Here is a 61634-nt window from a genome sequence, read left to right as displayed (position 1 = left end):
CTGACGTTCCCAGGGCGATCCGGATGGGCCGAATGGAAGTCCCGACACAGTTCTTTATCTAGGACATCCCGAGCAGGAACCCAGCAGCGCTCCTCAGGACCATAGCCCTCCCAGTCCACCAGATATTGCAACCCGCCGCGGACCCGGCGGGAGTCAAGCAGGCGATGCACAGTGAACACAGTCTGCCCCTGGAAGATGCGGGGGGGTGGGGGGTTCCTAGGGGCAGGGGCATACGTAGACGTCAGTACAGGCCACAACAGGGAAACATGGAAAGTGGGGTTGATCCTCAGAGTCTGGGGCAACTGGAGCCGGTAGGAGACAGGGTTCACCCTGCGCACCACCTTGAAGGGGCCAATGTAGCGAGGAGCAAGCTTGCGGTTCTCCACCCGCAGCGGAAGGTCCTTAGTGGACAGCCAAACCCGCTGCCCAGGGCGGAAAGTGTGTGCAGGTCTTCTGTGGCGGTTGGCCTGAGTCTGGTTGGTTCTGGAGGTCTGTATGAGGGTCTTCCTGACCTTGCTCCAGGTCTTGCGACACCGTCTCACATATTGGTTGACCGAGGGCACCCCCGCGTCCTCCTCCTGGTCCGGGAACAGAGGTGGCTGGAACCCGAATTGGCACTGGAATGGCGACAGCTTGGTGGCCGATGACTGCAGGGTGTTGTGGGCGTACTCTGCCCATGGCAGCCAGGTGCTCCACGATGTCGGGTTATCCATAGCCAGGCCTCGCAGGGTGGTTTCCAGGTCCTGGTTGAGCCTCTCCGTCTGACCATTGGACTGTGGGTGAAACCCAGAGGAGAGGCTGGCAGTGGCTCCGATGACCTTGCAGAACCCGTGCCACACTCGGGAGGAGAACTGGGGCCCTCGGTCTGAGACGATGTCCTGTGGAAGACCAAAGACTCGGAAGACATGATTAAATATAAGTTTCGCTGTTTCAAGAGCAGAGGGGAGTTTGCACAGAGGTATGAAGCGGCAGGCCTTGGAGAATCTGTCAACAATGACCAAAATGACCATGTTACCTTGTGACTCAGGGAGACCCGTGATGAAGTCGACTGCCACGTGGGACCAGGGACGCCGGGGAATGGTCAGAGGATGCAGGAGACCCTGGGGATGCTGTCGTGGGTTCTTGGTTCTGGTGCAAACCTCACAGGACAGGACAAATGACCTTACTTCCTGCTCCATGTTAGGCCACCAGAAGCGTCTTTTCAGGAAGTCCAGGGTCCTCCGAGCTCCCGGGTGGGCGGTGAGAGGGGAAGAGTGACCCCACTGGAGAACCTTGGCCCGGGCTTGATGTGGGACGTACAAGAGGCCCGGTGGCCCCGTCCCAGGACCGGGGTCCTGGCGTTGGGCTCGTCGAACAGCCTCCTCAATACCCCAGCGGACAGGGGCCACAATCCGGGACACCGGGATAATAGGCCCGACTTCATTCTCCCTGTTAGTGGCAGAGAACAGCCTGGACAGTGCGTCAGGTTTGGTGTTCTTGGAGCCGGGACGGTACGAGAGGGTGAAGTCAAACCGACTGAAAAACAGGGCCCACCTAGCCTGTCGAGGGTTCAGTCTCTTGGCTTGCTGGAGGTACTCCAGGTTCTTGTGGTCAGTCCAAACCAGGAATGGATGTTGCGCTCCCTCCAGCCAGTGCCTCCACTCCTCAAGGGCCAGTTTGACCGCTAACAGTTCTCAATCCCCCACATCGTACCGGGACTCCGCAGGACTCAGGCGGTGGGAGAAGTAAGCGCAGGGGTGCAGCTTTCCTTCCGAACGTTGAGAGAGTACCGCGCCGACACCACTGTCCGAGGCGTCCACCTCCACGATGAATGGTTGGGAGGTGTCCGGGAGGACCAGAATGGGTGCCGTGCAGAAGCAGGCCTTGAGGTCTTTGAACGCCTTTTCTGCCTGAGGAGACCAGCCATAAGATCCACCTGTCCCTTTGGTGAGGTCTGATATGGGTGCTGCCACAGAACTGAAGTTCCTGATGAACTTGCGGTAGAAGTTAGCGAATCCTAAGAACCGCTGAACCTCCTTAACGGACTTGGGAGTAGGCCAGTCCCGGACGGCCAGGGTCTTGGCAGGGTCCATTTGGAGTTGGCCTGTCCGTACAATAAATCCCAGAAAGGAGACCTCGGGAACATGAAATTCGCATTTCTGGGCCTTGGCGAACAGATTGTTCTGTAGCAGCCTCTGGAGAACCTGGCGGACATGGTGGCGGTGCTCCTGCATGGTCTTGGAAAAGATAAGGATGTCATCGAGGTAGACAAAGACGTACAGGTTAATCATGTCCCTTAAGACGTCGTTGATTAGGGCCTGAAAAACAGCTGGTGCGTTGGTGAGTCCGAAGGGCATCACCTGGTATTCGTAGTGCCCAGACGGGGTGTTAAAGGCAGTCTTCCACTCGTCTCCCTGTCGGATACGGATGAGGTGGTATGCGTTCCGTAGGTCCAACTTGGTGAAGACGGTGGCGCCTTGGAGCAGGTCGAAAGCAGTGGACATCAGCGGAAGGGGATATCGGTTGCGCACAGTGATCTTGTTCAGGCCCCTGTAGTCAATACATGGTCGAAGCCCCCCATCCTTCTTGCCGACAAAGAAGAAGCCGGCACCAGCAGGTGAGGTGGAGGGTCGAATGAACCCAGAGACCAGGGCGTCTTTGAGGTATTCCTCCATAGCCTTGCGTTCTGGCTGAGAGAGGGAAAACAGTCTGCCACGAGGAGGGGTAGTCCCAGGGAGCAAGTCGATGGCACAGTCGTAGGCCCGGTGCGGAGGAAGAACGGCGGCCCTGCTCTTGCTGAATACTTCCTTGAGATCCCAGTACTCTGTGGGAACTTGAGATAACTCGGTGAGATCAGGGGGCTCGGCAGGAGACACAGGAGAGCTAGAGAGCAGACAAGAGGCATGGCATGCAGGGCCCCATTCCACAACCTGGCTTGTTACCCAGTCTATGCGAGGGTTGTGGCGAATAAGCCAAGGAAGGCCTAGAATAACTGGGAACTCAGGTGAAGGAATCAGGTGCAGGGATATTTCTTCCTTGTGACCTTGAGACTGGAGGAAGACTGGAGAAGTAACTTGGGTGACTCTTCCATCACCTAACGCTTGGCCATCGAGGGCAGACACAGACAGAGGGACTTCAAGAGGAGCAGTAGGTATATTGATGCTTTGGGCGAAGTGAATATCCATAAAGTTCCCAGCCGCCCCTGAGTCTATCAAAGCTTGACAAGAGTGGACAGACTCACCCCAGGAGATGGAGACCGGGATGTAGATTCCTTGACCAGGGAGTCCGGGAGAGAGGGTAGGCCCCGTCACAACCCTCCCTCGGCTGGACGGGGCGGTCCTTTTCCCAAGAGTTCGGGACATGATGCTCGGAAGTGACCAGGCTTGCCACAGTAGATGCAGCACTTGTCCCTCCTTCTGCGCTCCCTCTCAGATGCGGAGAGGCGAGTACGACCCACTTGCATGGGTTCTGGACAGTCACTGAAGGAGGTAGATGGTCTCCAGGTAGAGGTAGGGAGGCTGGGGGGGCTCAAGGCTTGGTGGCGTTCTCTCATCCTGTTGTCCAGATGAATAGCATGTGAGATGAGGGTTTCGAGGTCACTTGGGCATCCAATAGAGGCCAGACCGTCCTTGATGGGGTCAGACAGACCATGGTGGAAGGCTGACACCAGGGCAGTCTCGTTCCATCCACTTACTGCTGCGAGTGTTCGGAACGAGATGGCGTAATCTGCGACGCTTCCTCCTTGCCGGATGGACATGAGCTTTCGGGCTGCGTCGGTACTGATGTCTGCCTGATCGAAGACCCGAAGCATCTCTTCAGAAAACAGCTGGAAATCAAAGCACTCAGGTCCCTGTCTTTGCCAGATAGCAGTAGCCCAGGCTCGCGCCTTACCAGCTAATAAGGTGATCACAAAGGCAATCTTGCGGCGATCCGTAGTGTAGGTGGTAGGCTGAAGCTCAAAGGTGAGTTGACACTGGGTAAGGAACTCTCGGCACTCACTGTGCTTGCCGTCATACCTCTGTGGTGCAGGAAGGCTGGGTTCGCGAGGTGAAGAAGGCAGCATGGCAGGAGGCACTGGAGCAGGAGCTGGATCAGGAGATGCAGGCAGAGATGTCAGCTGTGCCAGGGTTTTCCCAATTTGCTGAAGCAGTTCCTCGTGGCGAACAAGGGCCTCACGTTGGCTGGTGAGCGTACGTCCATGAGCGTCCATGGTCGCTCCGAAGCGTGTCAAAGCTGCCATAATTCCCTGAAGGTTGGCCGGGTAGACAGTTGAAGCAGCCTCTGCTGAGTCGGTCATGACGGAGTCTTTCTGTTAGGGTTTTGCTGGGATTCGAACCTGGTTCGTTGGTGTGATGATCCAGCAAACCCCCACTAGGCCACCAGGGGAATGACTCAAATGCAGAGGCGCGAGGCGGAAGTAGAAAAAGTAACAAAAGGTTTATTTATACTATGTACACTATATACAATCCAGGGCAAAACAAAAAAAAACAAAAACAAAGAGTATAATTCAAAAAGAAAAAGGCAAAAATGCAAAAGCTCAGAAGATCCACAAAACACAGTACAAAGGAAACTGGAGATAAACATAACAGCACAAAGACTCCGTGACAAGAGGACTGAACTCAGGGGTATAAATACACAAACTAATTAAGGACACAGGTGAAGATAATTAGGACTAACAGGCAATTAACAAAAACACAAAACACAGGAACAGTGGCGGCCTCTAGAGGCCAAAATAAACAAGACACGAAAAGGAAATAACAGCGGCCTCTAGAGGCCAAAACAGTCCAAGTCCTAACACATGGAACCTCATGACTGTCAGATTAAAGGAAGAATATTTTTTTAGAACGCAAACTTTTAAAGGGCACATCTTGGGTATATTTAGGAGCAAGATCGATGTAATTCTCTTATTTTATATTAAACTTTGGTCAAATATCTGTCACATTTTGCATTTTGTGCAATTTTTTTACCTTGCGCAATACCAGAAAAATTCAATTGAAATCAAGCCATTTGAGGCGAATTGGTCCGCCTCTGAAAAAACTTGCCATTTGGATTTCCAGGGAAACATTGATTTTCGTGACGTCACATGCGGGACGCCTCCCTCTGAATCCTACGTCAGCGTTGGTTTGTTTATGAGAAAACGACCTGGTGGTTTTCTGCAAATTTCTTCAACATTATGACATAATTATTAAAATGGTTAACAGATGTATCGTAGGAGGGTGTAGCAACACCAATCTTGATGGGATTAGTACTCATCGTTTTCCAAAAGACCGGACAATGAGAGAGAAATGGGAGCGCTTCGTGCGAGGCACCTGGAGAAACTGGCGACATGCAACAGACCACAGCATCATATGCGGGGCTCACTTCATAAAGCCCGACGATTTTGAGAACTATTTGCAGTGGGAAATGGGCTTCAAGATGCAACTTGAGCTGCAAAAAGACGCAGTTCCATCTATTAGAATGCCCAAAGCAACACTGTCTCCATCTGTATCAGCGTCACCAAAGGAGCCAGCCGTGTTCGTCTCCCCTGACAGAAGGCGAAGTGCTGCATCCACTGAGGCCCTCGAAGCCGAGGCCCAAGTAGAGCCGAGAAAAAGACCAAGAAAATCGGCAATTCACAAGTTGACTGTTGCCAGGGTAAGAAATAAGAGAGGCTATACTCTAAATTAGGTGTTCCTGTGTTTGTGTGGTACACGGATAATGATATTTATTGACACACACAAAAGTGAACAACACGAAAGCGCTGGGCGATAATACACTTACTTCACATGTATCAAGGGATATGCGTGTCAGGGCTTGAGATCTTGGGACCTGTCAAACACATTAAATGTATATACAACCCTGCTTAGCTGATTCTATATGTGTAGCTTATGAAATCTTTCACCTACTGTAGCCAGTACTCTTCTAAATGAAGAAATATATAAATACATAATAGTAATTAGAAAAAATATGACTTATGTGCAGTTGGCACGGTGGTGCAGTGGTTCGCGCTGTCGCCTCACAGCAAGGAGGTCCGGGTTCGAGCCCTGTGGCCGGCGAGGGCCTTTCTGTGCGGAGTTTGCATGTTCTCCCCGTGTCCACGTGGGTGTCCTCCGGGTGCTCCGGTTTCCCCCACAGTCCAAAGACATGCAGGTTAGGTTAACTGGTGACTCTAAAGTGAGTGTGAATGGTTGTCTGTGTCTATGTGTCAGCCCTGTGATGACCTGGCGACTTGTCCAGGGTGTACCCCGCCTTTTGCCTGTAGTCATCTGGGATAGGCTCCAGCTTGCCTGCGACCCTGTAGAACAGGATAAAGTGGCTAGAAATAATGAGATGAGATAGATGAGCATTGATACTTGAATCCATGGGTTTAGAAGCTGAAGCTTTTAACTATCATCATTTCAATGCATAATCACTAGCTGCTAAACTTGGTCTACACAGACAGTGCACTGAACCCATGCAGGGTCTCTCAGTAGCCTGGGCCCGCCCATCCTAAGCGTGACGCAACATGAGGGCCTGTTGCGAGCTTAGTCTGGCCAGGCAAGCTATCTACAGCTCTTCCAAGCTCCCGAAAAATCGGGAACCAATCAACTTTGAGCATCTCCAACGGCCCTGGGTAGAGGCGTGTTCAAGGCACTGACGTAGTAGAACTGCGACCGGAAGCCATAGATTGTTTACAGAATCTATGCCGGAAGCGCTTCATTCACGCTTCCGCATCTATTACGCATAGATGCCGTATTGAAAGCATTCAACGGGAAGTTCTCATTGAAAACGGAGCAAAGAGCAGCCCTGGAGGTATTTATTGAAAGGAAGGACGTTTTCGCCTTGCTCCCGACCGGCTTCGGTAAGAGTTTAATCTACCAGTTAGCCCCGTCGCATCGCATACGTCAGAGGAAAGAGTGATGTGATTGGTTTAAGCTTCGTCACAGCCTTTTCTGGCTTCGACCAGTAGCAAACTGAGGCATTTCAGGGAGGTGGGTCAACCACGGGCTCTGGGAAACGGTTGGGCTTAATATCTTGGCCAGACCAATAGCTCGTAGAGCTTTGCAGTCGCGTTAGCCAGACTAGTCTCTCAGCCTGCTGGCAGATCCGCACGTGACGTCATGAATCTGGATCAATCTTGCTCCAGACTCCCTTGGGATTTTTCCAGATGTGTTTTGTTGTTTTATTTTTTTCTGCTGCAGACAGATGGCCTTGTGCAAAATTACCCTTCTGGACAAATGTGTAAAGGGACATACTTTCATATAAAAAAAACCACTATATTGGTCCAGGATATGCACTTTAAATCGGTTAAATTTAACCAGAAGTTTACACACATCAACTCCAGGTGGTATTCACACCTATGAAAAAAAAACCAGGTTCCACCGAGATTTGAACTCGGATCGCTGGATTCAGAGTCCAGAGTGCTAACCATTACACCATGGAACCGCTACACACACCGAACTACTAGTTCGTCTATTTGTAGATCCTTACCGTGGTATTAACGCTAATTATAACATATTAAGTAAGGTATTTACTTACTTGTATATAAATATGTACCATATTCCAAACTACTGTGACAAACTACAGTAGTGAGGGGCGTTTGAACCGTGGCAAGGCAGTTTATCGCCACATGGTGGCAGTAGTGCGCCTTTTGAGATTTAAAAAAAGGCGCAGAAGAAGCGTGAAACGTTTGGAGGAGTTCTATGGTTGAGTGATAGTTTTTGTTTTGTAAAATGTATAGGTAATATTTCGGCTAAAAGATTCATTCAGTATTGTTTTCGGCTCATTTTATTGGGAGTTGTTTGGTTTACCTGTGAAACCCTCGTTGTTATGATCACTAATCGCCCACTCCTGCAGTGAATGTGTGGTATGTTGCTGTTGTTGAAAATTTGCAGAGCATGTGCTGCTGAACTGTAAGGGATATACTGATGAAGGGTGAATAGTAGCACTAATGTATTAGTTTACTCATGCAATAAGTTTATAGATACAGACCCATGTTTTAATACTAATACCAAACAATATCCTCTTTTTCTGACTCATTTCTTTCAGATATACTTTCAGGGGGAAATGATTTGAGCCTCTCAAAGAACTAGAGAGTCTGCAAGATTCACCCAACTAACGCCATCTGAAAATCATAAAATGCCCAAGTGTGTAGCATATGGCTGTGGAAAGTCATACCGGTACAATGTTAGTATGTTCAGGTTTCCCAAAGATCGTGGTGAGTTTCTGAAATGGGAGAAGCAGGTACAAAGAACTCGCCACAAATGGGTTGCCAAGCCCTTCTCTTTCTTGTGCTCTGAACACTTTAGCAAGGACTGTTTTGAGCCCAGATCTACCACAGTCACCAAGACCATGGGTTCTAGAGGGCTCAAGCTGAAGGAAGGTGCCATTCCAACTATTTTTAACCGACCACCTTGCGCTAACTGTGGAGGCCATGGCACCACCTGCGCAGTATGCAGTCCAAAGGGGAAAAAACAAAATGTGAACACGGAGTATCAGAAACGGGACTCTGTGAGTACCTCCTAAACCTCTCTTTAAAGCCGAGACATCTCAGCCAGGTGTTCAAGGGCTACAGAGTTAGTGGTTACCCTCTGAAGGTGGAATGGGAGCCTGAAATAAGTCACTGTCTACATACAACCCCGATTCCAAAAAAGTTGGGACAGAGTACAAATTGTAAATAAAAACGGAATGCAATGATGTGGAAGTTTCAAAATTCCATATTTTATTCAGAATAGAACATAGATGACATATCAAATGTTTAAACTGAGAAAATGTATCATTTAAAGAGAAAAATTAGGTGATTTTATATTTCATGACAACAGCACATCTCAAAAAAGTTGGGACAAGGCCATGTTTACCACTGTGAGACATCCCCTTTTCTCTTTACAACAGTCTGTAAACGTCTGGGGACTGAGGAGACAAGTTGCTCAAGTTTAGGGATAGGAATGTTAACCCATTCTTGTCTAATGTAGGATTCAACTGTCTTAGGTCTTTTTTGTCGTATCTTCTGTTTTATGATGCGCCAAATGTTTTCTATGGGTGAAAGATCTGGACTGCAGGCTGGCCAGTTCAGTACCCGGACCCTTCTTCTACGCAGCCATGATGCTGTAATTGATGCAGTATGTGGTTTGGCATTGTCATGTTGGAAAATGCAAGGTCTTCCCTGAAAGAGACGTCGTCTGGATGGGAGCATATGTTGCTCTAGAACCTGGATATACCTTTCAGCATTGATGGTGTCTTTCCAGATGTGTAAGCTGCCCATGCCACACGCACTAATGCAACCCCATACCATCAGAGATGCAGGCTTCTGAACCGAGCGCTGATAACAACTTGTCGTCCTTCTCCTCTTTAGTCCGAATGATATGGCGTCCCTGATTTCCATAAAGAACTTCAAATTTTGATTCGTCTGACCACAGAACATAAAGCCGTTTAGATACGGCTTCTTCTTTGAACTATAGAGTTTTAGCTGGCAACATCGGATGGCCCGGTGAATTGTGTTCACAAATAATGTTCTCTGGAAATATTCCTGAGCCCATTTTGTGATTTCCAATACAGAAGCATGCCTGTATGTGATGCAGTGCCGTCTAAGGGCCCGAAGATCACGGGCACCCAGTATGGTTTTCCGGCCTTGACCCTTACGCACAGAGATTCTTCCAGATTCTCTGAATCTTTTGATGATATTATGCACTGCAGATGATGATATGTTCAAACTCTTTGCAATTTTACACTGTCGAACTCCTTTCTGATATTGCTCCACTATTTGTCGGCGCAGAATTGGGGGATTGGTGATCCTCTTCCCATCTTTACTTCTGAGAGCTGCTGCCACTCCAAGATGCTCTTTTTATACCCAGTCATGTTAATGACCTATTGCCAATTGACCTAATGAGTTGCAATTTGGTCCTCCAGCTGTTCCTTTTTTGTACCTTTAACTTTTCCAGCCTCTTATTGCCCTGTCCCAACTTTTTTGAGATGTGTTGCTGTCATGAAATTTCAAATGAGCCAATATTTGGCATGAAATTTCAAAATGTCTCACTTTCGACATTTGATATGTTGTCTATGTTCTATTGTGAATACAATATCAGTTTTTGAGATTTGTAAATTATTGCATTCCGTTTTTATTCACAATTTGTACTTTGTCCCAACTTTTTTGGAATCGGGGTTGTATAATAAATGTATACACTCACTGGTCACTTTAATAGGAACTTGTTCTTGATTCTAAGATTCCTGTTCTTGGCTGGCAGGAGTGGAACCCAATGTAGTATCCTGCTGTTGCATGCTGAGATACTTTTCTGCTCACCACGATTGTAAAGAGTTGCTATATCCTTCCTGGCAGCTCGAATCAATCTGGCCATTTTCCTTTGACCTTTCATATCAACAAGGCGTTTCCACCCACAGAACTGCTGCTCACTCAATGTCTTTTTTGTTTTCCGCACCGTTCTGTGTGAACTCTACACTGTCACTGTTGTGTGTGAAAACCCCAGGAGATCAGAAGTTTCTGAAAAACTCAAACCAGTCCATCTGGCACCAACACCCATGCCACAGTGAAAGTCACAGCGATCACAAAACTTCCCATTTTGATGTCTGAAGTGAAAATTAACTGAAGCGCTTGATTTATACCTGCATGATTTTATGCATTGCGCTGCTGTCAAGGGACTGGCTGATTAGAGAACCGCATAAAACAGCAGATGTATGGGTGTTCCTAAAGTGGCCAGTGAGTGTAAATAATTGAGAACAGGACTGAGAATCACTGCCCTAAAATTTATTGGCTATTCGATGCACCTCCACTGAATACATTTTGTTTTGATTTTGATATGAAGGAAGGTCGGTCCTCTCTGAACGCAGACTTGGATACACCAGAGAAAGAAAAGAAAACAAAGGATAAAGAGCACAGTGAACAGCTTCCACCTGATAAAGATGGACATATCAGTCCCACATTTGCCCCACTCTCTCCTGTGGAATATGCTGATGAATCAGGTACAACTTAAAAAAAAAATTGAGTATCACCTACTGCTTTACTCTCTAGATTGCATATATGCACATCATCCATAAGACATTATATCAGGGATGCACTATAGCGGCTTTGCACCATCATGTGACCCCCATAGCAACGGTAACTACGCCGCCATGACAAGAGGCAGCTTGTAGTGCTTCATTCAGACGAGTTAGTTATTGATCAGTATGGGAAGGTTTTGCTGTGTTTTTGGATGTGCAAATCGTTTTGAACGAAACAAAGACATTGGATTTTTTTTAATTTACCAAAAGTAATTCATCATTGGGGGAAAAACAAAACTAGACAGATTTCTAAACGTAGAAGGGAAAAATGACTCGCAAACATTCGGCAGGACTCGGTGTCGAACTGAAAGGTCGAAAACCCTATGGTATGCTCACTTCATTTCCATGAAGGTAAGAATTCCAAAAAAATTTAATTTTAGAACTTAATATGCTTTTCGAACAAATTCTGAACTTTCTATGTGGATAACTTTTGGTTTCATCGGTTCAGGAATGAGGGTGGCATGGTGGTGTAGTGGTTAGCACTGTCGCCTCACAGCAAGAAGGTTCTGGGTTCGAGCCCAGTGGCCGACGGGCCTTTCTGTGTGGAGTTTGCATGTTCTCCCCGTGTCTGTGTGGGTTTCCTCCGGGTGCTCCGGTTTCCCCCACAGTCCAAAGACATGCAGGTTAGGCTAATTGGTGGCTCTAAATTGACTGTAGGTGTGAATGTGAGTGTGAATGGTTGTTTGTCTCTGTGTCAGCCCTGCGATGACCTGGCGACTTGTCCAGGGTGTACCCCACCTCTCACCCATAGTCAGCTGGGATAGGCTGCAGATAATGGATGGATGGTTCAGAAAAGCCTGCAACCATATATGAAGAAACCCATCCAGACTGGGCACCTACGGTTGCGATGGGGCACTCATCGACCTCTGTGTCTCGGCCTTCGAAAGAATCTTCTCTCAAGACACAATCGTTTGGTTGAGAGATCAACAAAGAAAAGATTGTGCAATTGAAGTGCAAGATGACAACAAGGACAACTTTGACATGGATGAAATCGACAAGGCACAACGCAACGAGTCGTCCGACAAATTATCCAACATCTTAAGTAAGATTGATACGCTGGAAAACAGTATGCTTATTTCTGTACAAACCGACATGACTTTAATGGATATGGAAATATTTGAAAATAAAGCAACATCTAGTGTCAGAAGTGATCCCATGAGTTGTGAAAGTTTGGAGAAGGATGAAGAGAGAGTGAAATCTATACTGGCCTGCCAGCCATGTCAGTTTTTGTGGCCATACTTGAACTTGTTAGTCCTGGACTTGTGTATGAAAACTCGCTAAATAAATTCCAGCAGCTTTTGATTTTTATTTTGTAATTGTTATACTCTTCAGGGCCTAAAGAATCCTGATATTTTGGGAGAGAAGGCATGTGTTCTGTCTGTCTTGTTGCCATTTTGCTTTAAACTGCCTCCTGTCATGGCGGCGTATTTACCGTTGCCATGGGGGTCACGTGACGGTGCAAAGCCTATGAGGGTAAAAAGGTGATTTTGATTTCTCTTAATTCGAGATGCCCAGAATTATTATTAATGGTGTGTTAACTTTTTAGATTGGCAGATGCACTGCATAGGAAATGCACTGATAACCAAAAAGATTTCGCTGTAACTACCCTGATTGGACAAATGTTACTACTATCCCTCGCTAACACTGAGGTTTTGAACACTAATAAATATATAATTTACAAAACTCATTAATCAGTGAAGTGTTGAGCCATTTTCTCACTTGTAATTGCTTTTGATTGAGTATGTTTGACTTGCTTGTCCGTAGTGGTTTGCGAGATGTGTGGAATTTCTGGAACTCGGGGCGCTTTTTACTCTAGATCCAAGCGCTTCTGCAGTCCGTCTTGCTCCCGCTCCTTCTCCTCCAACTCTAAAAAATCATCTATAATGGCACGGTTACAGGTGAGCAGTGAAATGATCTATGAAGTCAATATGTTAAAGGGCACATCTTGGGTAAATTCAGGAGCAAGATCAATGTAATTCTCTTATTTTATATTAAACTTTGGTCAAATATCTGTCACATTTTGTATTTTGTGCAATTTTGTTACCTTGCGCAATACTAGAAAAATTCAGTTGAAATCAAGCCATTTGAGGCGAAGTGGTCCGCCTCTGAAAAAACTTGGCATTTGGATTTCCAGGGAAACATTGATTTTTGTGACGTCACGTCACAAAAGCCTCCTTCTCAATCCCATGTCAGCGCTGGTTTGTTATGAGAATACAACCTGGTGGTTTTCTGCAAATTTCTTCAATGTTATCACGTAATTATTAAAATGGTTAACAGATGTATCGTAGGAGGGTGTAGCAACACCAATCTTAATGGGATTAGTACTCATCGTTTCCCAAAAGACCGGACAATGAGAGAGAAATGGGAGCGCTTCGTGCGAGGCACCCGGAAAAACTGGCAACATGCAACAGACCACAGCATCATATGCGCGGCTCACTTCATAAAGCCCGACGACTTTGAGAACTATTTGCAGTGGGAAATGGGCTTCAAGAAGCAACTTGATCTGAAAAAAAAACGCAGTTCCATCTGTTAGAATGCCCAAAGCAACACCGTCTCCATCTGTGTCAGCGTCACCAAAGGAGCCAGCCGTGTTCGTCTCTCCTGACAGAAGGCGAAGTGCCGCATCCACTGAGGCCCTCGAAGCTGAGGACCAAGCAGAGCCGAGAAAAAGGCCAAGAAAATCGGCAATTCACAAGTTGACTGTTGCCAGGGTAAGAAATAAGAGAGACTATACTCTAAATTGGGTGTTCCTGTGTTTGCCTCTCAGCCTGCTGGCGCATCCGCACGTGACATCACGAATCTGGATCAGTCTGGCTCCAGACTCCCTTGGGATTTTTCCAGATGCGTTTTATTTTATTTTTTTCTGCTGTAGACAGTTGGCCTCGTGCAAAATCACCCTTCTGGATGAGTGTGTAAAGGGATGTACTTTCATATAAAAAACCCACTAAATTGGTCCAGGATATGCCCTTTAAAGGAAGATGCTGTGTCCAAACAGGCTGTACATTTTTAGAATATAACTAGGTGAATGTGAAAATATGAATTCTGTCTGACGTTCTTTGGATGCTTTGAGATGTTCTCATGACTTGAACACCTTTGTGTGTCCATGTTTAGGGAAGGCCTCTTCGGAAAGCTCATGCACCACAGAACAATGCTGCTTCTCGGGTAGAAGTCACAGAACGTCATCATGGCAGTGCAGCTATCAAGAAAGATGGTGCATCTCCTATGCGCATAATACGCATTGGTGTACATAGGTTTTTTTTGTTTGTTTGTTTTTTTGGTGCACATAGTCATGGTTATTCTCCTTTCTCCAGCCTCTTCTGGTTTTAACTGGGGACTTTACCTTGAGAAACACGGCTGTCTCGCAGCCCCGGTGTCCTGCTTCAGACATGTGAGTGTTTCTCCTTCAGGCTGTAATTTTAAAAGCAGTTAAAATCGGCACAGAAGTACCATAACACTATAATACCAGGCAAATTAAAACCTTTAATTTTTTTTCATTTTTTTTATTGTAAACGTATGAAGTAGAAAATGCTATAGAGAACAATAGACCTGTGGTATATTTTTACTTTTACAACTACAAACGTATTGTACTTTTTCTCTAATTTATTCACACTTGTGTATTTGAGTGCTGATTCTTGTCCACACAGGTACCACTTTGTGCTCAATGGGAGGACATTGAGGTGGGATTGCAAGTGGAGGTCCTGAATACTCGCACTGCTTTACTCACCAAGGTTTACTGGATTGCTACGGTCATTCGGCTTGCTGGTAACAAGTTCTTTAGCACATTTATTATAGATAGTTTTCACTGACGTCACGGCATTCCGGGGAACGCCCTCCAGCTGCCATGTTGTGGGGCAAACAAAACGGACCATCGCCATTACCGGCTACGTTATCTCGGACGAATTTATGAAGTTATATAGTCAGTTTTCTAAAATAAAGATCAATGTCGGCAAAATCAAGCAAATAGAAGTATATAGATACATTAGACGACATCTCACGACAACGGTATGCAGCCAAACTGGCCTTGATTGGGGGAATTGACCCCTACGAAGTGGACAAAGATGCATTTTCAAGTGACTATGCAGGGCTGCCAAAGCCTGAAACTGCCAAAGCCTGCTCCAAAGCCTGAAACTGACTTCATCAAACTTTAAAGGCTGTCGGATATATACAACTTTATATATTCACAGCGCACCTTTTGTCGGATGCCGCCTTTTTCACGGCTGAATCGCGCAGATCCGATTTTTTTTTTTTTTAGGGGAGGCGTTGGAGTGTCTGATTATAATTTCAAAGTAAATTCTGTATTAAAATTACTAAATAAGCAAATCCGTTACAGTCCATGAAATGGGAAGTATAAGGATGAGAAAAAAAAACAGTTTAAATCAGAAAGCTGCGCACATTTGCGCAGTCCTGCACACTGCTCGGGCTGCACAAATGTGCGCAGCATTCTGATTTAAACTGTTTTTTTCTCATCCTTATACTTCCTGTTTCATGGACTGCAATGGATTTGCTTATTTAGTAATTTTAATACAGAATTTACTTGGAAATTATAATCAGACACTCCAACGCCCCCCCTAAAAAAAAAATCGGATCTGCACGATTCAGGCGGCATCTGCCAAAAGGCGCGCTGTTTGCATCCCAAACACAAATCAAATCATACAGAATAGACCTAAAATGTTTTTCAAAAATGACCCTTGCGTGAGTGAAGTGACAAGTTTCAAATAGAAACGTGACAAACGAGCGATATTAAGTGTACATTACAATGTAAATGTACACTCAGCGGTTCCAGTTAGGCATTCTCCAGAGATTGTTCACATGATGTTTTGGTTTCCAAAAACAAACTTAAACACAATTGATTGTTTATTTAAACAACTTACCACTTATAAAATGATCGGAGCAGACTTTGCTGTGTTTGGAAGGCTGATAATCCTTGCAGTTGATTCTCGCAAGCCATAGATTTCTCCTTTGTATGCCGACTTTGTTTGCTCGCGTTCGTGCTCCCGTACAGTGGGAATTCCATAAAAGCTCCGCTTGACTTCATCATCTGACCTATTACGACAGCCGTGAATACAACAGGTGTGCACCATTGCTAGCTTTTAAATGTTAAAACTGTTAATATTATAGTCAGGCTGTCTGTTGTTGCCCAAATGAGGATGGGTTCCCTTTTGAGTCTGGTTCCTCTCGAGGTTTCTTCCTCATGTCGCCTGAGGGAGTTTTTCCTTGCCACCGTCGCCACAGGCTTGCTCATTGGGGATAGATTAGGGATAAAATTAGCTCATGTTTTAAGTCGTTCAAATTCTGTAAAGCTGCTTTGCGACAATGTTTATTGTTAAAAGCGCTATACAAATAAACTTGACTTGACTTTTAAATAGCCTGCTTGGGTTCTTTTGAAGACTTTGTACTCGCGCGTTACAATGTGTGCTCAGTCACCCGTACGGTAAGCTTGACCCGCAAGATGGCCGCCACTAGGGAATCCCCGACTCTGTGACGTCATGTGAAAACTATCTATAGTCAGTTGTCAGGACGTTTGCACAAACAGTGTTAACTGGGTGAAAACTACTGCACATCCAAAACACTCCAAGATTGTCAAGTGTCTGGGATATATTGCTAGGGAGTGTGCAATTTTATCTATTTTATTTATTGAAAATGACAAAAATAACTACTATTAACCACTATAAAATTTGTAATAGCTATAATTTTATGCCAAATTGGTCACTTGAACTGAAGGGGTTTAAATTAAAGCTTCATAAGTTCGACACAAATAAAAACAATGTTACCGTGAGACTAAATAAAATTCTAATAAAAGTAGGAAAAGTGCTGTTGAAAATGCTTGGGATTTGAACAGTATGTAACTGGTTTATGTTCTGATGCTGAAAAGTTCAAATCTAAAAAGCTCCACTGGTTACAGTAACTAAATACAGTACCAGTCAAAAGTTTGGACACCCCTTTTAATTCAATGGTTTTTTTTCTTTATTTTTATTAACTAAAAGACATGTCATGTCTTAAAGTAATGATGGATGTCGTTTCTCTTAGTTGAGCGGTTCTTGACATAATATGGATTACTACAGTTGTGGAATCTGGCTATTTACTGTATTTTTATTATTTACTATTTACTGTTTGATCTCAAACACATTAAGAAGGTAAGAAATTCCAGTAATTAACTTTTGACGAGGCACGCCTGTTAATTGAAAAGCATTCCAGGTGACTACCTCATGAAGCTGGTTAAGATAATACCAATAGTGTGCAAAGTGTCAAGGTAAACAGTGGCTACTTTGAACATTCTCAAATATGAAACATTTTTTAAAAACACTTTTATCACATAATTCCATATATGTTCCATATGCTATTTTATAGTTTTGATGTCTTCAGTTTTGTTCTACAATGTAGAAAATGGTCCAAATACAGAAAAACCTTTTAATGAGTCCAAACTCTTGACTGGTACTGTATATTGGTGCATATTTGCCTAAATCTGGGCTGTGGTAGAAAAAAAAATCCATTTTACACTAGGAGTTTCTGTTTGTGAAAATTTTGAAAAATACTTAAGATTTGGGAGCAGGACAAAATTGTCCATTAAAAGGACAATTATAGCAAAAATCAGCCAAAAATAGTGTGTAATAGTCTGCAAGGTCACAAAGGAAGCCAGGATAACTTCTAAGCAACTAAAGGCCCCTCTAACATTGGCTAATACTAACATTTATGAATCCATGATCAGGAGAACCCTGAACAACAATGGTGTGTATGTCGGGATTGCAATGGGAAAGCTACTGCTCTTCAAAAAGAACATGGCTGCCAGATTACAGTTTGCTAAAGATCACATGGACAAGCCAGAGAACTATTGGAAAAAGTTTGTGGACAGATGAGATCAAAATAGAACTTTTTGGTTTAAATGAGAAGCATTATGGTTGGAGAAAAGAACTCCGTATTCCTGCATAAGAACCTTATCCCATCTGTGAAACATGGAGGTGGTAGTATCATAGTTTGGGCCTGTTTTGCTGCATCTGCACCAGGACGGCTTGCCGTCAGTGATGGAACAATGAATTCTTAATTATTTCAGCAAATTCTAAAGGAAAACGTCAGGAGATCTGTCCATGAACTAAATTTCAAGAGAAAGTGGGTCATGCAGCAAGACAATGACCCTAAGCACACAAGTCATTCTACTAAAGAATCATTAAAGAAGAATAAAGTTAATGTTTTGGAATGGCCAAGTCAAAGTCAAAGCTTAATCCAGTGGAAATGTTGTATGAGTAGTTAATGTGAGGAAACCCAACAAACTCTCAGAGTTGAAGCTGTTCTGTGCAGAGGAATGGGCTAAAGTTCCTCCAAGCCGGTGTGCAGGACTGATCAACGGTTACTGGAAACATTTTGTTGCAGTTATTGCTGCACAAGGGGGTCAGAACAGATACCGAAAGCAAAGGTTTACATACGTTTGCCCCTCCCTGATATGGAATATTGGATCATTTTCCTTAATAAATAAATAACCAATATTTTTTGGTCTCATTTAATTGGGTTTCTTTATCTACTTTTAGGACTTGTGTGAAAAGCTGATGATTTTAGGTCATATCTATGCAGAAATATAGAAAATTCTAAATGGTTCACCAACTTTACAACACTACTATAGGTATGAATGAACATGAGCTTGTCGTTTAGGTTATAAAGAAAGTGAAGGTAGACTTGGTATTTTTTTTCTGGATGTTGGTTTATCTTGGTATAAGAGTGTAAAATGGTAAGGTGAGTCAAACTAGAACACTCACACAGGCAGGGCCGCGTTAACCCTTGCCGAGGCCCTGGGCAGGCACCCCCCCGAGGCCCCACCCCTGCCTGTTGTCAACTGCGCTCAGCAAATTCACCCCCTCAGACGTGCCTGTCTAACTAGACACAGAAACTTAAATAATGACAGTGGCACAATTAGAAATACTATTGAACGATAAAACTTTATATCCATCAACACGTATTTAATCGAGAAAAAGCAATGGTGAAATAGGCAATTGCATGGTGAAAAAATCCATCAGACATCACGGTTAACAAGTCTGGTTAACTAAAGTTTAGCCTCAAGAAGCCTTTGAATGAGTGAGTCAATGAACAACATGTCAAGAACATAACCGAGGCCTACAACAGTTTCTTTAGTATTCAGAACAAGAACGTTCATTTGGTATATAACCGTTCGTTTTCATTTTGGAATCCAGGCGACTTTTAACTTGTGAAAACAAAGAGCGATAACAAAGAAAGAAAAATATCTTGCTTCTCAGAAATAAATCTCAAAATGTTAGGCTATGTGAAACATTTCATCCTTTCACACACGTAATGTCCCAAACAGCAGTGGCACACAGCTTTGCGCATTCAGTTTGACAGCCATGGGTCAACTTACAAGGGCACTCTCCTACTTTTCTGGAAAGCGAAGTCGTTAATTAAATCATTGAACTCAAGCTGGCGTAGCGTGTGAAGACATGGTGGACAGTGATCATATTGACAATGACGGGTGATTCATGCGACGGGACAAGGTGGGCTTTCTTACGGGTGGCGAAATGCATCAAAAATGTTATCAATATGATCAAAACTAATGAAATATCGTTTCATATTTTCCGATCTCGCTACCTCCGAGGCCCCGGGCAGCTGCCCATGAAGCCCATTAGGATAACGCGTCCTTGCTCACAGGTTTACTATTAGGTTGACACTTGAATATGTAGCAACTACAGTTATGTTTATCATACAGTATCGATCTTATTTTTTTTTATTAATCTCTACATGCTGAAGTGTTTCCTCTTTAGAACAATCATAACTTGGATCAGTAGTCTTATTCTTTTCCTCACTCAGGTTACAAGGCCCTATTAAGATACATGGGTTTTGAAGATGATCATCATCATGATTTTTGGTGTAACCTGGGTACTGCTGATGTCCATCCTATTGGCTGGTGTGCAGTGAACAGCAAACTACTTGTTCCCCCTCAGGGTAAGTCAGAAAATGTCTGATAAATCCTATAATACTTTATTTAAACAGAAAAAGCAACAGTAAGACACTGTGTTGTTTCCTGGCGTTCAATTTTTTATTTTTCCCCTCAGAGATCAAAAAACGTATGATTGATTGGAAATCATACTTGATGCAGAGACTTGTAGGAGCATCTACAATACCTGTGGATTTTCATGCTATGGTAACACCAAATGTACAGTGTGTCCTGTATTTACTAGTTTTCCATGTATAGTACAAAGCTCCTACTGTATACTTCTTTCTTTTCTGTCCCTCTCAGATGGCAGATAGTATGAAGTATCCCTTCAGGCAGGGGGTCCGTGTAGAAGTAGTGGATCGCTCTCTGGTTAGCCGAACCCGTACAGCAGTGGTAGACACTGTGATTGGCGGCCGTCTAAGGCTCATATACGAAGATGCAGGGCTTGGAGCCTCAGGAGAAGTGCTTTCAGATTTCTGGTGCCACATGTTCAGCCCCCTTATACATCCTGTAAACTGGTCCATTAGAGTGGGTCATCTCATTAAGGACACAGGTAATGGTGGCCAGTAGAATTGTCTGTTGCTCGGAGCGTGCATACTAGCATTAATCTTTTTTTTTTTTTTTCCTTGATTGAATAACATTGCTTTTTAAATTGTAGTTCTGCGTTTGCAAATGACCATAAAGGCATGACAGTATATGTTTAATGATTATTTTAATAATCAAACAGCAAACAATACAATTCATACATTTTTGTTAATTGAAAATTATTACTGGTGCCAAGAAAATCTTTTAATTTCCTTTTCTTAATTTACAGCTCTTTCATATTTTGGTGCAATACACAAACCATTTTCAGAAGTTAAAATTCACTTTGAGGCTCCTGGTGTTGATGATGAGCCATATTTTTAGTTGATGCTCTTTATGCTTTCTTCACAGATAAGTCTGTTGATATGAGCAGTCATCCAGCATTCCGTAAGGTTTTCTGTGATAGCGTGCCTTGTCAGTTCAAAAAGGTAAGTGTCTTTCTCATGCTGGCAACTATTTCAGCTCTTAGTTTAGCAGGGATGAGAATTTTCTGCCGATCGTCGGATTTCCGACTTTTTCAGACCAAAATGATCGTTTTTGAGCGTGCGCGCGCAACATTAAGGTCTGCATCACGCATCTTAGAATGTGCGCGCGCGAGGGAGACTGTGTGCTTGTTCATGTAGCTCATGCCAGACAAAGAGCATCCTGATTGGGTTACTCAGCAAAATAAGCCAATCAGCTTTCAGTGTGGGCGGGCTTTTATCTCTTTTCTCGAGGACCGGAGTTTTCAGCTGAGTCAGCGCAGCCTACAGGATCGGCATGGCAGAGAGAGCGCGCGCGCCCCAAAAAACCAAAGCACAAAACCCACTTCAGCTCAGATTACACAAAAGAATCTCCCTGTCTAATAATAATCTCCCTGTCTAATAATAAATAAAATAAATAAATAAAATAGCCAAAAATTATTAGCCCCTGGAGGCCCTGGGCCATGGGCCCCGCCCTGGTTTTTTCAGACTTTTTAAATATTTTTCATTCTCATCCCTGGTTTAGTGATTTGTTAATGGTCATTCTTTATGAAATTGTTTAGAAATCTTCCTTACTAAGCTGTTTTTTAAATTAATCTTAGTTAAGGAGTGTTTATATGGAAGGAGGGTTTTTCAGAGTGGGCATGAAACTGGAGGCCATCGATCCTCTGAACCTGGGGAACATCTGCGTTGCTTCTGTTCGAAAGGTACACCGATCGTGTTCTTGTTTGTTTGCAAAGGTTATTATAACATATATTGGTATTTTTGTGACCTTACGTAATTGAATCATAGCAATACTCAAGCCTCAGATCGCAAGCATTTACAGATTTGCTTGAAATTAAATTTTTTTCTGCACTGCACATGCTGAATCTTGACTAGTAATTTGCTGTGTTCAATGAACAGCAAAATTTTCCTAAACCTTTTGGTGGAGTGAATCTTTTTGCTTTTAATCTCTGACAAGTTTGCATTTTCTGGTCCATCAGGTACTGTTCGACGGCTATCTCATGGTCGGGATTGACGGTGTGGAGATTGGAGATGGTTCAGACTGGTTTTGCTATCATGCTAGCTCACATGCCATCTTACCCACAGGATATTGCCAGAAAAATGACATACCCCTCACTCTGCCCCCTGGTATGAGCTTCTTAATCTAAACATTTCAGACTGCTTACTTTCCTGTAGATTGTATGAGAGACATTGCAATTGTTTTCTTTTTCATTAGGATATGATCAGGCAACCTTCACATGGATCAAATATTTGGAAGAAACTGGAGCAGAGGCTGCTCCACGCAGACTATTTAACATGGTAAAATATTCCATCACATTTCATTAATGTGTGTAAAATCCAATAATAGAGTTAAGTGCTAACATCTCTCTTGTCACCCTCCTCTAGGATACTGTAGAGCACGGCTTTGCCCCAGGCATGAAGCTGGAGGCAGTGGACCTAATGGAGCCTCGGTTGGTGTGTGTGGCCACTGTGCAGCGCTGTGTGGGTTGCCTGCTTTTGCTGCACTTTGATGGCTGGGAGTCAGAGTTCGATCAGTGGGTGGACTGTGAATCCCCTGATATCTACCCTGTGGGCTGGTGTGAACTCACTGGATATCAGCTTCAGCCCCCCATTGGCCCAGGTAGAAAGAACCCATGTAACGATGACCAGTGTCTTAATTTTAGTATTTCAGGATTTATAACTAAACGAGACCCCAATAGTATGTGAGTAGTTACAGTGGTGCTTGAAAGTTTGTGAACCCTTTAGAATTTTCTATATTTCTGCATAAATATGACCTAAAACATCATCAGATTTTTAAACAAGTCCTAAAAGTAGATAAAGAGAACCCAGTTATACAAATGAGACAAAAATATTATACTTGGTCATTTATTTATTGAGGAAAATTATCCAGTATTACATATCTGTGAGTGGCAAAAGTATGTGAACCTCTAGGATTAGCAGTTAATTTGAAGATGAAATTAGAGTCCGGTGTTTTCAATCAATGGGATGACAATCAGGTGTGAGTGGGCACCCTGTTTTATTTAAAGAACAGGGATCTATCAAAGTCTGATCTTCACAACACATGTTTGTGGAAGTGTATCATGGCATGAACAAAGGAGATTTCTGAGGACCTCAGAAAAAGCATTGTTGATGCTCATCAGGCTGGAAAAGGTTACAAAACCATCTCTAAAGAGTTTGGACGCCACCAATCCACAGTCAGACAGATTGTGTACAAATGGAGGAAATTCAAGACCATTGTTACCCTCCCCAGGAGTGGTCGACCAACAAAAATCACTCCAAGAGCAAGGCGTGTAATAGTCGCTGAGGTCACAAAGGACCCCAGGGTAACTTCTAAGCAACTGAAGGCCTCTCTCACATTGGCTAATGTTCATGAGTCCACCATCAGGAGAACACTGAACAACAATGGTGTGCATGGCAGGGTTGCAAGGAGAAGGCCACTGCTCTCCAAAAAGAACATTGCTGCTCATCTGCAGTTTGCTAAAGATCATGTGGACAAGCAAGAAGGCTATTGGAAAAATGTTTTGTGGACAGATGAGACCAAAATAGAACTTTTTGGTTTAAATGAGAAGCGTTATGTTTGGAGAAAGGAAAACACTGCATTCCAGCAAAAGAACCTTATCCCATCTGTGAAACACGGTGGTGGTAGTATCATGGTTTGGGCCTGTTTTGCTGCATCTGGGTCAGGACGGCTTGCCATCGTTGATGGAACAATGAATTCTGAATTATACCAGCAAATTCTAAAGGAAAATGTCAGGACATCTGTCCATGAACTGAATCTCAAGAGAAGGTGGGTCATGCAGCAAGACAACGACCCTAAGCACACAAGTCGTTCTACCAAAGAATGATTAAAGAAGAATAAAGTTAATGTTTTGGAATGGCCAAGTCAAAGTCCTGACCTTAATCCAATCGAAATGTTGTGGAAGGACCTGAAGCGAGCAGTTCATGTGAGGAAACCCACCAACATCCCAGAGTTGAAGCTGTTCTGTACGGAGGACTGGGCTAAAATTCCTCCAAGCCGGTGTGCAGGACTGATCAACAGTTACCGCAAACATTTAGTTGCAGTTATTGCTGTACAAGGGGGTCACACCAGATACTGAAAGTGAAGGTTCACATACTTTTGCCACTCACAGATATGTAATATTGGATCATTTTCCTCAATAAATAAATGACCAAGCATAATATTTTTGTCTCATTTGTTTAACTGGGTTCTCTTTATCTACTTTTAGGACTTGTGTGAAATTCTGATGATGTTTTAGACCATATTTATGCAGAAATATAGAAAATTCTAAAGGGTTCACAAACTTTCAAGCACCACTGTATCACCTCAGAGCAAAGTTTTCAGACTTGTTTCAGCAATAGCCTTCTTACCTCAGTACCAAGTCCAGTACTTCTTTTGATTATGCATATAGTCATCAGCACACAAGAATTAAGCAATATTGCATGAGCAAGAGTGCTTTTGTATTAAATATCTGCACGGCTCCGGTAACCTGAATATCTGCACGGCTGTAATTACCTGCGATTTTGTGCCTCCAGCTGAGTTATAACTGTGCTGACATTCAGTACAACAGCATGATTGCAAGCGTGATATTGCTTTTATACAATAGTGCAAAAAACAAGAAATTATCAAATTACTGACATTTCAGACACAAAATGGCCAAATGTTTTGTTTATTTTTACCATCATTGAAAATAGTTCCCAATGTCGTGCCATGCCATTCCATTCCATGCAGAGACTGACTTATTGTTTAATTCTAGTGTGATCACGGATGAGCAGAGTGATATAAACAGTGAAATATCCCAGTGCTGTTGTACTAAATATTGGCACTCAAATTGATGGACTAACTCTTATTTTATTACATGTATACAGTAGTGTAACAGATACTTTCAGTTACAATTTTGTAAGAAACAAATCAGTCGAACATGTTAAAGTTAATCTGTGACGACGACCTTTTTTACATTTTATTTTATCTTACAGAACCACAGGAACGTACAAGCAAAAAACCAGCGGGTAAAAAGAGTATGTATTTTTCCTGTTCCTAGAAAAAAAAACTTCTCTCTCTCTCTCCCCCCTTTTCTCTTCTTCATGTCAACACTATCATTCATTCTCAAGGTTTCCATAAGGTACAATTAACAATTGGTTTAAGAACGAATACATGTAGAAATTTCAATTGTATGAAACATTATATATATGAGTGATTCCACGCTTATGGGTGAAATGGGGACATGAACTTATTTTTAAAAATTCACCTAAAACCATTTCTTTTTTTTACCATCAGGTCACAAAACATGTAATCTTTAATGAATGATATGTTAAAAGATAACTTTAATTTTCTGAGATGTAATAAAAACATATTTATATGCCAAAGTCAGAACGTAACAGAAGTGTTGTGGACATATATATTCTCAATTTTAACAATGTAGAATTACTTTTTGAACCATAGGAAGGTGATGTTTTAGCAAATATAATTAATAAACGTGTAGTAGAATAAACGTACACATTCTTTCAATAAGATTAACATGGTATATAGCTAGATTGTAATTAATTTGTAACAGACGCGAGATGGACAATCGTAACAGAAGTAATGTAACAGACATCATTTTGGAACTCATAGGCTTGACTTTGGCATATAAATATGTTTTTATTACATCTCAGAAAATTAAAGTTATCTTTTAACATATCATTCATTAAAGATTACATGTTTTGTGACCTGATGGTAAAAAAAGAAATGGTTTTAGGTGAATAAGTTCATGTCCCCATTTCAGTACCCATAAGCGTGGAATCACTCATATATATATATATATATATATATATATATATATATATATATATATATATATATATATATATATAAAATTGAAATTTCTATACATTAGATCTTAATTGTACTTTCTTTTTTAAATGGAGATATTAGTGTGTTATCATTTATTACAAATTTCCATTTCTGGGAATGTATTCTTAGAGAGACGATATGTAAGGAAAAAAACAAGTGATGACGCGTCAAAAACTTCAGCCCCTCAGCAAGATGGACACCTCCAGTCAGACACTCTGTCTGTATCTACTCAGCCCCAAGACCTGCCAGCTCTGCTTCCAGAGACATCCACACACCCTGTGAACATGCCAATCATCACTCTAAAAACTGAGCCAGAGGAAGAGAGTATGTACTGCTAGTGTTCTAACACGTATTTTCCCAGTTTACCTGATTTGTAATGATCATACATGGAAATGCATTTTTTTTTTGTATACAGTTATTTCCTTTAAAGTGAAAGTGGAGGAGATGGAGATGGAGACACCCATCACCCCTGACCTTGAAGGCAATGAAAGCACTGGATTCCACACTCCTCCACCTTCTTTACTGAAAGAGGAACTTCTAGAGTGAATAATTACACTCCAGGATACCTGGGTGCACAGATTGCATCAAAAATCTACATAGTGATGGACATTAAAAGAAAGAGGAGTGTTCATTTAGTGCAAAAACCACCTCAGCTGAGCAAAAAACCAGAAAGACTTGCAGGATTCAGGTTTTTATTTTTTTATATATATTATTTCTTGTTTTTTTGTACCTTTTTCCTCCCAAACACTACTGAAGCTCATTTTCTGTCAGTTTGTTAATACTGTTAAAGAAGAAAGAAAGCACAACTTTATTCATCACACACTTGTGAAATTTCCTCTCTGCATTTAACCCATCTGAAGTAGTGAACACACACATGAGCAATGAGCGCACACACATACCCAGAGCAGTGCGCAGCCATGCTAATAGCGCCCAGGGAGCAGTTGGGAGTTAGGTGCCTCGCTCAAGGGCACCTCAGCCCACGGCCGTCCCATATTAACCTAACTGCATGTCTTTGGACTGTGGGGGAAACCAGAGCACCCGGAGGAAACCCACGCAGACACAGGGAGAACATGCAAACTCCACACAGAAAGGCCCTCGCTGGCTGCTGGGCTCGAACCCAGAACCTTCTTGCTGAGGTGACCATGCTAACCACTTACAATAATGGAGTACTGTATATTAAAATAAGACGATACTCATATCATTGAGTGCTAAACTGCTAAAAACCTCTGAGTGTTTGATCTAACGGACAACGTTTACTGTTAGGCATCATGTTAATGGAAAAAATAAGATGTTTGTCTATTGTTCAGTGTGAAACTAAGTAAAATATTTGTTAATACCTGATTTAGAAATGTCATTAATAATACAGTTCTTAGAAATGTTTTTGTAATCACACAGACTTTCGGTTTTTAACACTAGGCTTCTGCACGAAGTGAGATTTTGCATTCTTGTGTGGTTTGGATTTTGTGCTCTTTGGTGCTTTGGTGATCTTCAAATTCTGGGAACGAGGAGGTCCCTGTCCTGGGCAGCCTTTAAAAACATGAATGTCCTTGACCCGTTGGCCTTTGAGCTCAGGTGGGTAGCCGCATTTGGCCCTCACCTTCAGGTTGACTCTCTCTAGCCACCTGCAGAAAAAGTTTGCCATTTTGTAAAATTTAAAATGCTGTGCATGCACACAAATTGATTACCAACATTATAATATGCTAGTGATTAAAACATCAAGATCACAGAAACAAACAAATGTACACACTCAGGTTGGGTCTGCCTTAAATCACATATACTGATATATGGTCCCCTCTGAAAGTATTGGAACAGCAAGACCAGTTATTTTTGTTTTCTACACACTGAATACATTTGGGTTTGAAATCCAAAGATGAATGAGATGAAAGCTCAGAATTTCAGCTTTAATTTCCTGATAGCTACATCTAGATGTGTTAAAAGTAGAACATGACACCTTTGGTGGCAGATCACCCAATGTTTTGGTGAGCAAAAGTATTGTAACAATTTACAATAAAGTAACACAATATTTGGTTGCGTATCTTTTGCTTGCAATAACTGCATCAAGCTGGTGACCTACTGACATCACTAAACTGCTGCATTTTCCAGGCTTGTACCACTTTTCAGTTTTGTTTGTTTTGAGGGGTTTCTCCCTTCAATCTCCTCTTCAGCAGGTGTAATGCATGTTTAATTGGGTTAAGGTCTAGTGATTGACATGGCCAGTCTAAAACCTTCCACTTTCCCCCCAGTCAAGTCCTTTATTGTGGTGGCAGCGTGTTTTGAATCATTGTCTTTCGCTGAAAATTAGCAAACAGGATGTTTCTGGAGACTTCTGAATTAATTCTGCTGCTACCATGGTGAGTTACATCATCAATAAAGATCAGTGATCCTGTTCCAGAAACATCCATGCAAGCCCAAGCCATGACACTACCTCCACCGTGCTTGACTCATATGTTTTGGATCATGAGCAGATCCTTTCTTCCTCCACACTTTGGCCTTTCCATCACTTTGGTAGAAGTTAACCCTGGTTCCAGAACTTTTGTGGTCCATCTCTGTATTTCTTTGCAAATTCCAATCTAGACTTCTGATGCTTACTGCTGATGAGTGGTTTGCATCTTGTGGTATGGCCTCTGTAGTTCTGCTTTTAAAGTCTTTTTTTGAACATTGGACTGTGATACCTTCACTCCTGCCATGTGGAGGTTGTTGGTGAGGTTACTGTTGTTTTTTGGGGTTTTCTTCACAGTTGTCACATTTCATCAACTGCTGTTTTCCTTGGCTGACCTGCTCCAATGTGTAGGTGTTAGCACACCAGTAGTTTCTTTATTTTTAAGGACATTCTAAATTGTTGTACTGGCTATGCCCAATGCTTGTGCAATGGCTCTTCAAAATGGCTTGCTTTTTGCCCATAGACAGACAGATCTCTGGTCTTCATGTTGGTTTATCCTTTTTCAACAAATGCAGTCTTCACAAGTGAAACCCAGGGCACAAACCAAAAGTAGACATTCAGAACTATTAATTGTTTAAAGACTCAATCTAACACCTGTACAAGATAAACCTGTCAGTCTAATGTTCCTATAGTTTTTGATCACTTGAAAAATGGGTGGGTTCAAACAAAACGTGCCATGTTGTAAGTTCTACAACACATCTAGATGTAATTATCACAGGGAATGAAAGCTGAAATTCTGACCTCATCTCATTATCTCTAGCCGCTTTATCCTTCTACAGGGTCGCAGGCGAGCTGGAGCCTATCCCAGCTGACTACGGGCGAGAGGTGGGGTACACCCTGGACAAGTCGCCAGGTCATCACAGGGCTGACACATAGACACAGACAACCATTCACACTCACATTCATACCTACGGTCAATTTGGAGTCACCAGTTAACCTAACCTGCATGTCTTTGGACTGTGGGGGAAACCGGAGTACCCGGAGGAAACCCAAGCGGACACGGGGAGAACATGCAAACTCCACACAGAAAGGCCCTCGCCGGCCCCGGGGCTCAAACCCAGGACCTTCTTGCTGTGAGGCGACAGCGCTAACCACTACACCACCGTGCCGCCCGAAATTCTGACCTGTCATTTTATATTTGTCGCTTGATCTCAAGCCCAAATGTCGATGGCAAATTAGGCAAAAAGGAGCCTCAGCACTGGCAACTTTCTTGGTGATTTGTATTAGTTCACCCTAGTCTGTTGAAAAGTATCATAAGACATCTTTGCAAAGGAGATGAAAAACACCATTTTGAAAAGGTAACCACACTCAAAAGATTTGGTGCCAGGATCACATATTGCTCCACTACCAATGGATAGGTCATATACAATGTTTGGTAATGTTAATGCAATAAGATTAGGAGAACAGGAAGCCTTCTTACTTGCGTAGAGGTAAGAGTGGGCAGTCACACAGTAGTGGATTCTCTGCCAGATTAATGACCTCAAGTCCTGTAAGTGGACTAAAGTCAGGCACATCCTCAAGCTGGTTGCCCTCCAATAAAAGACTCTGAAGGCCAGACCCAAGGCCTGCAAGTGAATACTTGGACATCTGTACATGGAAAATAAATTAAATGAATCAATTTTGTGGTATAAAAAATACACAGGTAATCATCTCCATTGGGAAATTAAGAAGTAATGAGTGTTTGCAAATGTTTTTGGTCACAATATTATCTATAGTGTTAGGTAATACAGTAATCACATATACAGTGGTGTTTGAAAGTTTGTGAACCCTTTAGAATTTTCTATATTTCTGCATAAATATGACCTAAAACATCATTAGATTTTCACACAAGTCCTAAAAGTAGATAAAGAGAACCCAGTTAAACAAATGAGACAAAAATATTATACTTGGTCATTTATTTATTGAGGAAAATGATCCAATATTACATATCTGTGAGTGGCAAAAGTATGTGAAACTCTAGGATTAGCAGTTAATTTGAAGGTGAAATTAGAGTCAGGTGTTTTCAATCAATGGGATGACAATCAGGTGTGAGTGGGAACCCTGTTTTATTTAAAGAACAGGGATCTATCAAAGTCTGATCTTCACAACACATGTTTGTGGAAGTGTATCATGGCATGAACAAAAGAGATTTCTGAGGACCTCAGAAAAAGTGTTGTTGATGCTCATCAGGCTGGAAAAGGTTACAAAACCATCTCTAAAGAGTTCGGACTCCACCAATCCACAGTCAGACAGATTGTGTACAAATGGAGGAAATTCAAGACCATTGTTACCCTCCCCAGGAGTGGTTGACCAACACAAATCACTCCAAGAGCAAGGCGTATAATCATCGGTGAGGCCACAAAGGACCCCAGGGTAACTTCTAAGCAACTGAAGGCCTCTCTCACATTGGCTAATGTTAATGTTCATGAGTCCACCATCAGGAGAACACTGAACAACAATGATGTGCATGGCAGGGTTGCAAGGAGAAAGCCACTGCTCTCCAAAAAGAACATTGCTGCTCATCTGCAGTTTGCTAAAGATCACATGGACAATCCAGAAGGCTATTAGAAAAAATGTTTTGTGGACAGATGAGACCAAAATAGAACTTTTTGGTTTAAATGAGAATCTTTATGTTTGGAGAAAGGAAAACACTACATTCCAGCATAAGAACCTTATCCCATCTGTGAAACATGGTGGTGGTAGTATCGTGGTTTGGGCCTGTTTTGCTGCATCTGGGCCAGGACGGCTTGCCATCATTGATGGAACAATGAATTCTGAATTATACCAGCGAATTCTAAAGGAAAATGTCAGGACATCTGCCCATGAACTGAATCTCAAGAGAAGGTGGGTCATGCAGCAAGACAACGACCCTAAGCACACAAGTCGTTCTAGCAAAGAATGGTTAAAAAAGAATAAAGTTCATATTTTGGAATGGCCAAATCAAAGTCCTGACCTTAATCCAATCGAAATGTTGTGGAAGGACCTGAAGCGAGCAGTTCATGTGAGGAAACCCACCAACATCCCAGAGTTGAAGCTGTTCTGTATGGAGGAATGGGCTAAAATTCCTCCATGCCGGTGTGCAGGACTGATCAACAGTTACCGGAAGTGTTTAGTTGCAGTTATTGCTGCACAAGGGGGTCACACCAGATACTGAAAGCAAAGGTTCACATACTTTTGCCACTCACAGATATGTAATATTGGATCATTTTCCTCAATAAATAAATGACCAAGTATAATATTTTTGTCTCATTTGTTTAACTGGGTTCTCTTTATCTACTTTTAGGGCTTGTGTGAAAATCCGATGATGTTTTAGGTCGTATTTATGCAGAAATATAGAAAATTCTAAAGGGTTCACAAACTTTCAAGCACCACTGTAGTATAAGATAATTGTTAGTTTTGTCCCTATGACAAAGCTAGAGTGCATGCATAGATACGATTTGCATTTTAATTCAGTAACTGTGTACTTAAGTCTCACCTTTTCCAGACTCAGGTTATTGAGATAAAGATGTTTCAAAGAGGTTGCAATAGGAAGAAAAGCTTCAGCCCCGATCCAGCGAATAGGATTGTGGGACAAATTAAGCTCTGTCAAGCTACCTGTTTTTGGAAAGGCATTAGTTGGCACTTCCTTAAGTTTGTTGTTGCCTAAGTGCAGTGTAGCAAGGTCAGATGCTGGGTCAAAGGCCCCAGGAGCAATGTTGGTAATCTCATTCTTGGTGAGAAAAAGACTCCTCAGTTTCTCAGCACCTGTCAGGATTCCTGTCTCAAGCTTAGTGATGGCATTGTTCTCCAAGTGTAGAGCCAGCAAGCCAGGCAGCAGCGCAAAAGCTCTTTTGGGAAACTGTTTAAATTGGTTCTTCTCTAAATGAAGGTAGGTGAGCTGGGGCAGACCTTTGAACACATCTGGACTCAGTGACATGAGGTTATTCTCTGAAAGATAGAGGTAGACCAGACCTTTCATACCACTGAAGGCCCCACCTTCCACTTCATGGATTTTACAGCGCTGCAGATGAAGGGAAACCACCTCTGGCAGGCCTGGGAAACTGTTGGAAGCAATGTAATGAAAGTGATTGTCACGCAAGTCCAGCAAGCGTGTGTCTGGAGAGAAGCCTCGTGGTACTTTGGTGTGACCCTGCTTCTCACAGGATGTGTGATAGTTTTCAGTCTAGAGTTAAAGGTAAAAACAGAGATGATATTTAATTATTTAATTGATGAGTACCTAACATAAAAAAATCTTCATTATATCATCATGAAACTCCCTTACTTCACAAATACAGTTGTCTGGGCATTTGACCTTGTCATCAGGTGGGGTTGTAGGTGGTGGTGGAAGTCGTCTCTGTTCCTCCAGCTCGGCTTTCAGCATGGCTTCCTGACTCTGGCAGCGCAAATCAACAGGTTGCACTGTATCAAGGCTCTCACCAGACAGGTGGGGTGGACCACTGCAAGTTCCTCTGAGACGTACCTGATCCTGTATTGCCCACTCTCGCAGTGGACGCAGGTAGCAGCTGCAGTAGATTGGGTTGCCTGCCAGGTTGAGACGAGTCAGTTTAGGGGAGCCAAGGGCCAAAGGCTGCAAGACACGCAGCTGGTTATGGCTGAGGTCAAGATGGGTCAGCTTGGGGGAGAGCAAAACTGCTGCACTGGAAAAATCCTGCAGGGAGTTGTGATCCAAAAAGAGGTGTGTAAGCTTGGCCATAGATACTACTTCCTCCCCGAGATAGGTCATGGGATTGTAACTCAAGTCTAGGCGCGTAACCTCAGGGAGTCTATGGAGAAAACACACAAGAAACCTTTTTCTCTCAGCTCTGGCTAACATATTCTTCTTCTATTGACGTTTTTCCCCCACAAGAAACTACACAATGACAATTTTCAAGAGCACACAAAGTTGGATTAAGCTCACCTTGTCATGGTATCAGTGGGGAAAAACTGGAGCTCGTTGTTATCAAGACTGAGACGGGTAAGAGTGAAGAGGCCAGCAAAAGCTTCAGTGTCAATGTAATTGAGTGCGTTGTGACTGAGCCGTAACCATTTGATGTTCTGTAGGCCCTGAAAAGCCATATTTGGTACGTAGACCAGCTGGTTATGAGTAATGGAGAGGAGGTTAAGAAACCCCAGCTGCGAGAAAGCTCCAGGTTGTATCTCCTCTATTCTGTTGTGGTCAATGATGAGCTGTTTCAGGGAGGAAAGTCCATCAAATGACTCCTGTGATCAAGAACAGTAACAAAGAGCTTCATATGAACATAAACTATACATAGAATGTAACAATTCAAACACAATGTGGTCCATACAAAATTAATCTGGTTTTGTAAATAAGCAATGCTTATCTCACTTGGTACAGAATATCAATGTCATTGTAGGCCAGGTTGAGAAAGACCAAGCGGCCGAGACTGCGGAAAGCTCCTTCTCGTACTTTGCGGATGCCAGTGCGTTGGAGAGACAAGTGAGTGAGGTAAGGTGTGTGTTTGAATGCTCCTGTAGGAAGCTCTTTTATGTTATTACCTCTCAGGTCCAACTTAACTGTGATCTAGGAAACGTACACAGATTACAGAAAGGTTTATTATGTGGAGTTTTAGATAATCTCTCAGTTATTGTTATACGGTTTACATTATAAATTGGGCTTTAGGAGGTGGGGATGCCTGACTTTTAAATTGTGCCAACAATGTGGGAACAGTACAATATTTTGGGTTTTCTGTTTTACTTGTTTAAATTGTTCAGTACAACCTTTAAATGATCAGTTTTTTTTAATGATCAAATTAATTTATACAGTAGATAATTGCCTTGACTGATGGAAAATATATATATTTTTAAATTTAAATGAAATTTTAAACTGTATTACATCCTCATAATAATAATGCCTGGTGGTGATGTATATTTCAATCCTATTACAAGACCCCAATTTAACTCCTACAGAAGTATGCTTGTGATATTGGTTGTACCTCATCAATGGTGGGTGGAATATCAGTCAGATTCTTCTTGACACAAGCCACTGTAAGTTGAATGCTGTCACACATGCAAAATTTGGGACATTTTCCTGGCTTCACTTCCCGGATGCCAAGGAAAAACAATAATATAATGGCCCATGTAGAAATGAGAAACATCTTGGGCTCTACAACACAGCATACATGAAACTCTTTGACATAATTGATCAGTTGTTGTTCTAGCTTACAACATATCACGTTTTTTTCCACTGTGGTTCACGATTACATTTATACATTAACTTTGATGATACTAATGCTATTGGGACCTCTTTTAAATAGATATTTTAAATAAGTGAGTCAGTCAGTCATTCTCTCTCACACACAAATATATATATATATATATATATATATATATATATATATATATATATATATATATATATATATATACACACACACACACTAGTGTATCTCAAAAAATTAGAATATTGTGAAAAAGTTCAATATTTTCCATCAGTTATTTAAGAAAGTGAAAATGTTATATATTATAGACTCATTACACATAAACTAAAATGTTTCAAGCATTTTTCTATTTTAATCAGTATGGCATACAGTACAAATACATAAAAAAACCCATCTCAAAATATTAGAATATTTCATTTTGAGTTTGAGTAAAACAGTATGAACACAGTGTATCTGTCTAGTTCAGTACACACAACCACAATCATGGGGAAGACTGCTGACTTGACTGTTGTCCAGAAGATGATCACTGATGCCCTCCACAAAGAGGGTAAGCCACAAAAGGTCATTGCTGAAAAGAGTGGCTGGAAAAGGTGCAAAAGCAACAGGGATGGCCGCAGTCTTGAGAGGATTGTCAAGAAAAGTTGATTCAAGAACTTGGGAGAGCTTCACAAGGAGTGGACTGAGGCTGGTGTCAGTGTATCAAGACCCATCACGAACAGACATCTTCAAGAAAGGGGATACAACTTTCGCATTCCTAATATCAAGCTACTCCTGAGCCAGAGGCAATGTCAGAAGTGTCTTATCTGGGCTAAGGAGAGAAAGAAATGGACTGTTGCTCAGTGGTCCAAAGTCCTCTTTTCAGATGAAAGTACATTTTGCATTTACAGTTAGGTCCATAAATATTTGGACAGAGGCAACATTTTTCTAATTTTGGTTCTGTACATTACCACAATGAATTGTGAACAAAACAATTCAGATGCAGTTGAAGTTCAGACTTTCAGCTTTAATTCAGTGGGTTGAACAAAATGATTGCATAAAAATGTGAGGAACTAAAGCATTTTTTAAAACACAATCCCTTCATTTCAGGGGCTCAAAAGTAATTGGACAAATTAAATAATTGTAAGTAAAATTTTAATTTCTAATACTTGGTTGAAAACCCTTTGTTGGCAATGACTGCCTGAAGTCTTGAACTCATGGACACCACCAGACGCTGTGTTTCCTCCTTTTTAATGCTCTGCCAGGCCTTTACTGCAGCGGTTTTCAGTTGCTGTTTGTTTGTGGGCCTTTCTGTCTGAAGTTTAGTCTTTAACAAGTGAAACGCATGCTCAATTGGGTTGAGATCAGGTGACTGACTTGGCCATTCAAGAATATTCCACTTCTTTGCTTTAATAAACTCCTGGGTTGCTTTGGCTTTATGTTTTGAGTCATTGTCCATCTGTATTATGAAATGCCGACCAATCAGTTTGGCTGGATTTGAGCACACAGTATGTCTCTGAATACCTCAGAATTCATCCGGCTGCTTCTGTCCTGTGTCACATCATCAATAAACACTAGTGACCCAGTGCCACTGGCAGCCATGCATGCCCAAGCCATCACACTGCCTCTGCCGTGTTTTACAGATGATGTGGTATGCTTTGGATCATGAGCTGTACCACGCCTTCGCCATACTTTTTTCTTTCCATCATTCTGGTAGAGGTTGATCTTGGTTTCATCTGTCCAAAGAATGTTCTTCCAGCACTGTGCTGGCTTTTTTAGATGTTTTTTAGCAAAGTCCAATCTAGCCTTTTTATTCTTGAGGCTTATGAGTGGCTTGCACCGTGCAGTGAACCCTCTGCATTTACTTTCATGCAGTCTTCTCTTTATGGTAGATTTGGATATTGATGCGCCTACCTCCTGGAGAGTGTTGTTCACTTGGTTGGCTGTTGTGAAGGGGTTTCTCTTCACCATGGAAATTATTCTGCGATCATCCACTACTGTTGTCTTCTGTGAGTGTCCAGGTCTTTTTGCATTGATGAGTTCACCAGTGCTTTCTTTCTTTCTCAGGATGTACCAAACTGTAGATTTTGCCACTCCTAATATTGTAGCAATTTCTCGGATGGGTTTTTTCTGTTTTAGCAGCTTAAGGATGGCTTGTTTCACCTGCATGGAGAGCTCCTTTGACCGCATGTTTTCTTCACAGCAAAATCTTCCAAATGCAAGCACCACACCTCAAATCAACTCCAGGCCTTTTATCTGCTTAATTGAGAATGACATAACAAAGGAATTTCCCACACCTGCCCATGAAATAGCCTTTGAGTCAATTGTCCAATTACTTTTGGTCCCTTTAAAAACAGGGTGGCACATGTTAAGGGGCTGAAACTCTTAAACCCTTCATCCAATTTTAATGTGGATACCCTCAAATGAAAGCTGAAAGTCTGGACTTTATGTCCATGTCCATTATATAACTATAACTTGAATATGTTTCAGTAAACAGGTAAAAAAACAAAATTTGTGTCAGTGTCCAAATATATATGGACCTAACTGTAATTTGGAAATCACGGTTCTAGAGTCTGGAGGAAGAGTGGAGAGGCACAGAATCCAAGGTGTTTGAAGCCCAGTGTGAAGTTTCCACAGTCTGTGATGATTTGGGGTGCCATGTCATCTGCTGGTGTTGGTCCACTGTATTTTATCAAGTCCAAAGTCAACACAGCCATCTACCAGGAGATTTTAGAGCACCTCATGCTTCCATCTGCTGACGAGCTTTTTGGAGATGCTGATTTCCTTTTCCAGCAGGACTTAGCACCTACCCACAGTGCCAAAACTACTACCAAATGGTTTGCTGACCATGATATTACTGTGTTTGATTGGCCAGCCAACTTTCCTGACCTGAAACCCATAGAGAATCTATGGGGTACTGTCAAGAGGAAGATGAGAAACACCTGACCCAAAAATACAGATACGCTGAAGGCCACTATCAAAGCAACCTGGGCTTCAATAACACCTCAGCAGTGCCACAGACTGATCACCTCCATGCCACACCGCATTGATACAGTAATTCATGGTAAAGGAGCCCCAACCAAGTATTGAGTGTATAAATGAATATACTTTTCAGAAGTTGGACATTTCTGTATTGTAAATCCTTTTTTTGATTGATCTTAGGGAATATTCTAATAATTTGAGATACTGGATTTCTGATTTTCATGAGCTATAAGCCATAATCATCAAAATTAAAAAAAGGCTTTAAATATTTCACTTTACATGTAATGAATATAGAATATATGAAAGTTTACCTTCTTGAATTAAATTCAATTATGAAAAAAAGGAACTTTTTCATGGTATTCTAATTTTTTGAGATGCACTAGTGTGTATATATATATATATATATATATATATATATATATATATATAAACTAAAGAGTCTTTTCAGCTACCAATGAAAGACAGTCCTAACACTTTTTAATTCTGAGAAAAAAAACAAACAAAAACCCCACCTTGAATGGCACCTACCTTCAGCAGTAGGAATTCACACTGAGTCTTCTAATTCTTCCTAAAGACCAACATTAATCTCATCTTAAATACCCACTTCTGTACAAGATTTTCAAGATCTCTGGTAAGCAATAGCACCAGAGGAATTTGCCGTGTGAAAGTGAGGTGGTGTGTGTGTGTGTGTCCCTGCAGCTTCAGACCTCACTGCACACACAAAGACACACTGTTCCACACTACACTCAGAGTGACTCTCACAAACATACCATGGAGTGGACATAATTTTCTCTTGAATTCCTCAATTGGGATTTTTCTTTGACTATTTTCACTGACTTTTGATAAGCTTAAACTTTTTGTCTATAAACATTTTTTTCCATAAAGGTGCAAATAGTTACTGAATAAAAAATGACCCCAACTTAAACAATTACTACTAAATATTAATGTGTAATGTTATTTGCACACACTGTACCGTTACAAAGCTGAAATTTCATGCACTTGTTTAAAAAAAAAAGTCTCTGTTCTTTTTAGTAATCCTCTTCTGTCCTTGCTAAATAAACTGTATATCCTAACCCTTTCACTGAGAATCCCATTTGGACTAGTGGAGCTGAGCTGCAATTTTACATTACAGCATAGTGAAATTCTTTTCTTCACATACCCCAGATTGTTAGGAAACTGGGGTCAGAGTGCAGGGTCAGCCATGATACAGCACCCCTGGAGCAGAGAGGGTTAAGGGCCTTGTTCAAGGACCCAAGAGTGACTGGGGGCCCAAGGACCCAACCTTCTGATCAGTAACCCAGTGCCTTAACCATTGAGCCACTTCTGCCGTAAACTAAAGTTTCTGAACAAAAGCAATCAACCATTCATCTTCATACAGTCACATATTAAATGCTTCTAAAGACAAAAAGATGCTTGTCTAGCTCGCTGCAAACATAAATCACTAACATCCTAGCAGTACACAATAACAGCTGGAAAACACCTTTATTAGGAAAATGATATGTTCTAGAAAAAAAAACCACACTATAACTTTAAGGTTTAAGTTGAATAGACTGGTACCAAAATTCAAAAAAGTGCTTATTTAAGGAGTTAAAGGCATTTTTGAGACAAAGTCGGCAAACAGTCTTATTTTGTCAATTTGGGTGCGCCGAATTCAAATCTGCAATATGCCGAGCTCTGTCTGACCTCTGTTGACCTCTAGAGGTCATTGAACTTTGGGCCTGTAAACGTCTCAGCTGAACCCAGTTTCTCAGCTTTCTAAGGAATGAAATGTACTAAAATGATTAATGAAGTTAGCAAATGGCCTTGTTTGTTAAATGTTTGGGTGCTGAATTCATTTTTCATTTGTAAAACGACATATGACCTCTGATAACCTCAAGGTCATTAAACTTGGCCTATAGGCCTATGCATTTAACGGCATTTTTAAACTGACTTTACTCCCCCAAAAAGAATATGAACAGACAAAAAACAAATAGAAAGGGACAAATACAACATTAAATGCGAGTCCATGTACATGTGACTTACTTTTCACAATGAGAATGCCTAGGCGATCACCTTACATAACATTGCATTACATTTAGCGGTTATTGTTTATACAAAGCTACTGAAAAAAGGACAGATTCAGCAGAATACAAAATGTGGGGGTATACAGGGTATACAGGTTAATCAGGGTTAGTATAGATGAGAGTTTTTTTCTTTGTTGTTTGTTTTTTGTAAAGGCTTTACCCCGTTTAAAACAAAACAAACAACAAAGAAAAAAACTCTCATCTATACTAACCCTGATTAACCTGTATACCCTGTATACCCCCACATTTTGTATGCTGCTGAATCTGTCCTTTTTTCAGTAGCTTTGTATAAACAATAACCGCTAAATGTAATGCAATGTTATGTAAGGTGATCGCCTAGGCATTCTCATTGTGAAAAGTAAGTCACATGTACATGGACTCGCATTTAATGTTGTATTTGTCCCTTTCTATTTGTTTTTTGTCTGTTCATATTCTTTTTGGGGGAGTAAAGTCAGTTTAAAAATGCCGTTAAATGCATAGGCCTATAGGCCAAGTTTAATGACCTTGAGGTTATCAGAGGTCATATGTCGTTTTACAAATGAAAAATGAATTCAGCACCCAAACATTTAACAAACAAGGCCATTTGCTAACTTCGTTAATCATTTCAGTACATTTCATTCTTTAGAAAGCTGAGAAACTGGGTTCAGCTGAGACGTTTACAGGCCCAAAGTTCAATGACCTCTAGAGGTCAACAGAGGTCAGATAGAGCTCGGCATATTGCAGATTTGAATTCACCCAAATTGACAAAATAAGACTGTTTGCCGACTTTGTCTCAAAAATGCCTTTGGGTGTCACAATTCTGGATTTTGGTACCAGTCTAGAAGTATGTACTTTGAAATGACAAGACCAGACTCCTTCCCTCAGAAAACAATTCATCAGTTTAATGTGAATACAAAAACACTAAAGCACACCGAGTATAATAATCATACAGACAGAAGTATGAGATTTAAATTGTATTGAGGTATGTTTTTCATCTTTTATTCTGTTCCCTTTTACTAGCTGCTCAACATCAATTCTACCATCACATCATACTAAATTTGACACATCAAATAAAAATCGGTATATAGGTGTTATCACACCTCTGAAATTACATTTCCTACATGAGCTAGAAAACAAAAAAGTTACTACAAAACCCTCCTCCAATACTTTTTTAAATTGTTTTTGTTTTTATGTATGAAAATAGGTCAATGTTTTAAAAAAAAAGTAATTACAAGTATTTTTCCCCAGGTAGAAAAAAACAAAACAAAAAAACCCCCACACAATTAACATTTTTATTTTTGTTCCATTCTTCAAGATTGAGTCTTCTGCGGGCCAAATAGCAAGTGCATACTGCTAGTATTATTTGAGAAAATCGATAAACAAGTTAGGTGAAAAATAAAATGGATTTTTGAGAAATCCCCTTAAATCAGTTACTTGGTGTGTGCTTACTGCACCAGTTGATGTCATGACACATAATATCAGTGACGATTCATCTTCAAAAATATATCTCAAAAAGCTCTTTCACAGCAATTAGGGTTATTCATTCAGTTAGCTAAGATGGAATCTGTGAATGAAAGTAAAACCTCAGTAGAGTCACAATTTCAAAGCCACTCAAGTTTTTAAATATAACTTAACATTAAATGTTTGTAATAAAGCAGTGGTTCACAATGTACTTTATACATTTCAGTCTCCAAGGACTTGTTTCATTATAGTCCAATTTCAAATGCTCCAACCAAAGATAACTGGTGACTTGGATGGATACAGACAATAATAGATTGAGTCCCTGGAACCAATTCTGGTCGCCTCATTGGTCCACATGTATGTCCAGGAATTTTCTGTGATAAAACAGGGTCCTAGACAGAGATCCTTATTTCCAGTGTGGCTTTGAGGTCATCTCTAGCACTGGGACATGACGCTAAAACTTTGCCATTTCTGAAAGTTAAATATACAGAAAGTCAGAGGACTGCAATGGAACATAAATAATCATGGTGAACAGAACTGGCTTATTGACAAGGTTGGGGGGGGGGTGTAAAAAGAAAAGCAAAAACTACCACTGCTTTTGGTAATAGCTCTGCAAACACATGTACTAACCGAGACACAAAGACCTCGAGAACATTGGCCTGGTCCACAGGAAAGTAGTCCTGCTCAACACAGTGCTTCAAAGTAAGTAGGTGACCAGGCAAGACGCACACTTTCTTGGCCTTCTTCTCACCCTGAAGTACAAAATATGAGATGTTGAAACATGCTGATAGAACATGAAAGTCTGAAGGGAAAGGCTCAGAGCAACATGCAGTACCGGTCGAAAGGTTGGACAAACCCTTTAATTCAATGTTTTTTTTGTGTATTAATTAAAAATTACTTCATGTCAAAGTAATGATGGACTGTCATCTCTCTTTACATAGTTGAGTGGTTCTTGACATACTATGGATCACTACAGTTGTGCAGTAGGGCTATTTACCGTTTGATCTCGAACAAATTATGAAGGCAAGAAATTTCACTAAATAAGACACGGCACAGTGATGTAGTGGTTAGCACCGGCGCCTCACAGCAAGAAGGTTTCGGGTCCAAACTTCATGGCCAACGGGGGCTTTCTGTATGGAGTCTGTATGTTCTCCCTGTGTCTGCATGGTTTCCTCCCACAGTCATGACATGCAGGTTAGGTAAAAAAATGGTTGCACAAGCCAGTGCTTGCGTAGCGCCGGTCCCAAGCTCCGATAGATTGGGGAGGGTCGCGTCAAGAACAGCATCTGGTGTTTAAAAAAAAAAATCCCTATGCCAAATCAAATATGATAATCTGCTGTGGTGACCCCTAACGAGAACGAAGAACTTTTGTCAAGACACACCTGTTAATTGAAAAGCATTCCAGGTGATTCAACACTTTTGTTTACCAAATAATTCCATATGTTATTTCATAGTTTTGATGTCTTGATATTTTACAACGTAGAAAATCGTCAAAATACAGAAAAACCTATGAATGAGTAGGTGTGTCCAAACTTTTGACTGGTGCTGTACAGTACAAAACACATTATTCTAAGTGGTACCTTTAAAAGCCCCAGTTTCACCAACAGTGAAGAAGTAAAACTAGAGGTCTGAAACTGAGGGCAGGAAAGTGCTTTCTTCAACAGGTTATCTGTTTTACATATGAGAGGAGAGGTTTAATACCCAACAAATATTTTCACAACAAAGCAATTTTCATTATCATTTTGGAATGAAACATTTTGCTCATACCAGCAGTTTCAAAAACAATTCGCTTCACTTCTGCATCGTCTTCATACACTGAGGATAGCTGAAGAAAAATGTCTGCAATTTCAGCAGCATCTGAAAAATCCACCTGAAAGAACACAGAACACATGTTATGAACTGGATGAAATGCACACATAATGAACTAATTTTGGCCAGCTCTAAGAATGAATATACTGTACTTGTTCCTCAAAGAGCAGAGCTCTCTTGGCACCAAGATTAAGCAGTTTCTCTGACGTTGGGGACTGAAGGAAGGATAAGAGGTCAGCATTGCCTAATGATACCTGTGTAGAGAAAATAATTTCATTTTAATATTAGTGAAATACACTGAAGTCTGTATCTTTCTCCTTTATTTAAGGACGCTGAAATATAATTATTTATAATAAATGCAATAGGCGGTCTATCTTACCTTTGCTGGGCTTCCTTCACCTTTACCTTCATCTTCATCTTTTATCCCATTGATACAGTTCTTCTCATCTTCCTCCTTTTCCTCTGTATCCTCATCTTCACTATCTCTCTCCTCTTCTTCTTCCTCCTCCTCCTCCTCTTCCCCTTCATCATCACTATAATTAAGTGAAAATAACAGGAATTTGAAATCTCATCATGATTTCAGTGTAGAAAAAAGCATGACTGGACATTCCAAAGTGGACTGCTCAATCCTGACTGAATGATTTTGTGTCCTCCCCCCCAATCCATCCATTATCTGTAGCCACTTATCCTGTGCAGGGTCGCGGGCAAGCCGGAGCCTATCCCAGCTGACTATTGGCGAGAGGTGGGGTACACCCTGGACAAGTCGCCAGGTCATCACAGGGCTGACACACTGAGGTGGGGTTTACATTAGACCGTATCAGCGGATCATCAGATTAACGTTTTTAAAATGATTAGTGTGCACACAGCAACACCAATACACGATTCGCGTGCACACAGCAACACCAATACACGGATGCGCTCGGCTCCGCAGGCATCCTGCACTCCAAATCACTCCGCCCTGAACAGCGAGTGCCCTCTGGAGGGTGCGCACTCCGGCCCTGCGCAGCTCACAGAGCGCGCGAGTGGAGTGCACAAGCTGTGATTCGGGACTGAGCCGCTGTGTGTGTGATCCCAGCGCATATCACTTACCACTTGCAAGTGGAAGGATGGCAAGTCTAAAGACAATCATAACTACACAATGGGCAGTATTTGCATCAGTATTTGCAGTATTTTCATACTTTTATACTCTTTAATGAAAGGTGATACAAGGCGGAAGTCCACGCCGTTTTTCAGCAGTCGCGTCACATGACCAACGCCAGCGAATCAGGAAGGTGGATGTCACAGTGACGTTGTCCAATGACGACGCCAGCTAGAGCTCAGCACAGCGTATCCGCGTATTCTCAATGTTTACACAGCACCGGACCAGACACGATCTGGATTGAATACGTGGACCCTGGCGGATTTCCGTTTCCCGGTGTTTTAATGTAAACGGACAGTGTATCCGCGAAGAAAACGAGACAGATACGGTCTAATGTAAACTTGGCCAGAGACAAACAACCATTCACACTCCCATTCACACCTACGGTCAATTTAGAGTCACCAATCAGCCTAACCTGCATGTCTTTGGACTGTGGGGGAAACCGGAGCACCCGGAGGAAACCCACGCGGACATGGGGAGAACATGCAAACTCCACACAGAAAGGCCCTCATCAGCCACTGGACTCGAACCCAAGACCTTCTTGCTGTGAGGCAACAGTGCTAACCATTACACCACTGTGCACCCATGTCTTTTTTTTTTTCTTATTTAAAAAAAAAAAAATCTTTAAGATGCTTAATTCAAAGATTCTACCAGACTGGCATCAATGCAGATTTCTAGAGATCATCTGCTGACATCATTTGATCCATGCTTAGTTGAGTAGCACAGGTATTACTTTTTTCCTGTACCTACTAAAACATCAAAATACCTGAGCGAGCCAAGCACATCCCCCATGCCCATACTTTCCATGGCCTCTCTGAGAGCTTCACAGCCGTCTTCCCCCAGGCAGTTTCCTGTCCAAACAACCAGCAACAACTGTTTAGTTCATTTCAGCACTTTGAAGTTCTTAAAAAAAAAAAAAAGTCACAACCTGAACATACAGTGGTTTAGATTTTAGGGTTCACTGCACTCCTCAATCATTTACTTCACATACTGTAAAACATATTGAGAAAGGAACATAATATTCCTGTTTACTCATCGTTTTGTGTGCAATGATCATGACTGGTTGCTGTAAGTGAAATTATAGCAGCAATCAGAGTTCATTAGAAGTTATCTTCGCAGCTCACTTCTATCCAGTAGCATGTCAAGGTGTTTATGTGCATTCTGAATCATCACCTCATGCAGCTAAACATGTTACTAACTCGCGTTGCTCACACAACATGGTTACCATTGAGGTCTAGTTTCTCCAGTTCAGCTTTGTCCTGTATAGCCCTGGCAACAACCAGAGCTGCAGGTTCAGAAATCTCTCCAAACGACAGGTTCAGCTCCTACACACAGGAGAACCGTGATTTCACCCAGTGTACTGCTGCTCAAATTACACTGAGTGCAGAATTATTAGGCAAGTGAGTATTTTGACCACAACATCCTTTTAATGCATGTTGTCCCACTCCAAGCTGTTTAGGCTTGAAAGCCTACTACCAATTAAGTATATCAGGTGCTGTGCATCTGTGTAATGAGAGGGGGTGTGGTCTAATGACATCAACACCCTATATCAGGTGTGCATAATTATTAGGCAACCTCTTTTCCTCTGGCAAAATGGGTCAGAAGAGAGATCTGACAGACTTTGAAAAGTCTAAAATTGTGAGATGTCTTGCAGACGGATGCAGCACTCTTGAAATTGCGAAGATGTTGAAACGTGATCACCGAACAATCAAGCGTTTCATTGCAAATAGTCAACAGGGTCGAAAGAAGCGTGTGGGGAAAAAAAGGCGCAAAATAACTGCACATGATCTGCGGAAAATCAAGCGTGAAGCTAACAAGCAGCCATTAGCATCCAGTTCTGCCATATTCCAGAGTTGCAACATTCCTGGAGTGTCAAAGAGTACAAGGTGTGCAATACTGAGGGACATGGCCAAGGTAAGGAAGGCTGAAAAACAACCACCACTGAGTAAGGCACACAAGATAAAACGTCAAGACTGGGCCAAGAAATATCTTAAGACTGATTTTTCTAAGGTGCTGTGGTCTGATGAGATGAGAGTGACTCTTGATGGGCCTGTGGCTGGATCAGTAATGGGCACAGAGCTCCACTCCGACTCAGACGCCAGCAAGGTGGAGGTGGAGTACTGCTATGGGCTGGTATCATCAAAGACGAGCTTGTTGGACCTTTTCGAGTTGAGGATGGACTCAAACTCAACTCCCAGACCTACTGCCAGTTCCTGGAAGAAACCTTCTTCAAGCAGTGGTATAGGAAAAAGTCAGCATCTTTCAAGAAGAACATGATTTTCATGCAGGATAACGCTCCATCTCATGCGTCCAAATACTCCACTGCGTGGCTAGCCAGTAAAGGTCTGAAAGGTGAAAAAAATAATGACATGGCCCCCTTGTTCACCTGACCTAAACCCCATAGAGAACCTGTGGTCCATTATAAAACGTGAGGTCTACAAAGAGGGAAAACAGTACACCTCTCTGAACAGCGTCTGGGAGGCCGTGGTTGCTGCTGCACACAATGTTGGTCGTGAACAGATAAAGAAATTGACAGAATCTATGGATGGAAGGCTTTTGAGTGTCCTCATGAAGAAGGGTGGCTATATTGGTCACTGATTTGTTTTTGTTTTGTGTTTGAATGTCAGATATGTTTATTTGCAAATCTGGAGTTGTCATATCAGTGTACCTGGTGAAAATAAATAAGTGAAATGGCTACATATTTGGTTTTTATTAAGTTGCCTAATAATTCTGCACAGTGAAAGTTACCTGAACACATACATATTCTCCTAAAATGGCCAAAACTAAAAACACCCCACTCTAACTTCCATACATATTCAGCTTTGATATTTATGAGTCTTTTTGTTTGATTGAGAACATAGTTGTTGTTCAATAATAAAACTAATCCTCAAAAATACAACTTGCCTAATAATTCTGCACTCCGTGTATTATGCAAATGTAGATGAACATGAATTACTATTCACATAAAAAGTAAGGCTGAAATGATCAGCAATGTTTATATTCTATTAAATCACAACCACTGGCATTTTACTGTGCCAGTGTGCACCTTTGCATCGGTTATATTCAAACTTTGCAAACATTTTAACTGCCACTCGACATATAGCTGAAAATATTGCAGAGTTATCAAATCTTATTTGATCATACCATGGTAATGCCTGTTTATAATAATCTGCCAGGCAACACAGGCATTTGCATGTTAAATATACAAACCCAGTACAGCAAAACACATAATTAACCTGATTACTTGAAAATACTGACCTTAAGAACAGGCAGTCCGCTTAGTGCTCCTGTTATGGCAATGGCACCTTCGGAGCGCACCAGACAGTCTCCAAAATTAATGACCTGCACATTAGACAAGTGCCTGAGGGCCTGAAAAAAATAACACAAAACAGAAATGTAACTAGGGCGGCACGGTGGTGTAGTGGTTAGCACTGTCGCCTCACAGCAAGAAGGTCCTGGGTTCGAGCCCCGGGGCCGGCGAGGGCCTTTCTGTGTGGAGTTTGCATGTTCTCCCCGTGTCCGCGTGGGTTTCCTCCGGGTGCTCCGGTTTCCCCCACAGTCCAAAGACATGCAGGTTAGGTTAACTGGTGACTCTAAATTGACCGTAGGTGTGAGTGTGAATGGTTGTCTGTGTCTATGTGTCAGCCCGGTGATGACCTGGCGACTTGTCCAGGGTGTACCCCGCCTTTCACCCGTAGTCAGCTGGGATAGGCTCCAGCTTGCCTGCGACCCTGTAGAAGGATAAAGCGGCTAGAGATAATGAGATGAGAGAAATGTAACTGTATAATTGGAAAATTCAAACTAATTAGAAACTCAGTTGTTGAAGTGTGCTAACTAAGAAGTTTCAATATTTATTGAAAACTACTAATTAAGGTTTTGGCAAGTTGACATTGAAACATCCGATTACCAAAAAAAAAAAAAAATCAATCAGCATCTTTATCTGCTCAGTGCCTTGATACACGATCACACATTAATCACAGATTTATTTACAAATTAAATGTTTAACTAATAAAAACTTAAAACAACCAGAAAGTGAATCATACCTGGGCCATGGCTACTGCACCTCTCTTGGTAAAGGTATTGTCGTTGAGGTTAAGCACTTGCAGATTGGGATTGTGTTGCACTGCAGTGGCCAAAGCTGTGATGCCTGGGTGGTTGATCCCATTCTGTGGCATGTGAATCTCCTCGAGGCTTCCAATCAGCTGAACAAGAGAAAAAAGTGGCAATAAATGCCTTAACCTGATTATAGCTGTGTCAGAGCAAAAGTGGAGCGATAAAAAAAAAAAAAAAAAGTGTTTCATTACCTGAAACGCTTGGGAAAGTGCAGTGGCGCCATCATTCTCAAGTCGATTACGTCCTGCTACAAAGACTTTTAGCTTTAGAGGTGAGCCGGCAGCACTTGATTGCTTGTAGCAGTCAGTCAGTGCAGAAGCCAGGATCTAGAATCAAGGGATACTGTTTTGAATATTGCTGAATTGCTGTCATTAAACTATGGGCTATCCTATTACCGACCACCACTTACTGTGCCTCCTCCAATACCCATGCCACAATTATTCAGCCGGAGTTCCTTCAGCGTGTAGCACACGGAGCTCTTGAGGAGGGCCTCGATGCTCTTTACGCCATCAGGTCCAAATGCATTATCACTCAAGTCCAGTTCAGTAAGCCTGGCCCCTGATATCATTAAGGCACTGCCCAGTGCATTCTACAAGGTTTAGATTATGAAATTAGAGATATAAATGCATACTGAATGAAGTAACAGAGTTAGTAATCACCCAAGATACTGACTCACCAAGGCAGATGGAATTTCAGAGCGAAGGCGACCCGTAAACATGTCACTCCAGTAACATCGCTTTCCCCAAAAAACAAAACAAAAACACTGGTAAACAGAAACTGTAATACAGACTCACTCGATTTCAGTAACCACTTGATTCTGGTTAGGGTCATGGTAGCTCTGGAGCCTATTCCAGAAACCCCGGGGCGTGAGGTAGGGATACACTCTGGATGGGATACCCACACACAACCAAAAATATCCCCAAATAAATGTACCTGCAGATCCTTTTTGGACTCGAGAGCCTTTGAGATGGCCTGTGCTGCTTCAACACCAACAGTATTTCCTTCAAGCCGCAACGCCTTCAGACCCTGGAACTGTTCTATCTCCTGCACGATCTCTTCCACTACAGACAGAACAAAAATCGTCCAGTTACTGCAAAATGTACTTTATGGGGTTTCGCAATGTAAAGGAGACAATACTTTTCCTACCTGACTGTTTATCATTCAGCTTCAGTCCTTGACCCTTGTAACTGAGCTCTTCCCCAACATGAGTCTTGGCCAGAGCCTCTGTAAGCTGATCGATATCTCCAGAAGCCATCCGAGTTCCTATTGACTGCCTGGTCATAAGGGAAAAATAATATGATAATCATAGGCGGTTTTAAACGGGGGCCAGTGCCCCTGTAAAATTGCTCCTGGCCCCTGTGCTGAACAGGTAATAAGATTTATTAATTTCTACGTGCGCTGGCTCGAAGATCAGAACTGACATGACGGCGTGTTCTACACGGACTCCTTAAAGCGCTACACGTGCACTGTTACCTGCAGCAGAAAGACCAGCAGCGGCGCGAATTGTAAACTTCGGACGTGAGAGATAACAGCTGCAGCCCTGCAAGAACTAGGCTACTGCAAAGAGGCGAAGGTAAGGAAAATTGATCTGAATTTCAGTGTGAAAAATCACACTGAGATGATGACAGTGTGATTTGGATAAAGATAGTGATTGTACATTCAAGTCTCATGCTGCGAAAAAGAAAATTCATTCATGCTGTGAATTTAAAAAAAGTGTCATGTACAGATAAAAGGTTCACTGTATGCAAAAATAGAAATCTTATTTTACAAAAAAAGAGAAACACGGTTTTAAGATTTATTGAGCACAATGTATTTTATGTTTAGGCTATTGAGACAGAATGTTTATCTCACTGTATTTATGCTCAATGTATTTTGTTTTGGTTTTAAATAAACTAAACAAAACATTTTGAACGCTTAAATATTGCCATGTTTTGTCCTTATATGTGCCCCCCTGAAAAAACACTGGCCCCGCCTCGGCCCCCCTAGTAATTTTGGTCTAGAACCGCCACTGATGATAATACACTACCGTTCAAAAGTTTGGGGTCACCCAGACAATTGTGTGTTTTCCATGAAAAGTCACACTTTTATTTACCACCATAAGTTGTAAAATGAATAGAAAATATAGTCAAGACATTTCTCTGGCTGGGTGGCACAGTGGTGTAGTGGTTAGCGCTGTCGCCTCACAGCAAGAAGGTCCGGGTTCGAGCCCCGTGGCCGGCAAGGGCCTTTCTGTGCGGAGTTTGCATGTTCTCCCCGTGTCTGTGTGGGTTTCCTCCGGGTGCTCCGGTTTCCCCCACAGTCCAAAGACATGCAGGTTAGGCTAACTGGTGACTCTAAATTGAGCGTAGGTGTGAATGTGAGTGTGAATGGTTGTCTGTGTCTATGGGTCAGCCCTGTGATGACCTGGCGACTTGTCCAGGGTGTACCCCGCCTTTCGCCCGTAGTCAGCTGGGATAGGCTCCAGCTTGCCTGCAACCCTGTAGAACAGGATAAAGCGGCTAGAGATAATGAGATGAGATTTTTCTGGCCATTTTGAGCATTTAATCGACCCCACAATTAATGTGATGCTCCAGAAACTCAATCTGCTCAAAGGAAGGTCAGTTTTATAGCTTCTCTAAAGAGCTGAACTGTTTTCAGCTGTGCTAACATGATTGTACAAGGGTTTTCTAATCATCCATTAGCCTTCTGAGGCAATGAGCAAACACATTGTACCATTAGAACACTGGAGTGAGAGTTGCTGGAAATGGGCCTCTATACACCTATGGAGATATTGCACCAAAAACCAGACATTTGCAGCTAGAATAGTCATTTACCACATTAGCAATGTATAGAGTGGATTTCTGATTAGTTTAAAGTGATCTTCATTGAAAAGAACAGTGCTTTTCTTTCAAAAATAAGGACATTTCAAAGTGACCCCAAACTTTTGAACGGTAGTGTAGCTATCTGCCCCCCCTGAAAAAACACTGGCCCCACCTCGGCCCCCCTAGTAATTTTGGTCTAGAACCGCCACTGATGATAATACCTTAACATCTCATACATATTTTAATATTTAACTAACTTGGGTCAGGCAAAATTGACCAGCTAGTTGGTAAACGAGAGGAATATAGTACTGTAGTTATACAGCTAATCCACCTATAGGAAGGAAACAATGATATCCATCTATCCAGTCTAGTTAAAGTACTTCACGGTTACTTACTTACTAGATCCATAAACCAAACCCAAGTATGATACAACTAACAAAAATGTATGCAGCCTTCTTACCCAGGTCGCAATTTAAATTCCCACATTTCTAGTAGCTAATATTTAAATTAGCGTTTAACTAGCCTGTACAGCTAACTAGCATCGTCTGTGTTTTCACAAACCGCCATTCATTCAGGGGCCATTTATACTTTAAATAACGAGCCATTCGGGCTTCAGATTTGAACCTAAATGTTAGTGATATAGTTTACATTCATTACCGTGACCAAGAAAACCGAAGTTCAAATCGCTTCGCCTCTTTACGCGCTCATCGAGCGACCAAGTTACTAACTAGCTAGACTGTTAGCATATCATACTCGTCTCCAGATGTCATTTATACATTTCAAGCATCAACAACCCGATATTAAATGTACCTTGCTGAAGTTTCACACATGAAATATTTAGGCACCTCGATCACCCAACACTGACTAACGTTTTCTTTCACAACATGGGCACATGGGGACACTTTAGTTTGCCGGTTCCTGGATTTATTTTTCAAAATAAAACCGCTCATCATTTAAGCATAAAACAAAGCCACTATGGGAAAACAAATCTCTTTAATTTGCAAAATGTAGACTGTTTATGTATTTAAATATATAGATAAATATGGTGGGTTTGATGCTTAAAACAAGTAAAAAAGGGAAAAACACAAGCATGTAGTATGACCCCTAGTGAAACCAGTCAATTATACTGAGGACTTTTATTGTAGAAACCTCACCGAACGCTCAAAGCATTTCGTGGTAATCGTAAAATCCCTGATATACGTGCACTCGATTTCTACTCACGGTAACTCAGTGGACCTTCAGCTATTTAAGAATAAACCTTCAGAATTTTATAATAACCATATTATCACAAATCACCTTTCATACATTCTTCATAATGATAGTGTTTAAACACTCAGGCGCCTGCCCCAGTGGCCTAATGGATAAGGCATTGGCCTCCTAAGCCAGGGATTGTGGGTTCGAGTCCCATCTGGGGTGATAGTCGTTTTTCTTGTTTTTCTGCTTTCACCCGTCATACATTCCTCCAATTACTAAAATCGAAACTGTTTTCAAGAACTGTTCCTACCACAAACTTGTAATCACACTAGAATGAATCACTCAGAAGGAAGACACTAACCTGAGTCTGTTCTAATTAGCTCAGCAGTTCACTGTATTCAGGAAGTAATCAGACCCATGTTTTTTCACTTTATTTTGTTACATAATATCCTTATTCCTAAATGGATTCAATTAATTTCCCCATTAATTTAGCAAAAAGTCTTCACAAAAAAGCATAATCAAGTTTTGTAAATGTATTAAAGATTATAGATAACATTTACATACATTTTCATTCCCTTCCAGGTCTACGTTGCAATTATTATTATTATCTCATCTCATTATCTCTAGCGTCTCTGTCTGTGTCGGCCCTGTGATGACCTGGCGACTTGTCCGGGGTGTACCCCGCCTTTCGCCCGTAGTCAGCTGGGATAGGCTCCAGCTTGCCTGCGACCCTGTAGAACAGGATAAAGCGGCTAGAGATAATGAGATGAGATTATCTCTAGTTGCTTTATCCTGTTCTACAGGGTCGCAGGCAAGCTGAAGCCTATCCCAGCTGACTACGGGCGAAAGGCGGGGTACACCCTGGACAAGTCGCCAGGTCATCACAGGGCTGACACATAGACACAGACAACCATTCACACTCACATTCACACCTACGGTCAATTTAGAGTCGCCAGTTAACCTAACTTGCATGTCTTTGGGGGAAACCGAAGCAAACCCACATGGACACGGGAAGAACATGCAAACTCTGCACAGAAAGGCCCTTGCCAGCCACGGGGCTCAAACCCAGACTTGCTTGCTGTGAGGCAACAGCGCTAACCACTACACCACCGTGCCACCCTACTATTATTATTATTTCAAATGGGTTGTTCAGAACAGATTTTGTCTTTAAAATAATAAATACACCAATGTCATGTCTAGAGGTCAAAAGGGCAAGATGAACCACACTGGGAAAGTGTGTAGTCAGTAATTACACTATCATGGATTTGTAATCAATATTTGTTTCATTGAGTAATTGGTTCATTTTTCTGAGATTAACTAATCTGGCTTGAGTTTCCCAAAAGTATCGCAGCTCAAAGATCATCGTTAAATGATAGAACGAGCAGCACAATGAACACTGTCTCTCCTAATTAAGACGCTCTTAGCATTAAAAGGCTTTTGGGAAACCCACCCCGATTGATGTTAGTGGTTTGTAGACCTATAATTCCAGAAATTACATTTCCACCACCTTTCATTTATTTTCAGTTAACATAATAACTTTCGTATAATTTCAAATAATCCTCAGAAGACCTGATTATGACTCAGACCAAGAACAACATGTTCATCACCCCTCTCTTCTCTCTGGTGACCAAATCTGTAGTGAATTCTCACTGGTAGAGGGTGAGGAATTAAATCTGTTTTCCAATCTCACAGCTTTCATATCTGCTTATGACTATTCGCACACATTACATGACAGAGACTAACAGTTTTAAAAATGTATTCACCATCACAGGAAGGGGCCCCCCCCCCCATTTTTGTACAGAATTGTCGCTTTAAAAATGAAATTCTGTTTTTCAGGCAGTGCAGTAAGAAAAATAAACAGTTGTGGACAATAAACAAGACGTTGCCCAGTAGGAGGAATAAGGATGGAGCTCTGTTTGTGATGGAGAAAATTAAAGCTATAAATCAGTGGATGTCCAAAAACTTGTTTCTTTAAAAAATATGTATACTACACCGACCATACCTGTAATGAGAAACAATTGTTTTAAAATGTGTTACTTGAATATAAAGACCATGTTTTAAGCAAAATCTTCATGCATTAGTTTGAACCAATGACTGTAAAAACATGGCAACTTGTCTGAAAAGTGACACCAACACAGGTCTTGCGTTCCTGCTGGCTGGCTGCAGTATACTGTGTGGCACCATGCATCCCCATGTGTTTCACTTGATAAAATAGCCTATTTTCCATGTCACTTTTTTTGTATGACTGTCTTTCCATCTACAGTGTCTAATTTGAAGAGTTAGTTTCCCCAAGTTGATATCTAAACTCCCGTGAATGACGAGTCTTGATCAGCATTTTAAAATAAGCCCGGTTCACAGACTCCTGCTGTGGGAGGTGGGCCGACCACCTCTGCTTCAAGGGAATTAACATTCTTTTTTTTTAATTTAAAAAAATAAATAAATAAATAAATCATGGCGGTGTAGTGGTTAGCGCTGTCGCCTCACAGCAAGAAGGTCTGGGTTCGAGCCCTGTGGCCGGCGAGGGCCTTTCTGTGCGGAGTTTGCATGTTGTCCGCGTGGGTTTCCTCCGGGTGCTCCGGTTTCCCCCACAGTCCAAAGACATGCAGGTTAGGTTAACTGGTGACTCTAAATTGACCGTAGGTGTGAATGTGAGTGTGAATGGTTGTCTGTGTCTATGTGTCAGCCCTGTGATGACCTGGCGACTTGTCCAGGGTGTACCCCGCCTTTCGCCCCGTAGTCAGCTGGGATAGGCTCCAGCTTACCTGCGACCCTGTAGAACAGGATAAAGCAGCTAGAGATAATGAGATGAGATAAAAAATCATGACATAGAGAAGTACCAAATGGTGGACTCTATGTCAGCACTGGTCTTGCAAGGTTCAGGATGATTGTAACCAGTAGATGGCATTTTGAGCCATTTTCAACCCACAAAATGCTGATTTTTATAAAAACGGTAATTGTTTCAATATTAACACTAGCATTGATGTGTTTCATCACAGTACATTCATATAATTTGGTTTATATCTTAACACATTTAAGTGTACAATACCTCTTTAATGACTAGAACTCTCGTATTGTGACATTCCTGTTCTAGACTTCCAGGGGACCAGAAAACGGTTGGCACTCGGTTAGCAAAGCACACACTCAGAAAGAGAAGACATCCAGGGAAAAACAGCAGGGACCTGATCACAAATAATCATCTGTGAGGCTCAGAAAATCATGCTTGGTGATGGGTGAGGTGACATTTAATTTATTTATTCATTTATTTATTAATTAACTATCATCAGTAGGGCTTCCGGTTGCGCAATGTGGTGTTAAGACGTGAGCACCCTGAGCTCCGATAACTTTCAGTTTTTTCTTTTCAAAAATACCTCTATAACATCCAGTGTTTAACTTCTGGAGGATTGGAGTAACATACAGGTCATCCGTGAGCGACGGAATGCAGAAGATGGGGAAAAACAGTGGCAGGACGGCGAACCAAACGCCAAACCAGAGTGCTAAAGCTGGTGCTTGCAACATGGCGGAAAGCCCTCCACTAACTACTGAGAGACTTGTTGAGGAACTTGAAAAACTTTGAAAAGTGATGACTGGTGAATTCAATACTCTTTTGAATGACCCTTTGGAACCTATACGTTCATCAGTCGAAGCGATTGAGTCGACCCTGGTGAGTCAGGCCTCTACAATGAGAGAAATGGAAACTAGCCTATCTGACCATAGCGATCGGATAACACAGGTAGAGCGCGACGTGAGTGGGCTACAATCAAATCTTGAGTCGGTAATGGAGGAGAATGCTGCGCTCAAAGCTAAGGTGGAAGACTTGGAATCAAGATCAAAATGTCAAAACCTCCGTGTACTAGGTTTACCGGAAAATATTGAAGGAAAAGACTCTAGATACTTTATGGCTAAAATGTTCTCTGCCCTGCTCGGTGGATTACTCTCTGAACCGCCTGAATTGGATCGTGCTCATCGGAGTTTACAGCCCAAGCCATGACCAGGAGCAGCTCCGCGACCCTTTATCGTCAGATTCCATAGATATACCGAGAAAGATACTGTGTTGAATTGGGCGAAATCTCATAAAGACGCTTCATATAACGGTCACAGAATCAGAATCTTTGAGGATTTCAGCGCAGCAGTGGCAAAGAGGCGCACAGCATTCAACAATGTAAAAGGGCTTCTCTACCAACAAGGAGTGAAGTTCGGCATGCTATACCCAGCCCATCTCCGTGTCACCTACAACAACAGAGAACACATCTTCAACTCCCCTGAAGATGCAGTGGCGTTCTACCAAGAGCGCATTTCCAGCCAGTGGGAGACGTCTCCCGCGGATCATCGCTAACTCACCCAAAAACAGCTGTGGTGCTGAGTCCAGGTGATAGCTAGCTTTTAGCTGACTGGTTTATTGGTATGCAAGGAAGCTAAAATGATATGTTTTTGTAGATGACTTTCACCTTTTCTGGCAAACATTAGCGAACATGCATGCATGTTTTTTTTTTGTGTTGTTGTTGTGTTTCAATTTAGATTATAGACGCCTGAAAGCTGTTCTTACCCTTTTGATTATTATTTTAGAACTGTAAGCAACTCATACCTAGCATTCACTGTGGACTTTTTGAGTAGCAACGCTGCCATCTGGAGGTTTACATCCGGATTGTTTTTTGAGGACTGTTCTCTTTTCTACTCCATTTCTTGTATTGTTCTGTTATGGGGTATCAAACCGGGAGAGAAGACGACAGCCTCCACGTGGCCTCTCCTGCAAGTAATGAGAAATGGTGAAAGACCAGCTCATGAAACTAATATCGCCACCAAATCGTCACACTGCCAGACCAGGGCGCAAGAGGTTGGGGGGACGTAAGCTCAAGTCAGGGCGGGCGGCCATCCCGACCATCAAGTGTCAGGATATGTCAGTGTTTCAGCTGAATGTCGAGGGCCTCACCACCGCCAAACTGGACATCATACGCCACCTCGCCGACTCCCACAAAGTCGCAGCCGTCCTCCTTCAGGAGACACACTGTGAAAAAGCAGACTTCCTCAGGTTGCCCGGGCTCCACCTCGCTGGCTCCATCCTCAGTAAGCAGCATAGGATGGCCACCTTTGTTAGGTCTGACCTCAGCTGGACAGCCACAGGCCAATCTCCACCAGGTTCCAGCCTCGAGTGGATGTCCACGAGGATACAGACAACAGCAGTTGTGAATGTGTACAAGCCCCCACCATCAGTACTGTCCACATCAGACCTCCTGATTGCCCTGGCACCTGCCATCTATGCCGGGGATTTCAACTGCCAGAACACCGATTGGGGTTACACCCATACAACACCAGACGGTGAGACACTGAGCGAGTGGGCCTCCACCGCCAATGCCCGGCTCCTGTTTGACCCCAAAGAACCACCAACCTTCTACTCCTCCAGATGGAACACATTCACCAACCCAGACCTCGCCTTTGCTGGGTTCCACAGTAATGACCCGATGCCAGAGAGAAGGGTCATTGACAGGTTCCCCTGATCACACCACTGACCGTCTGTCATCAGAATTCCATCACTGGTGCAGCCGGTCTCGGGGAAACCTGTCAGGAGGTGGAACTTCCGGAAGGCCAACTGGCATGCATTTGCTGCAGAGACTGAGAGAACATCCACCAGTCTTCCGGACCCAGACACTCCTGATGTAGATGCCACATACGCGGCCTACTGCGAAGTGTTGATAGGGGCAGCGAAAAAATCTATCCCACGAGGCTATAACAAAAACTACATCCCAGGTTGGGACGAAGAGTGTAACTACCTCCTGTGAGCCCACCAGCAGGCTGGATCAAGAGCTGAAGTGGATGCAACAACAACGGCACTTCTTGAGAAGCTGGATGTCACCCGCAGGGCCAGATGGATGGAGGTCGTCGAGTCGATTGACTTCACTCATTCCAGCCGTAAGGCGTGGCAGACCATTAATCAGCTCTCAGGTAGAAGCACAACACCCCCTAAGTGCCCGGTGATAGCAAACGCTATAGCAGCCCAACTCCTAAAAAATGTCTGCTTCCCAGGTGCAGATAAAGACTTTGCCCGCCTAACATCTCGCGAGGTATCCGCCCTCTCCAGGGCAGCCAGTGTTAATGCCAACCTGTCAGGGAAATTTACATCAACCGAGCTCAGGGATGCCATATCCAAACTCAAACAAGGCAAGGCACCAGGCCCCGACAACATGCATCCAGAGTTTGTGATCCACCAGAGCAAAACAACATCTGCCTGGTTGTGTGCATTCTTCTCGGCGTGCCTCCAAAAGTCCAAACTCCCAAGGACATGGAGACGGGCGGCTGTCATAGCCCTGTTGAAACCCAACAAACCCCCGGATGACCCCAAGGCCTACAGGCCAATCTCGCTGCTCTGCGTTCCTTTTAAAATCTTGGAGAGGATGATTCACAGCTGTATTGAACCTGTAGTAGACCCACAGCTTCCGAGGGAACAGGCTGGTTTCCGTCGGGGCAGGTCAATGGTGGACCAAGTAACCCTGCTCACGCAAGACCTTGAGGACAGCTTCCAGGCCAAAGCAAAAGCAGGGGTTGTCCTACTGGACCTGACCGCCGCCTATGACACCATGTGGCACTGCGGACTCCACCTGAAGCTGCTGAGAACCATCCCGGACCGTCATATGGTCAATTTCATCATGGAGATGCTGTCGAACCGCAGCTTCATCCTCCAGACCAGTGATGGCCAGCGTAGCAGGCTCAGGAGGCTGAGAAACAGGGTCCCACAAGGGTCTGTTCTTTCACCAATGCTCTTCAATATATACATCCTTGACCTACCTGCAACAACATCCAGAAGGTACTGGTATGCAGACGACCTAGCCATTACGCTGCAACAACCAACATGGAAGGCGGTGGAAGAGGGCCTAAACCAGGACATGGGCATCTTGGCTGCCTACCTTCGCAGCTGGTGCCTGCAGCTCAGCATTGGGAAGACGGTGTCTGCAGCATTCCACCTCTGCAACAAGGAAGTGACAAGGGAGCTGGAGATGTCGGTGAACAGCAAACCCCTGGAGTTCCAACAGGCCCCAAAGTACCTTGGCGTATGCCTGGACAGGTCTTTGTCGTATAAACAACATCTCGAGGACGTGAGGGCCAAAGTAACCTCAAGGGTCTCACTCATCCATTGCCTTGCTAGTACGACCTGGGGTGCCTCTGCAAAGGTATTACGTATCTCCACACAAGCCCTTGTCTTTTCTGCTGCCGAGTACTGTGCCCCAACCTGGAGCAGAAGCCCACACACCAAGATGGTGGATGCGGCCATTAACAACGCCCTGAGGATCATAACTGGCTGCTTGAAACCCACCCCCGTGTCCTACCTGCCAGTCCTAGCAGGAATTGCGCCAGCCAGCCTACGGCAAGAGGCTGCCACCCTCGCCCTGGCAAGGAAAGCCCAGGAATATGATTGGCACCTCCTCCATAACACCACAACCATGGCAACACCTCCAAGCAGACTCAAGTCCCGACACCCATACAACTTGGCGGCCCAAGAGATGCTCACTTCTATTCCGGAGGACCTGTCAACTAAAGCCTGGCTGGCGGCGGCATGGAAGCAGGAATGGGAGTCGGCAGGTCAGACATGTATACACCACTACATCCAGGATCCTGGAGATGGCGCTGAAGGAGAAGACCTACCTCGCTGGCAATGGACTCTCCTGAATCGCCTATGCACCGGGGTTGGCTGCTTCAAAGCCTCTATGAAAAAGTGGGGCCTAACAGACAGTGCAGTGTGTGAGTGCGAGGAGCCTGAGCAGACTGCCAACCACATCACCGCTTGTCCCCTGTATAGACCACCTTCAGAGGAGGGCCTCTTCCAAGTGGGACCTGAGACGAGGGCATGGCTACACGACACAAAGCTGGACATATGATGATGATACATGAAAGAGAAAGAGGGTATCAAACCAATGCAATTTAGGAGCAGGAAGTAACACTGCATGATAAATCGGTAGTATGTATACTAGCTTTGGCATCTTGCCGCTTCTTGCGGACGAGCTTCAGACATACACTGCTATGTTCACTGCTAGAAGGGTGGGGGTTTGTGTGTATGTGGGATGGGGGGTAGGGTTAGGGTGGGATGTTGTCCGAAGCCCAGATGGGTGGGGTTTTAATTTTATTATTTTTTTTCTTCTCTCTCTTTTTTCTCCTTCTCCTTTCCATCCCCTCTGTGTCATGGCCCATCACTCACAGGGAGCCCATGCTTTGTAGTTCCTATAGAATTCATCAGAAGTTACTTAGTCTCACCTGCCTGACATAGATGACACCAGACACTACAATGCATAATGGGCACCGTATTAAAATAATAACCTGGAATGTGTGTGGCTTAGGAGGGCAAATTAAACGATGTAAAGTTCTCGCACACTTAAAGAGCCTTTCAATTGATATTGCCTTTGTACAGGAGACACACCTACGCACGGAAGATCATACAAGATTGCGTAAGCCTTGGGTCGGTCAAATCTTCCATTCCAATTTTAACAGTAAATCCAGAGGCACTGCTATCTTGATTCATAAACGAATCAGGTTCACCCCGATCAGGTATATTCTGATCCTGGCGGTCGTTATATTATAGTTTCAGGTTTGCTTTTTTAAACACCTGTGGTTTTAGCAAACTTGTATGCCCCAAATTGGGATAGCCCAAATTTCATGTCCACTGTATTTTCTCATTTACCAAATTTGGATACCAATCAGTTAATCCTGGGTGGAGATCTCAATTGTGTTACTAACCCTACTATTGATCGTACTCACTCTGAATCAGTGATGCCATCAGCCATGTCTAAGTCTTTAACATCTTTTATGGATCAAATTGATTGTGTTGACCCTTGGCGCTTTTTTCATCCCAGTGCTAAAGATTTCTCCTACTATTCCACTGTACATCAGGTGTACTCCCGCATTGATTACTTTTTTATTGACAAGGCTCTTCTACCCTCTGTATGCACTACACAATACACAGCGATCGTAATTTCTGACCACGCCCCCCACATTTTAGACCTTTGCCTGCCATCTGGTTCCCTTAGACATCAAGGAAGATGGAGACTTAATTCTAGCTTGCTTGCTAACAGAATTTTGTGATTATGTTTCCACAAACATTGACTTTTTCCTAGAAACAAATAGATCTGACCATGTATCTCCTTCTCTCTTATGGGAAACACAAAGCATTTATCAGGGGTAGTATTATATCTTTCAGTGCACAATTAGCTAAGAACAGAAGATTGAAACAGCAAGAACTGACAGACGCCATCCTAAAATTAGATAGACAGCAGGCCTTAGTAATCAACCCTGCTGTAACTGCCAAACGTCTACAATTGCAAACTGAATTTGACTTACTGTCAACAGGGAAAGCAGAACATTTATTGCAATGTACAAGGGCAACTTATTACGAGCATGGGGATAGGGCTGGTCGTCTTCTAGCCTCACAACTGAGACGCCAATGTGCTTCCCGTTTTATCTCACAAATTTATGATTCTTCTCATAACCTGACTACAGACCCTTCCACAATAAACTCAGAATTCTCCTCTTTCTATTCTACGCTTTATCAGTCACAACCTCCTCCTGACAACTTTTCTATGGAGTTCTTTCTTGATAACTTAGAATTTCCTACTTTAAATGAAGATCTGTCAGGGAGTTTAGATGAACCCCTTAGGTTGGAAGAAATCACCACCTGCATTGCTCAAATGCAGAATAACAAAAGCCCTGGCCCAGATGGTTATCCAGTAGAGTTCTTTAAGAAGTTCTCTACACAACTTGCCCCT

At 42.6% G+C, this 61634-nt stretch overlaps 3 protein-coding genes and 2 non-coding genes across 6 annotated transcripts; 2 read left to right on the top strand and 3 right to left on the bottom strand.

Moving 5' to 3' along the window:
* Nucleotides 1–7311: 7311 nt before the first annotated feature.
* trnaq-cug (transfer RNA glutamine (anticodon CUG)) lies at nt 7312–7383 on the bottom strand. The gene has a single exon. It is a non-coding gene; the product is annotated as a tRNA-Gln (tRNA).
* A 207-nt stretch (nt 7384–7590) lies between these two features.
* l3mbtl2 (L3MBTL histone methyl-lysine binding protein 2) lies at nt 7591–27134 on the top strand. Of its 2 annotated transcripts, none has more exons than XM_060939813.1 (18): nt 7591–7804; nt 7987–8448; nt 10755–10911; nt 12754–12887; nt 14101–14200; nt 14301–14377; nt 14634–14751; nt 19795–19929; nt 20040–20128; nt 20225–20474; nt 20855–20931; nt 21567–21671; nt 21948–22095; nt 22184–22266; nt 22354–22588; nt 24943–24984; nt 25928–26122; nt 26214–27134. In XM_060939813.1, exons 2-18 carry the CDS (start codon nt 8077–8079, stop codon nt 26342–26344), a joined length of 2448 nt encoding a protein of 815 aa, XP_060795796.1. In that variant the 5' UTR covers nt 7591–7804; nt 7987–8076; the 3' UTR covers nt 26345–27134. The 2 variants fall into 2 exon arrangements, with proteins under 2 accessions (XP_060795796.1, XP_060795797.1); XM_060939814.1 differs by having other exon boundaries at nt 7793–7872.
* Nucleotides 27135–27185: 51 nt separating this feature from the next.
* Nucleotides 27186–34312, bottom strand: chadlb (chondroadherin-like b). The gene is made up of 7 exons (XM_060938861.1): nt 34151–34312; nt 33544–33738; nt 33115–33416; nt 32479–32980; nt 31693–32379; nt 29659–29825; nt 27186–27420 (listed from the first exon to the last, which is right to left on the bottom strand). Exons 1-7 carry the CDS (start codon nt 34310–34312, stop codon nt 27186–27188), a joined length of 2250 nt encoding a protein of 749 aa, XP_060794844.1.
* A 5944-nt stretch (nt 34313–40256) lies between these two features.
* On the bottom strand, nt 40257–51604 carry rangap1b (Ran GTPase activating protein 1b). Its single transcript, XM_060939812.1, has 16 exons — nt 51508–51604; nt 49043–49170; nt 48830–48957; nt 48573–48632; nt 48306–48485; nt 48088–48222; nt 47827–47985; nt 47042–47152; nt 45009–45108; nt 44550–44634; nt 43025–43178; nt 42798–42899; nt 42604–42706; nt 42417–42505; nt 41467–41588; nt 40257–41307 (listed from the first exon to the last, which is right to left on the bottom strand). The coding sequence occupies exons 1-16, from the start codon at nt 51525–51527 to the stop codon at nt 41229–41231; spliced, it is 1755 nt and encodes a 584-aa protein (XP_060795795.1). The 5' UTR covers nt 51528–51604; the 3' UTR covers nt 40257–41228.
* Nucleotides 51605–52040: 436 nt separating this feature from the next.
* On the top strand, nt 52041–52113 carry trnar-ccu (transfer RNA arginine (anticodon CCU)). The gene has a single exon. It is a non-coding gene; the product is annotated as a tRNA-Arg (tRNA).
* The last annotated feature ends 9521 nt before the right edge of the window (nt 52114–61634 follow it).

The sequence above is a fragment of the Neoarius graeffei genome, chromosome 14, assembly GCF_027579695.1.
Source record: "Neoarius graeffei isolate fNeoGra1 chromosome 14, fNeoGra1.pri, whole genome shotgun sequence".
Taxonomy (NCBI): Eukaryota; Metazoa; Chordata; class Actinopteri; order Siluriformes; family Ariidae; genus Neoarius; species Neoarius graeffei.
This window is presented reverse-complemented; position numbering and strand designations above follow the sequence as displayed.

Coding starts and splice junctions, on each gene's coding strand:
- chadlb (XM_060938861.1), bottom strand. CDS start 34,312: ATGTTTCTCATTTCTACATGGGCCATTATATTATTGTTTTTCCTTGGC. Junction 32,981..33,114: donor CCCACTGATACCATGACAAG/GTGAGCTTAATC, acceptor TTTTCTCCATAG/ACTCCCTGAGGTTACGCGCC. Junction 27,421..29,658: donor CCACTCTTACCTCTACGCAA/GTAAGAAGGCTT, acceptor CTTTTTCTGCAG/GTGGCTAGAGAGAGTCAACC.
- l3mbtl2 (XM_060939813.1), top strand. CDS start 8,077: ATGCCCAAGTGTGTAGCATATGGCTGTGGAAAGTCATACCGGTACAAT. Junction 8,449..10,754: donor AGTATCAGAAACGGGACTCT/GTGAGTACCTCC, acceptor TTTGATATGAAG/GAAGGTCGGTCCTCTCTGAA. Junction 24,985..25,927: donor AAAACCAGCGGGTAAAAAGA/GTATGTATTTTT, acceptor ATGTATTCTTAG/AGAGACGATATGTAAGGAAA.
- rangap1b (XM_060939812.1), bottom strand. CDS start 51,527: ATGTGTGAAACTTCAGCAAG. Junction 48,633..48,829: donor AGTCCAAAAAGGATCTGCAG/GTACATTTATTT, acceptor TTTTGGGGAAAG/CGATGTTACTGGAGTGACAT. Junction 43,179..44,549: donor GATGTGCTTGGCTCGCTCAG/GTATTTTGATGT, acceptor ACTTAATTATAG/TGATGATGAAGGGGAAGAGG.